Raw genomic sequence first — 71,245 nt, 5'->3', positions numbered from 1 at the left:
CTGCTGTGTAGTACAAATAATTTATTTGGGTTAAAAAGAAATATTGCTGACTATTTCTGTCTGACGAGTCTGCAGCTCATTTAGAATAATAAACCCCGCTTTTCAGCTGAGTGTCCCGGAGTGTTTAACATTTCAGTTTTAATGGTGTGGCAAATGGACCTCAGAAACTGTGGATACTTGGTGCCCAGCTGCTATAGAAAACCCTGTTAGTGGACTGTGCCTTTCCAAGTGCCCAAGTGCCCAGGTGGCTTACACAGCATCCAGCTTGGCAAGAGAATTAAGAGCAGAGGAAAAATGTCTTTTCCTCCTTCCTGTACCTGCCTTGTTAGCTTCTTTTTAAGGAAAGATGGAAAAATCCTTAGCAGGTGGCATTTCACTCTATTGCTGAAATACATCAAGTTGTTCTTCCATCCAGTGTTGGCTTCTTTGCTGTAGACAGTGACATACTGGGCTGGCTGAGGTTTGTCCCGTGTGAGAATATGCAGAACCAGTTCATCCCAGTAAATTAAGAGGAAAGGTTGGGAACCTCACACTGCATGGGGGATTAGTACCTCACCATCCTGCAAATGCAGAAAAGCAAACACATAGGAGACATCTGTCCTGCGTGAAGTATTTGATTTGCTTAATTTAGGCAAAGATCTCAGATATTTGATTTAGACTTCCTGGATGAAACTCATCATGGATTTTTTGTTCAGAGATTCATGGCACTGGAAGCTGGAAGCACATTAGATTAGGTACATCTCATCTGTCACTGGCCAATAAATGTTGCCCAGCTCATTTCTGTTTGGAACCTCATAATTTCTCTTTTGCCAAAGCACATCTTCCAGGAAGGCAGCCTGCCTTCATTTGAAGACCTCAGGAGATAGAAAATCCAATTCTTCCTTTCGTAATGTGTTAATCACCTTCATCACTCAGCGCATGTGCTTTGTTTCCAGTTCAATTTAGCTGACATGCAAACAACCATTAGGTCTTGTTAGCACTTTATAACTAACAGGATTTTGTTCTGAACTTGGTGAGACCAGACTCTCATTTTCATGAAAGTGTTGCCAGTATTTTAGCATCTCAAGTTTGTGACTCTTCTGTGTGTGACCCTAAAATGTCTGCAAACTTCTAAAGAATGCTGAAAATCTGCTGTTTTGTCTGGGAACATATGATTAGTTAATTTCGTTCAGACATACAACTTGTTTCATGGTCATATTGTAACTGAATCATTAAAATTTGCAAATTTTTCTGTATCATGTCAGCATATTAAAATCTGCAAGATCTGGAGCATTTCTTTATTATTTTTTATGGTTATTTATTATTTAACCTAAACATACCATCTGGATCCTGATAATACTCTTTCTTCGTGATTAAAAAAAACCTTGATGCTTGTTTGCTATGTAAACCTGTGATTGTAAAACATAAGAATAAAATGGGAGCAATTTATTTTCCAGATCAAATTTTCTCTCAGCAGGATTAAAACTGCCGCAGCAGTAAAGAGTTTACAAACTCACTAAAGAACTGTAATAACTTCCTTCTCACTGCTGGGTCAAGGAAAGGTAATACATGTTTCCAATCAGCTTTGAATTGAACTCAAACTGTAGGTTTTATTTCACTTTAATCCGTATGTGAGTTCACGTTAAAGGTAAGAGAAATCACAGGACTGCAAACATGGAGTAGTGTTAATGAAATTCTGCAGCTCCTTTTGGAAGAAGCCCTGGATCTCCTTATGCATAAAGGCTTCCAGAGTGTTTCTGAGGGCAAGACCAACTGGGAAATGGCTCTAATGGTGCAGCAAGGACAATGGCAAATGATGTTATAGGGACCAAATGAAGTACATCGAGAATCTTGCAACATTTGGGAAATATTGCTTTTTTTTTTTGCTGAGCTATGCGCACACACACACACATACAAAGGCAAAAAAAAGCTCCTCTCCTCTTCTCCCTGCCCCAGAAAAAGAAGAAAATATAACCCCACCGCTGAGAGGCACGGGGAGGACTCTAAGGAAACGGCACGTTCCCGGCTCAGACCCAAGCGAGATTTCTCTCTAAGGCACTCCCTGCTGCAAACGTTGCTTTTAGAAATGCTAAATGCTTATTAGTCCTTCTGTGTTTCCCATTTATTGTGGGAATTAGTATTTTTTTTCTTGGAGTTCTGTTTTTCTGTCCGACCTTGTTTTAAATGTGTACTGGAAAAAAGCTTCTACTAAGTGAGGGAGAGACTACTCACGTGCTTAAAGTTAAGTCTGCATTTCATTGACTTACAGAACTGGGACCTGAGCTCTGGCCACTTTACAGAATCAAGTGCACTAAGTTCCTGCTTGTCCTTTGGCAGGTCTCGGTGCACACCTCAGCCCCCGGCTGCATGCACCTGGGAGGAGATTCATCTTGAACCAATACATTTTAATTTCTTTTTTTTTTCTTTCCACAGCTGAGAGGTGTTCTTGGGGCATCTCCAATATTGACACCAGAGTTTGGTGATGGTTGTGGCTCACCCAAGATCTGCACATTACTGGAAACTCGGCTGGGGGACACATCAGTTGCACACAGCGGCAGGATCTGGTGATGAGAGATGCCTGGTTACTGCAGGTAAGGCAACACACATTTAATTCTGCTTCTTGGCATGAAGCCATGTCCATACCAGCACACCAGGCTGACCAGCAAGGTACAACCCTCAGGAAAAAGGTGGTTTGGATGTATTTTGTTGAATGGTGGATTTCACTCATGAGTAGTTTGGGAATTTGAACGTTCACGAAACTACCCAACAGAGAGAGCTCTCTCGATGCACTCATTTCTGGTTGCCAGTGCTTCTATCTAGAGTAACAAAGTGGAGACTGCATCCAGGGAAACCAGTTTTTCTTCCCATGTGAAGCTGGCAGTGAAAGGGTTTTCTATCTAGAAATGAGTTGTGTTCCAGAATGAATTACATGCAATGTGTGACATTCTGGAAAAGGAAACCTTCCTCAAGCACTAAAATGTGACATTTTAAAAATCTGAATCTTAAAATAATTCACCATGCGTTCATTTTGCCCCATGAAATAGGATTAAAAATCTCCCTCAAACAAATTCATTATTCTTAAGCTTCCCACAGTCTATCAATGAAAATATGAGTCACTTAAGCATCAAATGCCAGATTCAGTGTCTTCTGAGGTGTTTCTTGGTAGCTTCAATAAGCCTGAAAGATCTTCTACTGGGATGCCAAAGGCAACTGTCCTTTCTGTATAGGCTTGGAGCTTCACCTTCTGCAAAATCTCATCCACTTAACAAAGGAGCGCTTCAGACCTTGCTGAGAAGAACTGAGTTCATGCCAGTGAGTTCTTCAGTTTGCCATAAAGATTTTAATGGCAAATTCTTATTTTCCTCTATTCCCCTGCTCAGATGCTTGCAAGAGTACTTGAAAGTTTTTTTGTCCTCAAGGCCACAGATACACGAAGAGGCTGTTTTCATAGATGTGCCTAAGAGCATTTCTTCTGTTTGTTACGCCAGCTACTTAATTTCCCCTCTATACAGAAATGTCCTTGGCTGTTCTGAGGTTCTGTTCCCTGAAGATTCTTTGCTGCCAAACTCAAATGCTCAAGTGCTCTGTCCTTACTGTTTAGAGGTGATTTCAAAGTGGTTCACCGCAATTCTTCTTTTCTATATAAACACTTCAAAATTACTTCAGCAAACTGAAATACTTGCACATCAACAAAGCAAGTGTTGATGATCTCGTGTTCTGTGCATCCAAGTACCTCTGACTCAGGTGGTTTTCTTTTATATAACAAGCTTGTACCTCTTAATAGTTTCCCGACTGCAAATTCAAGCTTTTATCTTGGGCAAATCTGGAGATATGAACACAGTCCTGTTTTCTCTGTTAACACTCAAGTGTGTGTTAAAACAACAGATCTTTTCTCATATGCTTTCACCTTGGAATTAGCCTGGTAAGGTTTTTATGTTGCTTTGGTCTGTAGAATTGTCCACTCATTGAAACAAAGCTAATTCAGCTCTTGCTAGTTCAGCTTTTATCCACACATATAATTTGGGTTGTTTTTTTGTTTGTTTGTTTGTGGGGGTTTTTGTGTTTATGTTTGTTGTGGTTTTGTTTGTTTTTGTTGTTTTTGTTTTACATCGGTCATCTCTGTTTTAGCTGCATTTATCTCTCACTCTGGGTTTGAGGTGAATCAGTTTGAAGCAAGACTCTTTTGTGAAAACATCCATCATACTTGGACTCCACAAACATGCAGTCCATCACCTAATTGCAATCACAGTCTCTTCTCTTTGTGCTGATGACTTTGCTTGGTCACATTTCTGAGGTCAAATGCCAGGAGAAGGTTAATATCAAAAGGTTCAAGGTGACTAGGCTGACTTCACATCCTTTAGCCTGAATCTGTATGTGCTCTTGCAATGAACAGATCATAAACTTTGCAGTGCAGCTGCTGAGAAATGTCTTGAAATACTTCAGCTCTCCAGTCAGGGTGATAGCAGCTCATTAAAGCACAGTATCTGAGCCCTCTCTTCAGAGAGGGTTTGGAGATCACTGCTGTTTCTTCTTTCTGTGCCATCAGAAGCAGGAAGGAAATAGAGCTCGACGGATACTTTATGTCCTTGTGGAGAATGTGGTGGCCTCGGAGTTGAAGCACTTGCAGAGACATCCCTGTCCTGTGCAAAAGCAATCAAGATTCCATTACTCAACACAGGAATCTCAGTGCACATTGGGTTAAACTGGAAATGGACTTATTTTCTGGGAGCTAAATGAAGAAGATAAATCTCTGTGAGCTAAAATATTAAATTTAAACTAGCAAACTAGCAAAATCCATTCTTTTATTTCCTTCTTCCTCACTATTGCTGCAGCCTCCTATGGTACATGGCGATTGGAAGAGGTGGCACCCAGGAAATCCATATGAACAGCTGATGAAAGTCCTCTTTAGGAGCAGATTATAAGCTTTGCCATTACTCTGAGCTGAATACATCCGTATTTTTGGCATATGTTTAATCCAGGTTGGAGTTGAATATTTATAGATGAGGGTTTTGATGTCTGTAATGCTTGCTCCTGAGCTGCCCCACTGGAAGGAGGAGACTTTGTCCCATCAGCAGTTTCATGGTTGTGCAGGCCGTGGCTCATCCCTCTTACTGGTTGTGAACAACAGGCAGATGGTGGCTCCAGAGATTTGCCTAATGGTCACAAGGGGGTTCCTGGAGGAAAAAACTAAGAGGGAAATCCAGCTATTCCATGAAGAAATATGGCAGGACTGTGTATATGTCCAATGAGTATAGGAAAGCTGTCAAACGTGTTTCCCTGGGGCATCTACAGGTGATAAATTCAGCCTTGCTGCTTCTCAGGAGTGTATGAATTATCTGGGATGCGTCAGGTGCATCTTGGACACAGCTTCCATTTGCCCATGCTCGGAGATGTGACTGTGGACCTTTGTCTCCAAAACGTCCACGCTGCCACTCCTGGAGGCTCAGAATGCAGCTGCCCCCTCATTAAGCTGATTTGCACACCCACAGCCCATTAGACCAGAGCTCTGGGATCAGCACAGCTGCCAACAGGTTTCTGGGGTGGAATTCCAGGTCTGGAGCAGAGCTTGCGAAGCCTTAACCATTTTGTGACCTTGGTAATAAAGGGAAGGAAGGGGAGAGGGAGCTTCTCCTCCCAGCATGGATCTGCAGCATCCGCAGGTGTCTGAGAGGCTCCGGCCAAAATCCATGGTGAATGGGGGGAATAGCTGACAGAGCATCCTCATCGCAGCCCCCTCTTCCTGAAACGTGCTTCCTCGCATTTGGTCCAGCAGATTTGTTAAACTCTCGGGCGAGCTGCAAGGACCATCTGTTTTTCAGGGACTTTAGGGATGAGTGGAGCAGGGAGGAGAAGGTGGCTTAAGGGGTAATTGAAAGTCTTGCAAGTGCGTCTGGTTTTCTTTGAGGGGAGAGTGGTTTTAGACCGGCTCTTTGTCTACAGCTACAGATTACAAGCAATGTGGTATATTTTAATGCATTATTGGGTGGCTGGATGACATGGTAAGTCCTGAGAAGGCTTATTTCACAGATCACACTAAGATGCAGTGCTGCTCCTGCAGCATGGGTCTGTCAGAAACAGGAGGGAGAAGAACAATGAGGAAAACAGCACAAGGCTTGGCTGGGCATGGGGGAACCTGCCTTAAGTTGGACCTTTCCCTTAGGCAGGATTTTTTCTGACTTTAGATTCCCTCCATTCCCTGCTCCCAAGCTGACACGTGGTCAAAAGGAAGCAGAGCAAAAGCAGTTTAAAAGCAAAAAGGGCGACACGATACTGAGTTGGAATGGCCAAGAGGGAACCTAAGACCCAAAGAGATGATGACCTCAGAGGGTTAAAAACCATTTTTTCTGTCCAGTCTGCTGCCTCCAAAGATGACAGAGGAGCAGATTCTGAGCTGTACCTCTCTGTTTGATAAGACTGTTGCCTTATGGAAGGCTGAAAACATATATTGTATTAATTTTCATTTCATTTTGTCTGAAATTACTTGAAATATGTTTCTGTAGACAACCAAGCTTATTCTTAACTCTCCTTGTTTCACATTCAGCAAGAATTTATAGGCAGTATTAGAAGTAGTCATATCCTTGCCTATTGTTCATGCTGAAAGCCTCTGTCCTGGAAAAAGAATTGCATTTCCTAATGCTTATCCACAGAGCTGTAAATCAGGAGCTGGGGAGAGTGTAAATGCATCCTCTTCTGCACTGGCCATAATGTCCTGGGAATGTTTCTCTTTGTGAATAAGAGCTACTTCTCTTGCCTTGATCATCTAGGGAGAGATCTGGTTTGGTGCCTAGATGGAAAGATCTGCAGAATTGAGCATATGCTGTGGGGTGTTTCCAGAGAGGGCAGAAGCAGCAATCACAAACCATAACCCCACCCACGTAGATGGATCCATCCCTAGAACAAACATGCCATAGTCATGTCATGGGACTCCGGGCAAACACACGTGGTGCTGGGGGCTGGGGACCTGCTCTTGGTGGGCCTTGCAGCCCTCCTGGCACGGTGCAGGAGCATGGGGAGAAGCTCTCAGCACAGCCCACAGCCTCCTCTGCAGCCCGACCTTGCACTTGCGCTGCCTTTTCTTCATTTCCTACAGTACTTCCCATCTATGGGATATGAAATGTAGCTGACAAGCTAATCAGAGAAGATCACAGCTAATGAAGTGAGGATATCAAAGCTGTGGTTCCCACTATTTTCATTCGATTGCACTGGGCAGAGAGAGGGCAATTCTGCTCTTGGGGAAAATGAAGCAACTCCACTGAAGTCTGCTCATTCCAGATTTACCTTGAAGAATTTGAGAGCAGAAACTGGCCTGAAGTATGTATAAAAATTTATTAAAGCTTTGGGACAGATTGTGCTTTGCTTGAGTATGTGTGTGTGCAGGAGGGAGAAGGAATTTCCCTCTTCCTTCCCACAGGAAAGTGCTATAGTCTCTGGCATTAAAAAATGCAGGACTTAGTACATTTATTTGCCCAAAATGACATTATCGGATGGCTCAGGGAAGGTCAATTTGAATGGGCTGGAAAAGGGAGAAGGCAGTATCCAAACTCTGTTCCCCAGCCACTGCTTCCGTGTGTCCCGGCATCCTGAGGATCATCTCACTGGGGGCCAAAAGGCGCAGATCCTCCACCACCCCATGCATGACTGTCACATCTCTCCCAAGAAAGCAAACAGGTAGATGGCAAAAATGCACGTCTTGCTTATTTGAACATTAGTTCATCCAGGATGTGATCCTGCCTCAGGCACAAGCACAGTTCTCCCAACTCCAACATGAGCTACATCAGGTCCTTGGACTTCTCTGGCCAGGAGAATAATAAAAGCTCATGGTCCTCCAGCCCTAATGGCTCATCCCACAACAGGTAAATGGGAGAATGCTGCTTTTCCAAGTATATAGAAAAGAAGTAAGGTATAGTACTGAAAAAAATGATATAAAGAAAAAATAAAATTATGGAGATGATGAATAATTGCCCTGACATCGCAGCACCCAGCCCCTCGGCTGATCCTTCTTTGTACCAGTGTCCCCATTGGGAACACAGTCACCAGGTCTGTCATCTGCTGCAGGTGCAATGCTGTATCTAGTGTCTTAAATATCTGCCCTCTCTGTGTTGTGCTTGGAGGCTCTTGCATGCGGAGATGTGGGGGAGTGTCAGCCCGCAGCACCCGTAGGTGCTCAGGGGTGCTGCAATGGGATGCACATGGCTCCAGAGATGTTTCAGGCAGCAGGATCTTCGTTTCAGTGCAGCAGGTTTTGAAAACCATGAGGATAAGCTGAGCTGTAAGAGTGCAAGAAAACATTATCTGTCCACACAGGAAAGCCATCTGCATTCCCACAGAGGGGCCTACACACACTGCCTGGTGCTGAGGCATACTGTCTGACTAAAAATAGTCACTGAGTTGGTTTTACTAGGAGATTTAACATCTTCTGATTTACTTCCTGAGGAGTAAGTAACATAACACATGCTACTCTCCTATTTCAAGGTAATCCTCACCCTTTGTTGTCAGAATGCAAGCCAAAGGTGCACATTTTTCAAGGAATTGTTTGAATTACTTTCCTCATCCTGATTACTTTTCTTCACTTTTTCCTTCATCAACCGTCCTTTGGGTATTAACCTTGTATTTATGCTCACATTAACCAGGGTCAGCATCAGAAAATGTTCTTGCTCTTGCTTTTGCTCAGCCACCTGGAGAAACAGAGAAAGGAGACAGTACCAGACATACGCTAATTTCTAACATGTGTTTGCTGCCTCGGCAGCTCAACCACATAAGTCACTGCGGGAATAATTGCCATTTGAGTACAGTCTTTGGATGTGCACAAGCCTGAGAAAGTTCTGCCATGAAGTGAGTGTCCTGTTGAATATCATCAGACTGAGAGCAAGAAGGAAGCCAGCTTTGGTACAGACTAGTAACTGGTGATACACGAAAGATTCAAAGTTTGGCTTCATCTGAGCTACTTACGTAAGCTGCTTGAATAATAAAAGGAAACAGCTAGAAATTGAGATGAATATTTATATCTGTGATAAAAACACCCTCTGTTTGACTATTAGGAGATAAGCCTGGGCTTCCCGCTGGCCACACTATTTCCAAAAACATCCAGCAAGATCAGCAATGGTTTGGGTTGTTTTCAGGGTTTCCTGAAAGGACACATGAGATTGGACCTGTGGGCTTGTGGCTCTTGCTGTGTCCTGGGGTGGGCTGGGGCTGCACAGTGTCCCTGGCCCTGGGCAGACACGGCTTTTGGTGCCAATAGCTTAGTTCAGCTCAAGCGATTAAGGCATCTGACCCTCGATGAGTGGCATCTGCTGGTCAGGGGTTTGGTGGCCTGGAACAGATGCTGCCAAGGAATAAGATAATTCTGATACTATTTATTTAGCTTTTGCCTGCAAGTGGATAGATGATATCTCATCTAAGAAAGCCGTACGTCTTACCCCTTCTCTGCACATCTGTAATTTTCATCGCCATGTGTAATAATCCTAATGCTTTGATGGAGTGGCATTTTTCCAAAGTGTTTTGCTTTGGCCCAGCTTTGGCCCTCACTGGAGCAGTTGGGAGTTTTGCTGTTGACTTCAGTGTGAACATCATTAGGATGTGGAAAACCCAGCAGTCTCCTGTGACAATTAGGTCAGGGTGTGTGTTGGAGGCTGTTTTCTGCCTGCGGAAGGAGGGAGGTATTTGAGGATGTGCCCGGTTCAAACTCACTGGAAGTCGCAATGACTTCAGAGGTGAACCTGGCCAGGAACACCGCTCACAGATGAGACCATTTTTCTCATAATCTTGGAAAGGATTATGCTGTGGAAACTTTTCTGCCATTCACAGATGTAGGCAGAGCAGCCCTAAGCCTGGTTTCTCATGGAAGGGAGTTTCCTAACGCTCGTGTCCTTCCCTGTGCCTGCCCTCTCCCACCTCTTTTGCCCTGCTGTAACTTGTGAATCTATTGATCAATTTTATCCAAATTCACCAAACAGTAAGAAAGCTCAGATATAGTTAAATTCTTAAAAGTTTATGGGAGTAGGAAGCAATGTATGTTTATACTGACCAAGTAATGTTATAGCACCAGCTTACGCAGAAGATACTCTAGAGCATCCATGTGTGAGCAACCCCAGAAAAGACTACTCCTGCTTCACCTTTAAGATCCATCACAAGTGTGGAGACATCCAGGCTTTACTAGTTTTGCTATTCACAGAATAAATTGTTGTGTTAAAACTCGGAAGGAAGTTAATACTCTCATTTCCAGCTTCATTTTGTGTATTGGGGGGCAAGATTTTAAGCAGTGGGAACCTGGTTTCTTCTAAAGGCTCTCCCAGGTGACTGGGGTTGTAATGTCAGAACCCCTTCCTATTGCCAAGCTAGAAAGCTGCTGGTTTCAGACCAGGCCTGTGCAGGAATTAGAACCCCCTGGGCAGGGATGCAGGACCTGGTGTGCACCTGCCTGCTCTGAGATATCTCCTCACACTGACATCTCCTTTTGGAAGCTTATTGTGTGGACCAGGAAAACCAAGGGCTGAAATTCTGCGACTCCCCAGGGGGAACCAGCCTTGCCAGGTTTTCCATTATGCAATTTGCTACATCTTGTCTTATTCCAGTAGATGTGAAACCTTTTTCCGGAGGTAAAAGTGTACTGTTGGAAGTGTGGTATTGGAAGGAAGCCCTTCTCCACCCAGCTCTGCTCCCCAACTCCCAGGGCAGAGAGGATCCCAAACCACTTCTGACTATTTCTTCCATGCAGTAATTCCTAAAGAAGTGACCCTTCTCTAAGCTGCCTTTCTTGCTTTTAGAGTTTCACTCCTCCTTGCTTCACTGCAGGGACTATGAAGCCATTTTATTGGCTTTTCTGTTTTCTAATTTGAGTTTCAGCCAGTGCTGCTCATGCGGCTTTCCCAAGGCAGCTGAGCTCTGGACTGAGTTCTGCTGTGGCTCCATCCCAGCTGTCGTAACACCATTCCTTTGCTTGTTGCTCCCTTTTTCTGAGATTGCGTGTTTGGAGGAGTGAAGGAACGAGGGACGTAGACTGGGAGGGGATCTCAAGCCCATCAAGTCTGCTTTCTTTCCATCAGCCAGCGTGGCTCCCAGAACAGCTTTTTTCTTTCTCTGTTTCAATAAGTTGGCAGCCATAGCCATTTTCTTCAGTTTTGTTGCAGTTATTGTATGTGCTGGATGCCTTACAGGTGTGTCACGATCCTAAAGGCTAATTTTTGTGCAGCAGTCTTCACCAGCAGATCTCTTTGCAAAAAGGGTTGACATATTTTCTCTGATTCTTGGTGGGGAAACTGAGGCACGGAGCAAGTCTGTGTGAAGCAGAGGCTGAACTGGGGACAGAAGTAAGTTCACCTGCATGCCAACACTGTGTGTCTCTTAAGCCATCATATAATATAGTCCCTGCTTGAATGCGCAAGCCTCCTCTGTAGGTGGACATGGGCTGCTATTAGCCAAGGCTCGCTCTCAATTAACCCTTTGACCAAAGCTTGCTGCACACTGAAATCCTTGGCCATTTTTTAAATGCTGTCTGTCAGTTATTCTTTATGGGCCACCGAGCAGGGCTTTCCCTTGTTGGATCAGTTCTTAATTAGCAAGGTTTAATAGGATGTGGGTTTATCAGGCAGAAATAAAGCTTTGCTTCCAGCAGCAGCAATCACCCTGCCCGTGACCGCTGCAATGAGGACACACAGGGCTAGCGCAGGCAGCGATGGCCGGGAATGGCGGTGAGAGGCTGGGCAAAGGCAGCATCATTAAATACACTCAAAATCTTTTCTCTTTTCACCTGCAGGTCTTTTAGCATCCAGCCTGAGCCAGGGCTGTGCTGGTTCACCAGTCCGGGTAAGGGCTGATACAGCCAAACAGCTGCACATTCCTAGCGTAGGGTTAAGCAGGCACTGCTCAAGATTTTAAAGCCCTTATTTCAAGGCATATTCAAATTTACAGTTACTCTTTTATGTCCCAGCATCTGCCTGCAATACAGAAACATCATTTATCACTTCCACAGTGCTCTGGTGCTGCTGTAAATCCCCAGCACTTCAGCTGAGCCTTTTTCAGAAGAACAGGTTGTCCTGCCCCAGCTGCCCCCCGAGGCAGTGATGGGCTCCACGGGGCAGCCCCACACTGCGTGTCTCCAAGGATGGGGTTTTAATTCATTTGCATTCCTCCTATGACTCAGCCTTTAAAAACCTTCCTACTGCAATATGAATAGGTGAGATGATTATGTTTCTTTCTAGTTCTCTTTTCATGTTCCAGCCTGTTTTCATAACCAAATATCTGCCAACATGAGCATTTTGCTGCCTGCATCTTCTTCGAGGACACCAAGCTGCATCACCTCAGTGATACCCACACTTGTTTCCCTGGGTGTGGACATACAGCCTTGTTGTCCCTGCTTTTGTCTCACCTCTTGGTGCTGACCCCAGTAAGTTAATTATTCCCACTGGCAAAATGTAGGGTCAAAAGCTGCGACTCTCCCCAGGCATGACATGGACACGTGTGTTGCCCCACGGCAGCCACGGATGCTGCCTGCAGAAATGTCTATGCAGGTGCTGCTTGTGCTGTTTAGTGATTTTCTCTTCCTTAAACCAATATATATACATATATTCCTCAGTGTTTACCCTGGAGCAAGCAGATTTCCACTACTGGAAATTCAGCCCACGGATTCCTACTGCAGCAATTCACCTCCGGTCACAGAGGCAGTGGGAGAGAGATGTTTTTTGCTAAAAATAAATGCTCAGGAAAGCTGGCTTATCAAGACCCTTTCTGCCTTTCATTGCCAGCTTAATAGGCTCCACCTCACGTTGTCCTTTTCCCTCCAGGCGCGGGAGGCTGAGGGATGCTGCCCTGGCCAGGTCGCTGCTACCCTTGCTGGCGTGGTACCATCCCCTGCCATCCCTCTCGCTTCAGTGATCCCTGACATCCTGCAGGGACTCAATCCCGCAGTGCGGCTGGTTGCGTTTCTTGGGCGAATGGAGACACGAGACCATTCGCGTGTGGTTTTTGTGCCGCGCTGCTCAGCGCACGGCTCCAGGATCAGGAGCACCGAAGTGATGACACAAAACTGGCAGCTGAAACGTCCTCGCTCCAGAAGATCCAGGACCCCTGCACAGGCTGTCTGCACAACCCAGGGATTTTCATTTCATTTTTGCTGTAACTACCTTCTATGGTCCATAAACTATATTGTTTTCATTTAATTCTGGGAACATAATGAATTTCTGTGGGCTTGTTTCCTGTTCGGTGTAATATCTTCGCTAGATGTGAGGTTTATTTCACAAGCTAGTTATAAATTTACTCAAACTCCCAATTGTTTCATCTTGGGAGCAATCAATAAAAAGAAACATGAGGGAGATTTTAGACCCTTCGCATCCACTGAAATTCAGGGATGTAAATCTGTCGTCTGATTTTTTTTTCCCTGAGTGCTGAGTAATGTTGGAAAAATGTTAAACCTCATGCTAGTGCTTCAGTATGCCTATGTAATGGCCGAAGTGTGAAACTCTCCCCCCAAAAAGTGTTCAGCCTAAGAAAGCACATTGGATGTTGCGAAGAGGCAAGTAAAAACTGCAAAAATAGAGGGTGTATCGGAGTCCGGGTCCATCCCCTATGAAACTATCCATGCCCTTACCTCAGCCCAATCTACTCTGCCTCATCACAGTATCATATGGATAATATCTATTTTTCCTCAGTTTCCTGAAAACTTGATGAAGGCCACAAGACAAAAGCTAACCTTCCTGTAGCTAATCTGTAGCTGGCCCTTTTGTGCCTCCTGGCTGAAATACCCAGATTAAAGCTAACATCTGGCTATCAGCAAATAGATTTAGAGCAGCAGATATATATTTAATTTTCTAGATTTATCCCCTTTATTTTTTTGCCAATAGTGAGAACCCTAGGAGCTGCTGAGCGCTCTTTTGAAAAGCTTGCCAAAAAAATGCCTAATTTTCTTCTCACTTGTGCAGGCCAGTTGGAGATTGCTGGCAGTGTCAGTCTGGCATAAATAAAAGGAAAATCAGGCACAGACTCCCCAGGTCACTGAGAGCTGCCTGGGAGACTCCGCAGCATCCTGGTGGTTTTACACTCAGCCTGGGATTGCTGCTTGTCCATCAGGTGCTGCTCAAGGGTGGGGATAAAATATCATAATTAATCCTGCTTCTCCTCTTACAGCTAAATTTATTTGTTTTTCTCTTCAGTATTGTGTTTCTAAATAAGTTTGCAGCCCTTTTATCAGTGCAAGTGTGTGTGTGTGTTTTTGTTTAAGTGAGTTGGGCTGATGCTCGAGTACTGGGGATGAAGGCACAGGGGATGGGGTGCGGCAAGAGCAGCCCCATGGAGCTTCTGCAGGTTTCCAGCAGCCCAGTTGCTGCCCGTAAGACCCACCGTGGTGCTCAGAGCCAGCCGGTCACCTCTTCTGTCCCACTCTTCTTGCTACCTTCATGCAGAGCCACTAATAAATAAGAACTGCATTGTACCCAGGCTGAATTTTATTCTGCTTGAATGCAGTTCCCAGAAAACTTGTGCTTTTTTTAAATTTCTTTTTTTTTTCCTTGAGATTATTTTGTACTGCCTGTTGTCTCCTTTTTCTGACTTTGAACACTTCTCTTTCCCTTTATTGCTGTGGGCTAGATGCAGAATCTTAGGTCCTGCTCATGAGATGCAAATGGCCAGCACTGGCTTATGAAACAGCAACAGAAGCTTGAAAAGTCCCTGTTAGCACTTTCTTGACATGTTGTGATGACTGTACAGGTGCTCTTCATCCCTTCCAGTGCAGAGTGAACTAAACTCACATGAGCCATTAGTGAAGCAAACTATTGGGTGGGCAAGGAATTAATTTGCAAGAGCAAATTCTGCATCCAGGGTGGTTGCCAGCCCTGCGATGCTTTAATAATAAACCAGGTGTTGCCACTGAATTGAGGCATAATTTAGGGCACAGTGTTAGTTAAAAGTAGAGAAGGCTTTTATTGTAACCCTACACAGCAGGTGAACCTATTTGTATTGATTTTGTACAGTTTTTCTATCTCCTTCTCAACTCGATTTAAACCCCCCAGCCCTAATGCTTTGTGATGGAGCAGCAATCTGAAGTTGCAGGAGCTGGATGAAATGTGGACGTTCAGGATCCAATGTCTGTAAAATTTCCCAGCGCATTTGCATCAGCAGCCTTAGGCCGTTTAGCTGAGACACAAAAAGAAGGGCCAGAGGTGTCAAGACCAAGCAGTTAGTGTTGGCTTTTGACCTCTTCAAGACATGGATCCTCTGTGCTTACTGGAATGGGGTGAGTTGGGACAAGGCAGAGCGTGATCCAGTGCTCTGGGGATGGAGTGGGTGCACGTGGGAAGATGGAGATAGTCCATTCCTCATGGAGTTTAACTGTTCTTTGCCCCCGACACGTGCTCCCATCTCCCATGCACCTCTCCACCATTCGCTCAACTCGGGAAGGGGATGAGGGATGTCGGTGATGTTGACTGCTCATGCCCATGCAAAGTCCAGCATGCGGATTTACACATCTGGTCTGGAGAGCTGTGGAGCAGACAGCCCGCTGAAATGTTCAATGCTCAAATTAAAATCACCAAGTACACAACCTAATGGCAAATCCAAGGAAACCAAAACCTACAGGAAGCACATTTGGAGGATGATTCAAACCCACCTTGGTGCTGGGGTCCAACTTTGCCATCTCACCCTGCTCAATCAGCCAAAACAAGCCAGAAACACAAAGTGGTTCCCAAGGCTTTGCTCTTCCCAGCACTCGAAGAAACTCCACGGAAAAGCTTTTTGCCTGTCTCACTGTCCTTTCCTGCACACCAGGGTCACATCCTGGCCCTACTGATATCAGTGGCAAAAGCTCATACCCTGGGTATGATTCACTCTGCTTTATTTCTTACTATACCTCATCCAATCCACTAATTTCTTAATCCTTCTTATTCACCTCAACTGCATTCTCTTCTGACACTCAGTATGTTCATTTGTGCATTTAAGCCCGCGATCTGATTGTGCAAATGCCTCTGTTTATAGTGAGTCCCCAGTAAATCCAACCTCCAGCTGCAAACATGGGGAACTTTGTGTGGCAGAGGGAAATTCAGGTCCTTTCTCACTCCCCCAGCCTCATTTATATCTGCAAATCTGTGATCTTGCCTTGAAAGAATCTGTAATGACTCATTGCCTCTCTTGGACCTACTGCCAATATCACAGTTAGTTATAACCAGTTAATTAACTGGAAAGTCTAATTACTTAAAATTCAGCCTTTTCCTGGGTTTTTGCTGTTGCAGGAGAATGCCAAATAATAACAGTGCTTTTCAATATAACCTCATTTTATTTTTCTTGGGGAACATACAAAAGTTATGTGTAAATATTTCTTTCTCCAGTGAGCACACTTTATTATCCCTTTTCCTTTAGCTTTCATTAAAAACTGCTCCCACCCCTTCTTTAACTTGAACATATAAATAAATAACGCCTGATTCAAACAACCTCAGCCATAAAAACCTGCTTGAAAAGAATCTCAGGCAACTACCACATCTGGAATAATAGTCAACATATTTTAGAAAGAGACTTCATTTTTCTCACACAGGATACTAAATCATGATGGCTCCATGTGCCAAAAATAACAGTGGGATATGACTATGGGAGGACGTGAACCTATAATGAGGTTCAATAAAGTACTAATCTTATGGGGTAATGCAATCTGGTTTGCTTTTGCTTAAAAAAAAGCCTCTGTGTGTGTGTGTGTGTGTGTGTGCGTTCATAGACTCTGGTGTGTTTTTTAAACAGAATTCTGGTACCTTCTCTCAAAGTCTCTTTGCTGTTTTGCAATGCAAATAAATATTTCAAAGCTCATTAGCTTTGTCCCAAATTAGCCTCACTTCAGGCAGGATGATGGATTCCACCTGCCCCATCATTTCAATGCAGGACAATCTAATGGGACGATCTACTGTTGTGACAGAGGAAGAGCTTTAGCATTTACTGAGCATCTCCAGAGATGATCAGTGGTGCAGCACAATTTCTTCAGGTTTGACATGATCCCTCCTGCTCCAGTTCATCCCCAGTTAGAAAATGAACCCCTAATGACAGGGCCAGCTATTAAAATAATTCCTGAACCTGGAGAAATAAAAGATTACTCTCTTTTTGCTCTGTACAACACCATGGAGCTGGAGTGGAGAAGAAAGGTGGCAACAGGAATGAGAAATATGGGATAAAACTAACCAAAGGGCAACATTGAATTGCAGAAAACTCTTTCTAATGCTGAAATTTGAAAGTCTACATTTGCCAGAAGGAAAGGAAAAAACCCTTATACCTTCAGATATTTTTCTCTCTGTAGTGGAGGAAGACTGGAGGGGGTGTCAGACTTTTTTTGCCATTTTTCTGGAAACCCATTTTCCTGGGAATATCCTCCACCATCCTCTGTTGGGATGCTCCGCTGTGCAGCTGTCAGGATCTCTGGCCTGGGAGGATGGTGCTGAGGTGGTTGTGCACAAACCCAGGGTGGAGGATCCCACCTTCCTCTTCCTCCCCTCCCCTCACAGGTCTCGCAGTCCCATGGAGGGGGCCACTTTGCTTCCAGCTGAGGTGAAAACAGGGAAATAGCTTGGCCAGGTCACCCCACTGGGCAGGGGCAGAAATGGGAATGAACCTCAAATCTCTGGAGCCCCATTTAATGCTTTACAGGACATTTTTAGCCCACAACATTCTTCATTTCTTTCTCCGACTTGATCCCTGGGAGGCTGGTGCAAATATTATCCAGCACTTTAACTTGTTGGGACACAAGAAGACATGACACACGGATGCTTTGGCTTGGGGAACGCTGTCCCAGGCGGATTTTGTCAAACATAACTCAACATTTCCCCAGACATCTTGATCACCAATATAGTGCCAGCCCTTCTGAGCAGCCTATTTACTACACTGTAAATAAATCTAGCTTCAACCGATATATTTTTTGCCATGTAATCAGTCTGCTTTCATAAAAATTCACCTCTCTTGGCATTCATTCACATGTGCCTCACAAATGTGCACAGTGTATTGAATCAGATGTGTGGGAAATATATATTTTTTCCATATGGATACCAATATACCATAAATGGTTTTCGCCTGCCCCCCTCTCCTCTCCTTGCAGTCTCTCGAGGGCATATATCATAACAATTGAAATCTGATGAGAAAATGAAAAAACACTTGGTGTTCATATCTTCCAAGTAGTTTTCCAGAGTCCTGCTGCTGAAAGGGACATAAATCATTAGCAGCACTCAAGCAATGCTGTTACCTGAATATAGAAAACAAAACATGCTGAGTTTCTTGCTACTGGAAAGAGGAAAATATTGCAGTCACACGTATATCTTGAAATTATTTATCATTCAGGTTATGTTTAACCGAAGGAGTTGTGCATGCTAGAAGAGATGGTAGCCAAAAGAGGGGGTGCAGCCCATTGCAGGGATTACTCGGCATGAGGAAGGATAACTGGAATATTTTGGTGCTTTGGTACCCTGGGTGATGTCCAAATTGGTGCCCACTCCACATGGCATCGCCCAGCCCTGGACATGCTCCCAGAGATGTCGGTGCCCTGGCAGCATCCCATGGGATAAAGCAGGGGGGCAAGCCCCCTGTTAGAGGTGCAGAGGACCCTCACTGTGGTCTGCCTGCCCGCTGCTGACAGGTGCTTTCTCTGGACCCTGGCATCAAGGGGAAGGGGACAGGGCAGCCAGAAAGAGCCATCTTCAGCCGAATGGAGCTTCTCAGGTCACAGCACTGAAGCTTTCCTGCAAGTATCTTCTGAGCGCATGGCCTGGTCTAACCTGTCCTCTTGATAAAATAAAAATAAGTAAACCCCAAAAAAGTAAAACAGTAAGAAGTCTTTCACAAAATTATCACCTTATTTTTTTAATGTTATTTTTGTAAGTAAAACATCTAAAAATGACAAATCCAAAGACCTCTGCATAGTTCTGCAGACAGTCAAAAAATAGGTGATAACTGTTTTGAAAATATTCTCCAAATCATTCACTTCCTACCCCAAATTTTGAAGTTATATATGAACCAAAAAAACCCCAAGTGCCTTGGAAACATCCATCAGGTTATTGTGTGTGATGAATACATTCCCAGAAACCACGCTCTGGTCCAGGATGTGCTGTCAGCCAGAAAAGAGGCTGAAACCTGCGACCAAGTTACAAACAGTGAGTGACAGCAGTGCCCTCTGTGCAGTGCCGCTGCTTTCCGTCACAGGCAGGTTCAGCATCCCATGGTCCCCAGTCTGTCCCCTCCAGCAAACACAGGGACACCAGCTGATTCAGGGTCTTGCTTTAGCCTGGAGGAAATTAGCAGCAGGACTGGGAATAAAACCTGTGTATCCCCATCCCACCCTGCTAACTGGCAAGCCCATCCTTCCTCTGACATTGTACAGGGGCTCATGGAGAAGAAAACAAGAAAACCAGTCTCCGTGGTACCCCATGGCATCTGTTCTCCCCATGGTATGGCAACTTCACCACTTAGGACAGCTCTTGAGAAGGAACAGGGTTTGTTCATAACCAGGAGAAGGTGACTTTCCCACACAGCAGCAGCTACTCTCGGCTTTCTGGCTCCATCTTCTGGAAGTGAGACAAAATATAGATTTATCAGAGCCTGAGCTTTTAGAACGAGTTTCTAAAAACGCCTCCTGGTTCTGTGGGCTCTGCAATATGTCTGAAGCAAACAAATCCCTTTCACAATGCACAAAACTTGTAATTAACTTTTGTAAAGTTCTTTCACAAGAGAAAAAAAAAAAATAGGGAAAGAGGACATCACAGTTGTTAAATGAAACCCAAGCTGCAAGTATGGAGCAGAAGGTTGAGCATTTCACAACTAGACCATGCAGGGTGGCCATGGGTTTTGTGATGGAACAGGCAATAGGGCTATGGAAAAAGCATTTTCTGTCTCCTTTTTAAGTCATCCCCATTCAGTGTGGGAGAACAGATGGATCCAATGCATAAAAGCACTCTGGCCACTCGACAGCCTTTCGGTTAGAAAAATATAGCTGAGAAAGGATTTCAGAGCTTGACTGAGCACAGTTTAGTGCTGGGACCCAATACCAGTGGGACAGGACTCTAACACAGCATCTCTAAATGAGCCAGTTGAGAAATCCCACCTTTCCCAATGCCCCTGGGCTGCTCTGCCTCAGCACATGAAGGACGGGGCATCCCAAGTGCACAAATCATCTGCCTGGGCTTTTTTGTGGCATTTCCCCACTCAGTGTCAAGATGCTGCCATACTGGGGTGTGCAGAGCATGGGGGACAGAGATCCTGACCCTGAAATGATGCTGTCATTGTTGTTATAGGGCTTGGAGAGCAGAGACAAAACATTTTCTCCTCTGTTTAACCCAGGGAGCTGCCCTTTTAGGGTGGCAGAGCAGGAACAGGGGAGGAACCGAGGAACATGGGGAGTGATGGGGCAAACATGCTGCTTGCCAGCCTGATGCCCTGGGCTGCACACATCCCAGGAGCAGTGCTGCATGCTGAAAACCATTTAGGATACAGAACATTTCCCACTGCTTTACACTCACTGTTTGCAAAGCAGACTCCTCCCCAGTACTTGCTTTTGGGTTTATGCCACCCAACTTATATTCCCAGGCACTGGGATCCCTTTGGCCATGGGTACTGCTGCTGCAGCTGTGCTGGGGAGACACTTACCTGAGATGCTCCAGTTCTGCTGCGACACCGAGGGCAGCCAAGAACAGGAGCACAGGTTTAAAAGATTCAAATCTCTCCTGTGTTCTGGAGGTGCATCTTGTCTGAAAAAACTAAGCCCTACAGATCCTCTTAGAGGTACTAATTAATTTCATGTGGCCACTATAATTGCACAAGGGCATCTTTCCCCCTTGCAAGGCTGCAGTGCCACGTACAATCCGATCACTCAGCGAAGAGTTTTGTTCATTTTCATGGAGAAAAAGCCTTTCTCCTTTGCCCCGCCAGTTTCGCTTTGTGCCAGAGGGTGGTGCTCGATCCATGCTTTGCTGACCTTCCTGCTGCTGAGCTTTTGGGGTGGTACCCGGGTGCGGAGGCGGAGCGGATGGGGGTGTTTGCACGCCCGGGGCGTGCAGCCAGTTTCAAAGCGGCAGCAATAGCTTGGGATGGAACATTTGGGAAATATTCAACCTCAGCTACCTCTGAAGAACTTGCTTTTGAAAGGCCACCGTGTGCCTCTAAAAAGCCAGCTCTTGAGGTGGAGTCCACAAAAAAATAAGGTATAAACAACCTCAAATGTGGGAGTCTATGAATTTCCTTTATGCCACCTGTAAGGAGCTGATTACTCCAAGTGGAGATCACTGAGTTTGGTCTGTAAAGTGTTTCTAAAGCTTTTACTTAACTTTCTATAGTTTACTTGTCGTGATCTTCTGGCTCGCAGTAATAAAAACTAAATTTGAGGATAATTTAGATATTAAATTCCCCATCTCCTTACAGCCCAGCAGCACAGGCTGCTTCTATAGGATCAAAGTCTTGAGCAAACCAGAATAACTTCAGATGCAGAAACACTTGTCCAAATTTCAACTGAGATAAACGAAGACGGGCAGGGGGTCTGACTTTTGGGGCCAGGAGCCATTTGTTTCCCTCACCAGCAACACTTCAGGGACTCTGAGGACATCCTCATCTCTCTCCAGCATAGGCAAAAGCTGCTACATTGGTCATGCATCCTTATTATAGCCATCAGAGTAATGAAGTAGACTATTTACGGTTATCCTATTTAAAAAGTGATTCTTACAGTGGAATGATTGACACCCCAAGCAAGTAGCAGTAGATTTCCATGGCCATGCCAGTGCTACCACAAGAGACATGAGAGCAAAGTGAAGCACATGAGCACTGGTGCTCACCAGGTAAGTTGCAAAATGAAATGCTGAAATTCCAAGAGATACCCCAAAAATGTGCATATTGAGTTCCCAACTGTTTTAAATGGCTATGGAAATCTAATCCAGCAGACATCTTGAGAGTCTCACCTCCTTTCCCCTCTTCCTTGCCTCTCTGCATATAAATCTTTGTCTCTTGGTTGCTGGAGTGTGACTTACGATGCTTATTTTGGCAATGGGCAGTAGTGGGATGTTTCAGCTTTGGCTAAAGGCTGGAGCAGGACTCTCTCCTTGGAGATAGGTTTAAATGTGAGGGATTTGGTCAAGAACTTCCTGGTAGAAATCACTATTCTCCAAAGCAGGACTCTTAAAGAAAAAGCCAGGAGGCCAATTTGGACATCTGTATGTTTTTTGACTGAGATAATAGTAAACCATGGGATAGTGACCTGAGCAAACAGCAAAGCAAACCACAGATGATCTGATTAGTTTTCTGCCATGGACATTTTATCTGTATGTTCAACACTGAATGAAAGACCGTTCTTCAAAGCCCCAAGTGTCTTTGGGGAAATCTTCTGTCATTACTACCCATGGTGATGTCAGTCAAGCCATACTCTGGCTCCCGGGCAGAGAAATCCATACCCCGTCTCAGGCAGCCTCTTCCATCGATGCTGGTGAGCAGCTTTCTGCAGGATGCTCACAGTAGATATGATTATATTGCTAAGCAAACATTTGCTTGCTGCTGGGAGACACTTTGAAAACCTCTCTCTATCTCTTTCCCTCCTCAGGGGTGCGGAAGCTTTCTTTTTCTTCTTCTAATGGCATTCCTAGGCAGATTTGGGAGTCTTGTAGTCTCGGAGGGAGATAGATTTTGTTGATTTTAAAATGCAAGTTTATTTAAACATAAAATCTGGTCATTACGAATAATGAAGTAAGGCAGTGAAGAATGAATGTTGCGTGTCTTTTCAGTGCCTAGGGATCTAAGTTTGACTACAGCAAAGGGTTTTTATCTCTCTTAGGCATGATAATGCAACCCAACCCAAAGTGACAGGGTCGGGCTGCAGCAAGGTTTGTGCATCACATGGGTACGGCGATTGAATGTTACTTTTCAAGGCCATCAAGGGATGGTAAAGATTCCATTTAGCATTTAATCAGTTAAAACAACTTTCTAAATTTCCAGAAATCCTTTGGCCTTGTAATAGTAGGCTTGTACTATATTCAACATGGGCAGCATTTGCAACATTTGAATGGTTTCAGCATTCAGTATCTTAAAATGACTTGGGATTATTTTGCTTCCCTGACCTGCCCTGCTTTTCATCCACAAACCATGACTGCAGGGAAGGACAAGAGAGAAGGGAAAAGGCTGAGCTTTACAGGCTGGTAGTCACAGACTGCCTGCTCTTCTTCCAGTATGGGCAGGTCCTTCTCTGGACGGGTTTGCTCTCTCTTGAAGGGCATTATTTTGCTCTTTATTGGCGCCAGCTTTACTTTTTCCTTCCTAGTTTGCCTTCAGAGGCAGTTATTACCAAATATTCAGGTTGCTGCATTTAACAGCATATTGCACGATAGCAGCCTAAGGACACCAGCTTACTTCCAGCAGTTTTCCACTTCAACTTTGCTCCCTTCACTAGTGCCTGTCGTGAACCACAGCTTCTGGGGCTGGATGAGAAATAAATTATAGACTCAAATTTCAGTGCCTTGAGAAGTCACTTGGTTCAAACTCAGCTCCAAAACCATGAGCCCGTTTCCTTTGTATGTGAGAGAAGGCTGGAGCTTGGTGTGGCCCCAGGAAGATCCCATTCTGACAGGCACCATGACAATAAACACGTTAATTAAATTAATTAATTTAAAGGGGCAAAGGTTCAGTGGGCGGGTGGTGCTTTTGTATTTCCAAACCAGTTAACTCAGCTCAAATTCAAACCTGACCAAGACAGATATGCTTGGACTAGCAAAACCCAGCATAGCACAGAGACTAAGCCAGGCTCTTTGTATGAGATAAGTCTTGGTGGCTGGGATGAGGCATGTCCTTAGGTTAACAGAAACCCAATAAGATATCAAATTAGTTGGGGGCTCTCTGTTCTTTTTTGAAACCATTAGGAGAATTGTGATGCACCAGGACACAGGGTGCTATTCTTCCTATCTCTTAGCTCCATTGTGCGGGGGTGAACAAAGCCAAGAGGTGTAATTTAAAGGTGCTGTGACCTCCCATGAGCAGCTCTCCCCATTGTGCTGCCGGTTTTGTTTTCTGTATGTGTTTTTTTTCTCCACTGAGATCTACTGATCATAAATATGCATGAATAAAAGAGCCAGGGGAGAGGAGGGGAGGGGGAGAAGTGGGCTCATAACCAGCTTGGATAAAGTCCTTTTCTGAATTTTCCACTCTCGGCTTCCTGACGTCGAATGAAATAAGGGACCACACTGCCGGATTAGCTCAGCCGGAGTTCCTATTTCCAATTGTAAAAGCAGAACCCTGGCATCATAACAATCATTATAATTATCACTTACAGAGGGGTCTTATCATATAACAGCTTCTTTTTATTGGGGATGGAGTGGGACCGAAGGGGGCTGGGGGAGATAATTCCAACCACAGGGGTTTGCGTCTCCATTCATCACTTTCCAAACAAGCCACTGGAAAATTGAAGTCCCTGAGCAATTTACAGATTACAGCTCTCTCCTGGTACAGGGACACGTGTGTGCGCACACACACACACACACACTCGCTCCAGACATCAGACCCAAACCAGGTACGCCTTGGGTGACCATCAGAAAGAATGAAAAAAAAAAAAGACAAGGAAAAACCCACCTCCCCCCGTCCTTTTCTGCTCCAAACTCAGGCAGAAACGGACATAACCTTCCCTTTTAAGCCTAGCAACTCCAGCCTGGCCGCACAGCTCCTCCTGGATTAATCTTTCTTTTTTTTGGCTCAGTGAATTGTGGTCAAGGCCATTGTAACGTGAGTGCTGCCGGGGCACGGATTGGCTGGAGGAGGCTCAGAGAGGCCCCTTTTCACAGGGGACTAATTGCTTTAGACCACCAGTATTTGGGAGCTACAGATGTCTTCCTTAATTTGCCTAGAGAGCACAATCGGCCCCATCTGTTGCATTTTTTTCCCCCCTCTGTCTCTCAAGTCGCCTTCTTCCCCCTGTCTGCAAAGGCCTAAATTGAAAACTCATCAAAAAGTAATACAAGAGCAGTTTGGCTGGGAAGCTGCTGCCGTGGGGCTTTGCCTTTAATAAAGGCCCCCCTGCTACTTTTACACATGGGCTCGGGAGCAGAGAAAGGAGGAGGAGGAAAGCAGAAACAACCTAGAAGGAAGCGGGGGGAGGAAAAAGAAGCTAAAAACTAACAGCCAGATGGGATATTTGGAGGCAGGATAATTTGATGTGTCATGGCTGGAGGAGAACAAGGGGCAGCCCCTTGTTTTCTCTGTGTACACACAACAAAATAGATGACTTCTGGAGAGGGGAAGGCAGAGGAGCCGGGGGCCGGCTGGGGGCTGCCCATCCCGACATCTCAGTGTCGGTGATGGGGAAGTGGTCGCTGCCCTGTGGTTGATGGCTTTTCTGGCACACACCTTTGAGCGTGGAGGGAGATGGAGAGGGGTCAGAAGGGAAGAGGGAAGAGAGAGGAGATGAGCCTTTGCCCTTCTGTGGGGCTGGGAGGTTGTCTTGGCCCGGAGTTATCATGTGGAGGCACTATACGTAGGGTCTGGACAGAGGATGCTGCTCTGCACCTGCCCATACCCAAGAAATCAGAAGAGTGTGTTGGTTTCTCCTTGCTGGAATAGTGCTTTGACTCCAGAACATATAATGGAGCTGCATCACCCACAGGATCTTCCTCGTGTGCAGGCACTGCTTCATCTCAAATTCAGTTCTGAGCAAAAAGAGAGGGCAAGCCCAAAAAATCACTTAAAATATTAATTGGGAAGGTTGTAGGGGAAAACATGCCTCATCTTTGTTCAAAAGCCCCATTATGGCCCAGCATCAGCACACACTGCTGACAAGAGGGTCATAAACCCCCATATTGTTTAACGCAGGTAGAAATGGCTTTTCCTTATGACAAATTTGGTGCTGGTGTTGGGCAGGGATATGGTGAAGGCACCAGGCATCCCTGACTGGGTGTGCATGCTTGGTCTATGCCCCTGCAAAAAGCAGTGGATGTCCTCATAGCCCACCTGGGAGGCAATAAATATTATCCCATCCCATGCAGCCCACTGTTTGTTTGACCCCACTTTGGAAGCCATGCGTTAGACGGGAATGAATTCCCAGCCGTGCAGTGCAGCCACAGGGACATCTCCTTCCAACAGCGACTGCCTGGGCTGGTCCAGTATGAAGAAATAGCCTGTTTCATCTCATTTGTGATTTATTTGGCACCACGGGTTTTTCTCTTGCCTTAAAATAATCCTGTTTTGTGCAGTAAGTCGAAGGGTGTGTGGTCAGTGTTGCCATCCTTCATGCTAAAAAAGAAGAAAGCTCAGTGATGGGGAGAGTCCCACACATCCTTCTCCCACCCAGCGCCAGTCACCCTGGCTCCTGCCTTGCCAGGAACGGGTGCTGCGGTGGCAGGAATCTTTCTGGTTGCCCACCGCAGAGGAAGGCAGGGAGCTGCCTGTGCAGGCAGCACGAATGAGAGTTGATTCATTATCATGCACTGTCCCGAAACCTGAGCCCAGGTGCCAGCACCATGGCTGTCAGCGCTTGATGGATCATTCCCATTTCCTGCCTGTCCATCAGGCAGGATGAAGTCCTTGGAAAGATTTTGTTTAGTTTTTCAATTATGGAGAAAAGAAAAAAAAGTCCATCTATCCTGAAGTACTGTTTCAAAACAATGTGAAAGAAATCACTGCAGCAATTTAGTGCTACTGCTGGGAGTCCCGAGAGGAGCAGTCTGTGAGCTTGGGACCTGCGGGATTGAGCCGGTGGCTCTCACATCTGCTGAAGGACAGCTTCCAGCTATTGCCCCCATCAATTCCCACATTGCTTACAACATCAACAGCTGCTTTTTAGCATAGGTTTCCTAAAAAGAAGGGAAAACGGTGCCAGGCTTGCACCTCTGCCAGCTGAGATGGAGGCACGGGCACAAGATGCTTTCAGTGCTGGATGGCGGGTCTCACCAGCACACCCTGCAGCCACGCAGCCCCTGTGCTGGGTAGAGCCACAGGGGTGCTAAAAAATGATTTCTGCATTTCATATACTGCCACTCTGCTTGGGAGTGGGGAAATTCTCCCTCCTGGGAAATACCAAAAGTTTATCAGTCTCAGAGGAGCTAAATGAGGTCCCAGGTCCCCTCCAGTGCTGGCAAAGTTTTGGAGAAATACCCCACCTCAAACAGCCTTACTGCTATCTTTGCTTTTTTGCTTATTATTTATTACTTTGTTTATTACTTTTTGCTTTTCCTTGGGTACCACTAGTTAAAAACCACATAATTATTGCTTCTACTAGGGAAAAAAAAAAAAAGACACAAAGATGGTTTATCAAACTGTGAAGATCTCAAAAGCACTGGTGGAGAACAAAGGCTGCAGGACCGAGGCTTCACCATGCAGGCTGCGTCCTGGGAGCGCTCCGGTGACCTGCTCGGATGGAAAGCCCACAAGCACATTTCTGTGCTGGGCCAGTTGCTTCCCAAGGCAGCCCTCTCCTTGGGGAGAAGGTGTGAATGGCTTCCTTGAATAAGTCACTGGATAGCCTTGGCCAGGCGCGGGCTGGCTGCTGCTTCCTGTAGGTCTCTGTCTCACTACTCCAAAACCAGATACTCTGTTGTGACATTTATTTTTCCTCCAGCAGACTTCAGAAAAGAAAGCGACTGGGTGCAGGACAGCAACGCCAATGGGGAACAGTGATGCTGCAGGCTGTAGGGTGAGAGGAGACTGGGTTGGGGTGATGGGCACCCGTCTTTGCTGCTTGTGTTTCCTGTGAGTGTTAAATTACACATCAGCAGCAGAAAACTTTTAGAAGAATATGGCAATCAAAAAAATGCAGATACAGTTCTTACTGTTGAAGCAACACAGAAAATGTTGAAGAGCCACTGGCAAAGCCATTGAGCTTTTGTCTAATAACTCCTGTGATAATAATTGGCTAAGCCAAGGCAGATTTTAAAGGGGCTTTAAAATTCTTGTTCAGTGGCTTGAAAGACAAAAGGCAGAGGCTCCTCTCATGTGAACATCAATGTGAATCCCACAAAATCCCATTATTCCTCTTTTAGATCAGCAGTTTGATCAGTTCAGCCTTTTCCCTCCCCAAGGCAACAACTTTCCCCCTTTGTGCATGTTTCCCCCCTCGAGATCTGAGCACCTCACCAGGCACACACATGATGCTGCAGAGCCTGGTCCCCTTCTCCTTTGAACCCTTACAAGTGGCCGTGACTTGCTGTCCCCACCATGACAGCAAGGGTGACAGAAAATGAACGAGTGGAAGTAGAGAAGTCTTTTTGCAAAAGCACCCACATTCACCAGGCTACTTTTCTTAAGTTAAGAATAAGCAGTTTGTTGCATTTCAAAACCTACTGATGCTCTCAGGCTTTGCTTTCAAGATGCTAGTGAAGCTTTAGCACCTGGCAACTTGAGGCAAAACCTGATGGTCTAAAACTCACATCTTCATTCAGAGCTAGATAAAGCTACAGCAGAAGGTAAAATTCTCCTAAAAATCAATGTTTTGGTTGATTTTTTTGAGTGAGTAAACCACATAGAAGAAGAAATGCTGACACCAGCCCAGGTCTATTAAGCAGGGAGCTTGCTGCACTTGACCTCTGCTGGAGACCTTCCATATGTCCCCCTTCCCAGGTTCACTGACATTTAGGCCAGCTCATGGGCAGCTCTAAATTGTGATGACTGGGATTTAGCAGCTCTGGCCACAGGACTCCTCCACCCCTGTAGTCAGTGCACTGGAGATGCCAGCTCACATGGACATGTATCTGGGAACATGCCAAGTTGGATGCACTTATGGACAAGGACTTAGAGGATACTGCTGCTCTTTTTGCACTCCCAGGGGCTACTAAGTCTCAGCAAAAATCTGTGAATCTGCAAAAATCCACAATCAACAAAAGTTATATCACCGCAGCCAGGTGCTCAGGGGTATTTTCGCAAGATTTGATGTAAGAGAAGGGATGGGGAAAGGAGGCTGACTTTTATTTGGGAGACGGAGGCACAACCCCTAGGTAACTGTTTCTTCTCCTGGCTGAGTACCAGCTGAATGCATCCATCCCTTGCAGATTTTACACCAGACCCTCATTCCAGTTTGCCACAGCTTTGGGCAAGAATTATAGAGGCAAAGCAAGTCATGAAGGAGTTAGAGGGGGGTGACACTGTGCAGTGTTGACAGTCTCACAAGGTGAGCCTGTAAAGTCTTTTCAGTTTGGGAACTGGTGCTCCAGGTTCCCCAGTGTCTGTACGGCCCTGGACAAGCCATGGTCCTGCTCACCAAGGAGCTTCCCACATTCAATACCGACACAAATAACAACAGTTTGGAGCTGAGCAATAACCCCTCCAGCAGTTAATACAAACCCTTCCCTGGGCTGGAGCAACTCGGGTTGCAATGCCACAAGAAATGGTGAGTTCAAATACAAACAATTCCCATTTTCTTTGCAAAATTTTCTCTTTTGAGGGGACTAGAAGTGACGTTGAGCTGAAAGCAAGTTTTACACTAATAAACTGCTTTGGACTCTCATAAACTGTTTTTTTAATGGCAAATAATAAAAGAATTGAATAAACTGTTGGGTTTTTTTTAATGGCAATTTTTAAGTGGCTGGAGCAGAGATCAGGAGTTCAGCCTCTTTCCTTGTTCTGTTTGTGGTATATTTATCTTCATGAAGAGAATGGTAGCAGGGGGATTTATTTTTCTGAATGAATGTTTCTAAGCCCCCCATACCTCCAGGGCTTATAGTAAGGTTGGATCCAATGACAGGAGAGTCAACATTATAAGCCCTTAGAGAGGGCTGAGTGCCTTGTAGATAGTCTCAAGTGGATGCGCTTTCAGTGCGCCGTTACCCCGGCTTACATTAGCGGCTGAAGGGACTTTGTCTGTCCCTGATGCCCTCGGGTGACCCGCGACCCCTGCGACTTCGCTCCGCCGAGATCTGACGCTTGCGTGAGCCCCCGGCCGAGGAAATGGAGAGGGGCATTGTGCCGCGGAGAAAGAGCAACACAAACACGGGGTGTTCTCAAAGGAAACAAAAACCCAGTTGAAATAAATCCTCCCCAAGCTGGCAGCGAGGGGCAGCCGGGGAGAAAGCGCAGGCACACGCTCTGGCGGGCAAAGCTGCCCCAGAAACTCGTTGCTGGGGGTTTCTGGAGCTCCTTGGGCTCCTCCTGCAGCAGGGTCTCTGCTGGCTTTAGGTGTGGCTGAGCAAGATGGGGGGGGCGGTGATGGAAAGTGAGTTTTCCTGTAGGTTCTGCATTTCTAAATATAAAAAGAAATTAGGCTTGTTTTGCTTTTGGGGAGTGCTTGATGAATGTGGTGGCAAAGGTACAGTGTGGAGATAAGATGCTGTATCCATGTGTCCCAAAGGAAAAAAGCAGAGCTACACCCCACTTGTGTCTCTGCAGAAAAAGCTGAAACTTCGTTTGAAATTTCAAATGTCAAAAAGGTGCTGGAGCAGCCTAAGCCCTGCACCACGAAGCACACCAAGCCCTGACCTGAATCCCCCATGGTGTGTGATCACCCATGCATGGGTCAGACAGCCAGGCTGGCACTGTCCCCAGGGCTGGCACTGTCCCTGGGGCTGGCACCCTTGCTTGGAACAGGGGGTGGTGGTGGGGGCAGGTAGGATGGTGCAGGGGTCTGTAAGCAAGCTAGGTCACTACCATCGTTGTTCTGCATAGCCGGTGCCTCACTTTGAACAGTTCTTAATGCCCAAGAGAGACCACCTGGTCCCGATCGGTGGCTCCCTGTGGGGACGAGTGCTTGTGCGAACTGCCGCATTCCCCCTGGGGAGCTTTGGGCTGGTTTAGGGTGTTGAGGGTCACCAACCTGCCTGGCTCTGCTTGTCCCCAAACCCATGCCCAGCTGCTGCTTTCTGCCTAACCGAGACAGCGACACCTTCATACAGCCTCCAGCCACTGCACAGAGAGCTCCAAAGAGTGCAGGATCTGCCCTAAATCACAAGCTGGCAGAGATGGTATCATGTTCCCACCTCCTGTCTTGAAACCTGGGCTTTCCCCACCTGTGTCCTCCATCCCCGCTTGGCTTCAGGCCTTGCTGTTTGGCTTCAGGCTCAGATTCTGCACTTTGGAGCAGCTCTGGGAGGGCACAGTACATGCCCGCCCCTCTTTAAATAGGTGCTGCAGTGGGATGGGTGCAACTGTGATACCAAAGAGGGCAGGGAGGTGACAACGCAGCATCTTCTCCATCACCTTGGAGAGGTGGGACTTGCCCCCTCCCAGCCCACCCAGCACATGGCCCGTGCGTGGGAGCATTTTCCAGGTGCCAGTGTGAGTTTAAAGGTTAGAAAGATGAGCGGAAAAGCCCATGTCATGGGTGCCTGAGGTAGCAGAAGAATTTAACTGGCATAGGGGAGTGTATTGACCCCAGAGCCAGTGAGTGGATTTGCATGCTTAATACCTGCTAAGCATTTTTGGAGGAGTAAGCTGATAAAATCTTCAACCTGCTGATAGCATAACCCTCTTCAAAAGCCTGTGGGCCTTCCAGCTCCCAGGGGTGCAGCACAGGGCTAAGGGAAGGGATCTGAAGACCCCATCGTGGCCGCACTGGGTCGGTGCTCAGGCCAGATCCAGCACCCACCATGTGCTGGTGGGGAAAGAGCAGCTCAGCTCCTCTGCGGCCCAGGACAGACGGAGGAGAAGAAGACTTTTATCCCATTGTTTTTCCCTGTGATTAATCCATCTAAAGTGCTCCTCTGAGCATAGCCAAGGGCAATATAAGAAAGAAGCAGTTTGAGCTTTGTGGGGTTTTTTTTTTTCCCTTTTATTTTCCCCCTCCTTTCCAAGTGTGCTTTACAAACATCCTCTCCACTCGTCCTCTGTATTTGCAAAACCGTCTCCTTCTGCCCATGCCTCCTGATGAAGTCCTTGCAGAGCTCCTTGTCCACCTCCAGTCTTTTCAGCACGTATTCAAATTAACCCTTTTGTCCCATTCACACCCCCTTTCTTTGGCGGATATTGTGGCTTTGCCAGCAGCGATCCAGCAGCGGCTATTCTAATGTAATTGCATTCTGGCAATGCCTTGAGAACCTGATCAAGATCATCCCGCAAATTTAATCCCTCCAAATTACAAAATGTTTACTATCAATCACCTTTATGCAGCTTTATTTTGTGGGCTTTCTTCAAGGAGTGAGCGAGACGTGTGTTTTGCCAGAGATGCCCCTTCACGTCTCCAGCTGATCACCTCAATGGGACCAGAGTCAAATGGTCAAGGCCATATGCGTATGAAAGCCTGGGCTGCTCTGCCACCTATTCTCTCTAGCTCTGCATGGATTTCACACTTTCTATCCTGTTAGGATGCCTACCATTTACTTGAGGGTTGATTTTTTTTCTTTTCCATTTCTGCATCCTGTGTCATCTGGATTTAATCTAGTTAGCAGATTTTATGCCTAAAATTGCATTGTTAAAGTGAATTGTTTAAATGGGGACCGGTGGAGAACCCTGAAACCCTTGGAGCTGGGGTGTCCCCCCGCCCAGCGCTGGCCGCACATATCTCGACTGCTGCAGCCCTGGGCTTGGAGGTGGCTTTGCTTCCTTCGAAGCATCCATTGCTATTTTCAGCAGCACAAACAGATGCAAATGTCTCTGCAAACATCGCACAATGAGATGCAGGGAGAGGACAGCCTTTCAAAATCTCTGAATAGCCCTTCAAAGCAAGTCTAATTAGGGTAAGTAGAGGTAATAGGCCCACTTGCGTTTTTTACACTCGCATTTTTCCCCCCTCAAAGCCTGCAAGGCTCTTTTTCCCCTATGGCTGGGTCGGGGTGGGGGGCGTATATACCCTCTCTCGTTTGTTTGCGCTAACAAATGTGGGGATGGAAAGAAGGGGGAGAGGTAGAGGGTGGGGGAATAAAAATCAATCATTTGAAAAGTCTCCTCTGTTAGTTTTTTTGTGTGACTTTTCCTGGTGAGATAGATAGCGGCGGAGACAGCAGCATCCCGGCTGGGGCTGGGCTGTGGGGCAGGCACCAAAGCAGAGGCTGCAGCTCGTGTCATGTGGAACTTCAGTAAGTGAAAAAGAAAAGCAGAAGGTATGGGCTGAATACTTGGGTAAATCAGTAATAGAGCTAAAGGGCATATGCCTGTAGGGAATATGTTGGCATAAAAGAGCTTTAAGAGGGGCCATTCATACTGACAAAAGGAGATTTGAATTGCTGCCTTCACAATAGCATGAAAGGATGGGCTTGGGGTGTTCTGAAACAAAGTGGAAATCATACTGCCCTGAACGGCTCTAATAAGCTTTTAACTATTTTACATTATGGCATTACCTCTTTTTTTTTTTTTTTCCTCTTCTTCTTGTGAGACAAGTGCCAGGCCCACTTAAAAGTGTGATTTATACTTTTTTGCGTCATGGTAACTTTGGAAGAAAATAGATGGGGACTCAAAGGCAGTAATTCAACTTTTTTCAAGACGAGGAGGGGGAAATGCCATCATTTCTGAATGGCCCAGAAAGTAAAACGGTGCGCTGAGCTCCGCAACCACAGCACCCTCACCACCTCGCACAAGCCTGGGCTAGGGTTGTCATCTCGTTGCACCTACCACCCATCCAACACCTCCCGTTTAATTGTGCTTGCTAGCAGCCATGCAATCAGGATAATATCACTGTTCACTGCCACTTGTGTTAATTCAGGTGGGCTTTGACGTGCACCTCCAAAAACATGGAAATTGCTTGGCCAAACATCCCACCTTTCACCCTCAGCAGAGGTTCAGCTCTCAGCCCGTATTTGGGGGTCTTGGGGGCTGCTGCTCCCACTGCCCGCCTGGGAAGGAGCCAGTTGCCTGGCCTGCGTGTTGGGAAACGCACTCTGGCTTTGTGTGTGCTGGGGCTCCCTCCCCGAGCTCCCCCCAGATGGTGCGATCGCACGACTGCACTGTTAAAATAGGGCTCATATAGACAATTAGCCAATTACTCACTCTGTCATTGCACTTTCTTCTTGTAACTGAGATGCAAACTGGACTATGTCTTCTTTGGTAGCTTCATTCATTGGCAGTATTATTTAATGACACTTTTGTCAGCTTTCGGTCGGCCCAAAGATTTCTGAACGTAGCTTTATGAACCTAGAAAGGGTGCCCTGCAGAGTGAAAGCGGACTTTGAACCTACAGACGATGCCAAAGACAATGTATTTCCCAAAGTCAGGGAAAGAAATCCAGAGCATGGCTACCACAGGGCATGCAGCTCAGCCCCTCATTGTCAGCAGCACTGGCTACAGAGAGAACAGGCCAGTAGCCAAAAGGGTTTGAGCATATTGATGCACAGGACACTTTTTCTGCTTAAATAGCTCAGAAAAAATAATATTACAAGTGCTGCTAGGCCTGTTTTAACATGGCAAGGCTGGGTGGTTGGAACAGCTGTCCTGGACCAGTATCTCACCCAAGACCTTCTCTAAGAGTGGCCAAAATTAACTTTCCTTTGCTTTGGTGGGTGTCGGTGTCAGCCATGGTTCAGCTTCGGTACAGCTGTGCGGAGCTGCAGCCGGCAGGACCAATGTAATGGAAATGGTGAGAGAGTGAAGTTCAGTTTTGCTTCTGGCATTTTTCAGGGAAGAACAATAACTCACCTACTGCCTAATGAAGGAAGCTCTGTTCTACATATGTCTCTCTGAAATGGGCTAATGCTTTTATTTTCCGTAACTTTTGGCACCAAGCATCATCAGCGTCTTTTCTTCACCTCTGAAGTTCAGCCCCATACAGGTGCAAGGATGGCTCCCAAGTTCTCTTTAAATACATCTAAAAAAAAAAAAAAAAAAAAAAGGAAAGAAATCCTGTCTGTTTCCTTCTGAAGGATAGAGTTTCTGTGAGATTTATCTCCTGGCTTCTCTGGGCTTGGTTAGCGTGAAGCATGCACTGGGCACACGCACACACACCCCAATTTGGGTTTGCACAGCCACCACCACCTTCCTGTAGCTGACAGTTCCTTTCTCTGCATCCCATATGGCTCTGTACATCTCCCAGCATCACAGCAAGTGCTTCCTGGGAGAGCGGTGCAGGTGACGGCAGCACTGGTGACAGCCACGAAGGGTCAGGTATCCCGGACCCTCCTTCCCTGGGACCACAGACCTCATTAGCTGCCACTTGATTTATCAAGAGGGCATTATGGCTTTGGAAGCTGACATCTTTTTGGATTGCAAATAGGAGAGGAGGAAACTGTACCCTGTGAAAAGATTGATTAAATACTAATTAACCTCTTTTCTTAGATAATGAAAGCACTTCAGTGAGCTGGATAAACACGATGCGCATCAGTTGCTCTCCTGGTGAAGCAAGGGGTAATTGAGAGAGCAATATCCATTACTGGTGTTGTGACAGGAAAGGTTTTCCTTTCAGACTACAAAAGACTTGCTGCAGGAGAGATGGCACTCAAATAGGAAGGAAAAAAATGCCATATTCTTTTATCTCAGGAGCAGAATCCCTTAGGTTTGAATACACATACCAGTGAACTGAGAGAAAACAAACAAACAAACAACAAACCAACCAAACAAAAAAAACCCCTTGTGCATTTATATCTACACATAGCCAAGTAAAAAACTCTAATAAGTGTAAATCAAATTACTTGTGCTTTGGAGGGAGAGATCGACTCAGCTGCCTACAGTTGCTGATCTTTCCTGGTAAGGTCTCTAGCTTTTCTAGGTTCCAGCCTGTTTCCTGTGAATCCCAGAGACGAAACTGGAAAATCACAGGGGAAGAAAAGATGCTTTTTCTGGTCCATGTTCAGATTTGCATCCTAAGGCCATGTGCTGTACTTCCAAGGGGAGAGCAGCCTTGCCAGGGAGGACATCTGCTTTCTGAAAAGCGAATATTTTCAAGGAGAAATTCAAGTGGGAAAGGACTATTTAATGCAGTTTGTTCGACTTTTACCTGCCATTAGTGATTTTCATTCTTTCTGATCCTGCCTTGAGGCTCTCTTTTCAGTACATTATCCTGAAGGTCAACGTGGGAAATCCAACATGAATATGACCACGCTGGGAATTTAGTCTTCCTCCCTTTGCTTTTTAACACTTGCCTTCTCTCTTTGGCCTCATTTATCTCAGCCAAATTGTTCACCAAGGACCCCTTAATCTCTTGGTCCCCATGGTAGGGATGGGGACAAACTACTGAGTCCATGGTGTCCCTTGGACCATATGTCCCCTCTTCTGCCACCTTCAAAAGTGGACTAATACCATCTGATGTACAGGATTTTGTATTAGCATCTTTCACATGTGCAAATGTTGTGTTTCTTCAGGCTTCCAATCTCAACAGAAACCTTCAAGTTGGAGAAACATCATGATCTGCCAGGTTTGCTCCTGTAGAGAGTCCTGCTGGAGGTACCCCTGGGTATGATTTTATGAAGATTACTGACATCTGCCATACAGAGAGGAGCAGAACAAGTTGTTTGTTTGTAGAAATAACTCAAATTAACTCCTACAGATGGAACTTAATCCATTATTTGTGCAACAAACCATTATGGTCCATAATCTCCTTGGACTCCCATTAGACAGCTTTAAATGCTTTCCTAGAAGGCAATTCTGTGAAATCTTCAGGTTAAAAAAAATAATCCTGGAATGTGCAGAATGTAATAATCCAAGAAAGAGACAGTGAAGTCCTGAGGACTCTGCCAAATCCCTGTTTGGGAAATAGAGGCATCAGTCCCCTCACATGCTGCAATTTGTAATTAAGTACATCTCATGGGCATGAAGCAAGAGTGGAACAGAGGCTGTGCACAGACACAGGCTGGTCTTTCCCTGAAGCACAACAAATCTCCTGGGTGGAAAGCAAGGGAGTAGGGGAATTAATAGTGCAACTAAATGTATGAGGTCAGGGCAGGGATGTCAGTTCTTTCCAGTTACAGCACTAGAATACTCACTTTCTGAACCTGATGGCAACACTTCCATCGGCACAATGCATGCAAGACCGTGTCAGTGGACCCTTATTCACTATTGCTCAAAGAAAAAAACTAAGCTCTTCTTCGAAAGTCTTGCTTCAGCAAGTTTTTACTTTATGTAGAAGTATGCGGTGTGTTCCATTCTATCAACAGTTGCCAAGGTCCTACTGACAGTCACCGAGTCAAATGAACAGGGTAGGAGCTGAGTGAGAACCATTTCTTGGATCTGCAAAGCTGTGCATATGGCATGGAGAAGGGTGGTATCTCTGTCCCAGCCTCTTTAATCTGATATTTCTTTTTCTTTTTCAATCCATCAGTTTCCTAAGATTTTCGAACAGTGAAATGGGAGGTACTAACAGATGCTGCTGCAGGGACAGTCCAAGAGGGACGAAAGTGGGAGATGTGAATAACAACCAGTGCCGTATCGTCACCATTTCCATGCTAGCAGAGAAGAGCGTTATCCATTGGGAAGAGTCTATTCACTCTTGTCTAATGGATCTTAAACTGGAAGACTGACAACGAAAAAATAATAATAATATCATTAATAATGATAAAAGAGGAGCATTGCTTTGTGTGTGGAGCCTTGGCCTGGCACCAGCAATGCCTCACGTGAACCTTTTGCCATCGATCCTGAGAGGACAGAAACTCCAGCAGAGAGGTGGTGGGGAGGAAAACCCTATTTCCAGTGGTCACAGCTATTTCACATCCTCAGCTTGACCTTATACTCCTCATTGCTATCCATAATTTTTGCCAAGTCTTGGGAAATGGGAGAGGTGCCCGAGGATTGGAGGAAAGCAAATGTCACTCCAGTCTTTAAAAAGGGCAAGAAGGAGGACCCGGGTAATTATAGACCGGTCAGCCTCACCTCTGTCCCTGGGAAAGTAATGGAACAGCTTATCCTTGGTGTCATCTCAAGGCACATCAGGGATAAGAGGGTCATTAGGGGCAGTCAGCATGGCTTTACCAAGGGTAAGTCATGCTTGACCAACCTCATAGCCTTTTATGAGAATGTAACAAGGTGGATGGATGATGGCAGAGCAGTGGATGTGGTCTACCTTGACTTCAGTAAAGCCTTTGACACAGTCCCTCACAGCATCCTCACAGCTAAATTGAGGAGGTGTGGTCTCGACAATAGAGTAGTGAGGTGGGTTGCAAACTGGCTTAAAGAGAGAAGCCAGAGAGTGGTGGTCAATGGTGCGGAGTCCAGTTGGAGGCCAGTATCTAGTGGAGTGCCTCAGGGGTCAGTACTGGGGCCAATATTATTCAATATATTCATTAATGATTTAGACGAGGGAATTGAGTGTACCATCAGCAAGTTTGCTGATGACACTAAGCTGGGAGGAGTGGCTGACACGCCAGAAGGCTGTGCTGCCATCCAGCGGGACCTGGACAGGCTGGAGAGTTGGGCGGGGGATAACCTGATGGAATTTAACAAGGGAAAGTGTAGAGTCCTGCATCTGGGCAGGAACAATCCCAAGTTCCAGTATAGGTTGGGGCATGACCTATTAGAGAGCAGTGTAGGGGAAAGGGACCTGGGGGTCCTGGTGGACAACAGGATGACCATGAGCCAGCACTGTGCCCTTGTGGCCAGGAAGGCTAATGGCATCCTTGGGTGTATTACAAGGGGGGTGGTCAGTAGATCGAGAGAGGTCCTCCTTCCCCTCTACTCCGCCCTGGTGAGACCCCATCTGGAATATTGTGTCCAGTTCTGGGCCCCTCAGTTCAAGAAGGTCAGGGAACTGCTGGAGAGGGTCCAGCATAGGGCAACAAAGATGATGAAGGGAGTGGAGCATCTCCATTATGAAGAAAGGCTGAGGGAGCTGGGGCTCTTTAGTTTGGAGAAGAGGAGACTGAGGGGTGACCTTATTAATGTTTATAAATATATAAAGGGTGAGTGCCACGAGGATGGAGTCAGGCTCTTCTCAGTGGCAAACAGTGATAGGACAAGGGGCAATGGGATCAAGCTGGAACACAAGAGGTTCCACTTAAATTTGAGAAAGAACTTCTTCTCAGTGAGGGTAACAGAGCACTGGAACAGGCTGCCCAGGGAGGTTGTGGAGTCTCCTTCCCTGGAGACATTCAAAGCCCGCCTGGACACTTTCCTGTGCGACCTCACCTAGGCGTTCCTGCTGCAGCAGGGGGATTGGACTAGATGATCTTTTGAGGTCCCTTCCAATCCCAAACATACTGTGATACTGTGATACTGTGATTGCCCTGGTGATTAATAATGGGACTGGGTCCCACAGGCCTTTTAAAAGGATATGTTACTTCATCACGGCTCTATGACATCTGTGATATCTTCAATATTTTTTCATATTGACCATCGTGGCTTTTGGTAGAGGAGGAAGAGAGAAAAGGGATTAGTTCATCATGGGCAGTATTATCATGCTACTGGTTATATAACTGGTTTTAACAAATCAGTTAATTCGTTAATCTAAATGAACAAATGCTTCAAAAATGTCCTTGAAGACTACAAAAGTAAAAGTTCAGCAAAGTAGCAGCTGAAAGTATTTTATGCAGCATTTTGGCATCTCTATTCTGCAGTGCTCATGTGCAGTATGGTCTGTAAATTTGCTTGGTCCTTAGCAGCTCTGCTCCTCCAGATGATTTCTTTTAATGGCATATGCCACCAATAAAAAAGCTGAAAATGAGTTCTCACCTGCTTCTGTTCTGATAATCTCTACCTACTATACAAACCAGTCTTAATGGAGCATTTGAGCCCCAGAGATGTATAATTATAGTATTAAGTTTCATGCGTTCACAGGTAGTAGTGCAGGCTGTATTTTACACACCATGTACAGAGTAAAATCAAAATCTACAACAGATTGACATCCAATAATGAAAATCCTTCTGAGGATGCCCTTGTTAATAACTAAACCCCAAGCATTGTTTGAGCCTCACTCTAGCAGGGATGACAGTAAGTAAGTAGGGCACCACATGGCAGCAAAATCACAGAAAATACTTGTTATCTAAAGCCTGTAGAGAATTTTGGATTTGTGACTATTTGCTTACTTTTTGAGCATAGATAATTCACAGAGGCTCTCTAGAGCTTCAAATCAGTAGGAAAAGGCTGGGACAGAGCATTTCCAGTGCTGTCAGGCTGCTGTGGGCCCTGTCCCCGGAGCACATGAGCACCTTGTGGATGTTAGCAGATTGTAAATCTCAGCAGAGAGAAAGTGGGATAATCTCAGTTGTGCTTTGAGAAAGTCTGTGCTGGAAGCACATTTCCCAGCTAGCAAGCACGCCCTATCTATGGGGAAATCTCAGAATTTCCTAGCTAAAGGGGAATTAAGTGAGACCTAAGGACTTGCAGAACCTCCTGGCAGAGGGTCCCTAATACTTGCATGCCCTGGAGGTGGTTGTTTGAATCCAGCAAAGGTAAAGGATTACCAACACCTATTAGCAGACATGAAAAAATGCAAATACCTATGTGCAACGTGGTGCCAAGATTCCAATTCATGCTATTTCAGTTATTTCTGAAGTCAGTAAGGGTCTTGCCACTGGTTTCAGTGGGACTGAGATTGCTGCCTGTTTATGGAAATCTTTTACCATGTAACTATCTGGCATTTCCAAATATTTTTCCAAGGATTTCATCAGCTCTAGCATTTAATTCACCTATTTGTTTTCCTGTCCTACTTGTGCAAGGAGATGATTTCAGTGCAATTAAAAAAAGCCACCTGTTTGCAATCTGGGAAACCTGTTCCAGCTCTCTGCCAATTCACCAAACTACTCTTTTCAAAAAAACCAAATACAAACCCTGTTGTTGTAAACGGGGGTGCAGGTTGGTGCTGCAGCCTCTGAATATAGCCATTCCATCTGTCCTGGCGGCAGATTTGTTCAACTATGTCTGAACCTATCACCGCTCGGGGGAAAAACTGTTCTTTGACTCATGTTAATGTATGAATCTAATTGTATCCTCAACGCAGTTCGCAGCTTTCATTGCCCATTAGGAACATTAACATCATACACTGAGTCCTGGTAGATGTATGGTCTTTATATACTGCATAATGTCCACAGATCTCTGCTCGCAGCTAAGAAAACACAAAAGAATCGAGGATATTTTGAAGTTTTGTGAAGTTTTTTTTTCCTTTGAGATTGAAGTCCAGTGTCTTGGGACCCAGTGACTTTAGATGACCTTCCGTCTCCACGGACTGTACTAAATTTCAGCCCCTGGAGGCTACTCCATACAAAACCTCCTGGCTTTCAAGGGCAGGTGCAAGCAAAGCTTCACTGCGTCACAGAGCAAGACCTGTTACTGCCAGAATTAGATTTCACAAATCTCTTTTATTTAACAGGACATCATTAAAGAACTGGACTATACTGCTTGATGGTGTCTATAATTAATATAAGCATTATGCTGCTATTAGGATTTCCAAACAACAACATTTCTTTTTCAGCATTTGTTCTTACTGAGAAACAGAGCTGGATATGTGTGTGTATAGACAACAATATGAAAACTATGTTAAAGAAATATAAAGAATGCAGACTCAGGCACTTGAAAAGGAGGAAATGCTGGCATTGCAGGGTCTGTGCAAACTTAATTCAGCTCCTCTCCTTCTCATTTTTGTGTCAACTATATTATCCCACGTTTTATTTTTTATAACATCTCCACCTTCTTAATTACATAGTAGGGCTGACTTTCAGGCAGAGATTTTGCCTGTGTGATGAACAGCTTCTCAGTGCTTTGCCCAATGCTGTCCGCATTTGCCCTCTGCCTTTTTCCCTGGACAGTATATGATTTTGTCGTGAAGACTGAATGTTTTCTTGGACTTGTACATCAGTCCTGAGCACCTGAATACTCTGAGAACTCTGCTTAATGAAATAATTAAATTCACTGATGGTGTGAGGGGACTGTGGTACCCCAGTTTTACAGACAGGAAACCGAGGCATAGAAAAAATGAAAACCAATTCATTCCACTAACCCTGGGCTGTCCTGTTTGAGATGTGTAGGAGCTGACTTACTTGGGCTTGTACAACACCATATATCCAAGCATCCACCTCCGTTCCCCACAAACACCCTGTTAACTGCCCACGCAGCTCTGATTCACCTGTGTTTTGGAGACAGCTGGAAGGGTATGGCTGAGCTACCTCATTCCTCCCATAAAACAGGGCAAAGAGGATAAACTGTTGCTTTTAAGGGTGTTTGTTTGTCTAGCGAAATACAGGAGTGTTGACCAATGCTGAAGAGAGGGAGGATGAAGACATGAAGAGCAGAAGCCCTTCAGCAAGGTAGGATCTGGGGACTCAGAGGGTTACTCCATTGCACACAAATGCAGGAGAAAGGAAAAGCTGGGGGTTCCCAATAGTGGAACAAGATTTTGTGAAGGCGAGGGCCCCTCTTGACAACCCCCGTCTCTGGCCAAGGGTCACAGCTGTGCAATGCACCCCTGGCCACCCTTTCTCCTCACCCTGCATGGGAGCGAGCAGGGAAAGCCTCTATCTTACCGCATGACTTGGGGAAAAGGGACAGCTCATGCCAGCCAGATTCTCCCAGTGTTGCAGGTTTAGGCAAAGCTGTGAGCTCCAGCCCCTGTCCAGCATCATGTCCTTGCCCCAAATCCCCCAACACCTTCTAGCTCTTCTTCCTACCCATGACAAGGACAGCCCTGAACCCCAACACTGCTGCCAGCACTGCTCCACTCCTGCTCTCTGCCCGCTCTCTAATCCCTTCTCTGTGAGTCAGGGGCCAGCCGATGTTTGCAGGTAGCCGCACGTGTCTGTAGGCAGTGTGGCGTGAGAAATGACGGCTTGGCCCGTGCTGACTGTCGCCTTGGGGCAAACGCTCTGCATCTACCCCAGGCTCCTTCTGAGGGGCAAAACCCCTGAGCTTAAGAAACAAAACTCCAGAGGCACTGCTGAAATTCAGTAGAAAAGTTAAAAATTTTATTTACAGGGCAAAGTACAATTTCTTAAAAAAAAAAAAAAAGAAAAATAACCCACTTTGATAAGAGGCATAATAATAGAATAAAGCTCTTTATGTACAAAAATACAATTTTCATATGAATGAACATCTTGAATAAATTAAACCCCTATCTGGCCCAGTCGCTGAATACCCCTGCTCTAAAGCAAGACCGCCGCGCTGGGGGTCAGCATCTATAATGCATGAGCCTCTCTCCTTGTCCGTCGGACACCAGGTCCTATCGAGACCGGTGCTGGGCCCCCCCCGGGAGGGGCTGAGCCGCCCCGGGCGCAGGGCAGGGGGGACGCGCTGAGCCCCGTGCTGCGCCCCGGGCCGCATCGGCCCCCTAAGCCTTTTCATGGCATTGTCAGGGCGTTCAAACCAAATTTTCATGCTCGTTTTTCTTCGCTGGAGAGCTACAAATTGTAAAATTGACTTTTCACCTCGTCTGCGGCAGCAAATCTGTCGCTTTTCTTCCCGGTTTTCGTTGTCGTACGGGATGCGAAGCGGGGGTCGGGGGAAGGGGACTGGGGGGCGCGGGGCTGCAAAGTGCAACGGGAGGCGACATCGTACCCCCCGCCACCCTCGGCTCTCGGGCGGGGGAGCCGAGCGCGCTGCGCGGAGCGGCGCGGAGCGATGCGCCCTAGCGGCAGGGAGCGCCGGGGGGCGCGGCGGCCGACAGCCCGCGGAAGGTGCGCAGGTCGTCGGCGGGCGCGTAAGCGCAGTCCTCTGAGGTGGCGGGGCTGCTGGGGCCGGAGGCGGAGGCGCAGAACGAGGGGGCGGACGGGGAAGCGCTGGACAACCAGGAGCCGGCGTCGCTGCCGGGGCTGGGGGGCGCGGCGGCCCCACGGAAGGTGGGGGGCGGCGGGAGGCACTGCTCGGCCAGGCGGAGGGTCTCGGAGAGCGCCCAGATGTAGTTGTAGGCGAAGCGCAGAGTCTCGATCTTGGTGAGCTTGGTGTCGTCGGGGAAGGTGGGCAGGACGCTGCGGAGCTCGTCTAGAGCCGCGTTGAGGTGGTGCATGCGGTTCCGCTCCCGATCGTTGGCCTTCACTCGCCGGCTGCGTTTCAGCGTGTGCAGCAGCGCTTCGGTACGCGCCCGCGCACGGCCGCGCCGTCTCCGCCGTTCCCGCGGAGCGCCGGGCAGATCCGCACCGCCGCCGCTGCTGGCCGCCTCCGCGGGCATCCTGCGGGGAGAGAAGACGGAGCCGCCGTCACTGCACGGCCCGGGCGGGGCAGGGAAGGGGTGGCGGGGGTTAGGGGGTAGAAGCGAGGGAGGGAGGTGCGAAGTGGCCGGGGAAGAGGTGGAGGGAGAAAGAAAAAAAAAACAAAACCAAACCACCAAACTATGGGGGGGATGGGGTGGAGGTGGGGGAGTGTTTGGCACGGCGGCACTGCGCCGCGCAGGTGCCTGCGCCTCCGTACTCACATGGAAAGGCACTCCCAGGGATGCAGTTAAGCAATAACGGTATAAAAATATAGACAGGCAGAAGCAACGCTTCCCGCTGCAGGGGGAGGCAGGGTGGACTGAGCGCTGAGGGAAGAGGAGAAAAAAAAAAAGAAGAAAAAAAACCCAAACGAGCGGCGGGGAAAGGCGGGGCGGGGGGGACACGCGACCGCTCTTGTCTTTGAAGTGCTGCGGACTGCGATCCGCTCGTGTGAGCGGCGGCTTTGGCACACGACGGCGCGGCCGCCCGTACTTATAGCGGCGGGGGGACAATGGCCCCGTGGCCGCCCCGCGGGGCCGCGCCGAGGCGGCAGGTCGGCCCCGTGCGCCGCGCCCTCCGGAGCGTGCCCGCAATTACCGCGGGCAGCCGCGCATCTGCCGCGCCCCCGGGGGAGGAGGGGGTGAGGGGGGTCCCGAGGGGCCCGCGCTGCCCCCCCGTTCCGCAGCGCTTTTGTCCCCCGTGTGCGGGGAGCGGCGGAGGAGGGACAAAGCGGGGCAGGGGGGTCACCGGTCCGCTCCGGCCGAAGGGTCTCCGGTGTGAGTTTAAACTGCTGCGAACAGGGGTTTGGAAGGAAGTGGTTAGTCTGGACTTGAAGAAGATGAGCCGAGGTTTTTTTCCTCCCAGCTAGACCCAGCCGGAGGATTTCTTCCACTTTTCTTTGCACCTTACAGTTTTTCCTACACGTTGTAGTCGGAGTGAAAATACTCTGAAATGATAACTCAAAGCAGGTCTTTTCCCTCCTGCATTTCAGAGGCAAATATCCACACGTGCTTTGGCTTTTGCACGCTTCACTTTGAAAGGAGTTTTGCAGGTGCTCAGAAATTTAAAAATTACAGATTCTGTTTGTCTTACAAACTTCAGTGGTTGTGAAAGTATATTTTGCAATTTGTAAGTGAAGTTTGTCTCTGGATAAAAAACAAGAACTGTGTTGGTTTCATTGTAGAGTTCTTGCTGCTGCTGCTAATCCCCATTAAGTGCCCACGTATCAGTATTTAACACTTTGAGAAGCCAATTTTATGAGTGGCTAAAAAGTTCCCGAATTCTGACATCTGTCTTTTTACATCCTGCCTCTCTCTGCTGTAAGGAAGCCCCATTGTTAGCACTCAGGTACTTGCCCCTCTGGAAGGTTTTTAGTTTCATCCTCCATCAATGGCCATTTTTAGAGTTCTGTGCCTAAACTCAAATTTATTTATGTGATTTTTCCCTTATGTTAATGTAGATTCATTCCCACTCCTGTGATTTTCTTCTGTCCCTTCGATAAACAGGGAAAACTGACAGCATAAGTTATTGTCTTTATCTTTGTATTTTAAATTCATAGCTACCATTCTTTACTTGAACTTTAGGAATTTGTTATTAGGAGTATTCCTTCTGGTTTTCACTTCTTTCACTTTGAGATGATCCACAAACCAGGCAACTGCCACAACCAACCTGCTTTGTGCCAAAAAGAACACGCGCAGAAGTGAGCAATCCAAGAAGCCCTGAGTGATGAATATTAACGAGTCTCAAACTAGAAATAGTTTTCCAGTGGTCAAGCTTGCTGAATCAGTTTGCTTTCTTCTTTTTAACATCTTTATATGACTACAGACCTTCGATGTGCAACATAACCACTGAAGACCAGGTGTCGGACTGTTCTGCAGGAGGGACTGAGCCCTCTCAATCACTGAACCTGCAATTAGGCTGATGTTTTTAGGGCCTGTGCATACGTAAATGACTTTGTGCACTAAGTAGTTCCACTTCACTGGGTTACTCATGTCCTTAAGTGACGGCACAATTAGTGGCCTCGGTTGCCAGGCTGAGATCGGCAGTGGAGTTTCCAGCATGAACCAGAAGAAAATCAGAAAGGACCAAAATTTAAAGGAAGCATATGGAAAAAAATGTTAAACTTTTGTTAAGTGCACTTTGTATAAAGTGGTATAAACTCTGGTGTTGTCTGCAACACTTTTACTGTCTTTTGTTTAGATGTCTTTGAGTAGTCAATAGTTTATTCATTAAAATGTTTATGATTCCCTAGAGTTTCACAGACTTTGGCACAACCGATCACTTGTCTGAAAGTTTGCAGTGAAAGCGCATTATTCATTAGTCCTTATCCATCATTTGCAGTTTGTCATTTGTTATTCTCTTGTTTTAGAAGTTTGTGCTCCAATCAAGGAGGGGAGAGAGCACCATGTGTCTCTATGATCAGTCACAGCCATGAATAGCCCGAATGAAGTGAATGTTTCACAAACAACCCATAGGCTGAAATTTGTTTGCATAATCTATTCACTGCGTACTTATGAATAACGAATGCATTCACAAAACCAGAATTGTTTCAGGAAGCCTTCGCAAACAGAAGTGCTAAATATCTTGGATAATTTATTCCCAATGAATAATTCAACCAGTTCTATCGCAGACAGTCTACTAATTTTGCAGATAAATTATTCAGCCAACAGAGATAATAGCACTTACACCTTCTGAGCCTGCTCCTACAGCAGTCTGCTGCTGAAGTTTCATGAAGTTTTCTGTGATCAGGAAAGAAAAAAAATCCCAAAATGAAACAGGACCTTTGATTTCAAGCAACACAGAATGTATTTCCAGCATCTCTCTGGTGGCTTCATTCTGATTTTTAGCCTTGGATATTAACTTCTTCACCTTACATAAGTGCCGCTGGGCTCAGATGGACTCATGGGTGTTATAAGTTTTGTACTTGGAACTCTAAGGAAGCTTGCCATAAATACCATCTATTTTGAGATGCTTTACAGCACTTTTAACAAGGAGAAAAAAGTTTTTAAATGGCATTTTTGACTATGGAAACTGTAAAAGAACAACTGTCCATCCTTCACTATGTGGGATGGCAACATGCTCATCTGAAATCACAGCGAACTACTGTGGGCGCGTTTCCATGCAGCCCATTTATCACTTGGTGTACTGGGGCCTCCAGCTTGAAGCTCAAACCTCCACCCTGTGTTGAGATGTTGTGTGTTGGGTCTCACTCAGGGCTGGACTCCAGAAAAAGTAGGAATTAATAAATAAAGGTGGAGGAAAGGCTGTTGGAAAAGGTGCTGCAAGGCTCCCAGGTGCTCGACACTTCTCTTAAAATGCACCATTTCTAGCAAGGAAAAAGCTGGTCCATAAGAAGATACCATTCCCTTGTAAGTGTTCATCATATCTCATAAAAGTAAACAAATCTCCCTGTTAGAAATCAGCCTCACGTGTAAAAAATGGCCAGAATGCCGATCATTAGAGCAGTGTTAGCATCACTCTTCTCTGCAAGCATGGAAATGAGTGGTTCACCGTAAAACCACTCCCGCAGTTGGAAGATGCCTCAGAGAAGTCTGAAGTACTAAATTTTTCTTAAGGTTTAAGATGCACTTCAGTACAACTCACCAAACTCTATGTTTTGTTACATTAGTACGTGAAATCTTAAACCGATAATGGGATGAGTGTCAAAATAATGTACCAACCAGGAAAATACTACTTTTTAGTTCCCTTGTTTGCAAGCATGGCTGGAGCAGGAAGGCAGAGCTGTCTGTGAAAGATGCTTTGAACTCAATTTGGAGAGGTGATGTGCCTGGTGGCAAAGCCATCACTCTGGGAGGAGAAAGCTCGACCCAGTGCCTTGAAGGGGTAAAAGGAGGATCATGGTTGCTCACCCCAGGGGATGCCCAGCTTGATGCAGCAGGAATCTTAAAAATAGATATAAAACCAGAAGATGGCTTGATGAGGCAGCTTGTCTCCCTGCACTTGCATGGGCATGGTGCAGAGTGTGGTGGCCACTTGTCCAGCCTGGGCTGGGGACAGACGTGCGGTGAGGGCTGCCAGTGATGGGATGGACAGACGGTGCTGTGCCCCTGGGACCCATTGCCCGGCCGGAGTCAGCTTACAGCTCCCAGCCTGGGGCTACCCGAGGGTTCAGGGGTTCACGCTGTGACTCCTGACTAATGGACAGCCCTGGAAGTCCAATATTTGAAAGGGATCTCAGCTTGCACATGGGCGGCGTTAACCCCTTCTGGAGCAGGAGCTGATTCTTCTGTGGGGGAAGTGCCTCCGGAGCAGCTCAAGGGCTTTGTCCCTAACGGGTTTGGCCTCATCTTCCTGTCCGTGGGCAGCGTGGGGGGACCAGAGGACATCGCAGGGAGGTTCCCTGCGTGCTGGGGGGTTCCTGGCCTGGAGTAGCTGAATCCGCTCTGGAATCCCACATAAGTGCCTGGGAGCTCTTGCTGGGGCTCAACCCCTCCCGGGGACTCTGCAGAAATAGTGGGAATGTTTTATTTTCAGGTTTTAAACATGTGATGTAACTTTTTCCTTTTTTTTTTATTTTATTTTTGGAAGGGGGGGTGAGTAGGTAAGCAATTGTTCCTTGCAAGCACAAATGTATTTTGTTTGTTGTAATTAAAATGTTTTAATGAGACAACCATAAAATCAACCATTAATTATTTTTTTTCAAACACTTCTGCTTCCTTTTGAGCTGGGTCTATTTAGAAATAGTTTTGAGAGTAGCCTGCAGTTTTATTCTTTCTTCGGTATTATACACAGGAGTGGAGAAGTCATTTATAAATAATTACACAATGTTTTGGGTCTTTGGGTTTGTATAATATATCAAAGCGATTAGTACACGCATTGTTCCATTGTAAATGGTTTTTTTTCCCTTCCTTTCAGTTTCACTTGCCTTGTCTTCTATCTAAACCTTTTTCGTGAAATCCTTTGTCTTCCTCATTCTTTTAGCTTGTTACAGTGCAGGGACATTCTTCTTATTCAAACACTCACAGCATGAGCAAAGAAAGCTACTTCTGTCGCATCTTAAGTTTTACCATAACTTTCTGGCATTTTCTTTTCTTCCAATTTTCCCAGACTACTGATAGGGTAATGAAGAATTATAACATACATCAATTATTGGTGCTCATGGTGTATTATGCTCCTGAATTCAAGGGGAGATAAAGAGAAAAAAAAAAAAAAGTGCCACTTTCTGTGGTTTTGAGGCACATGAGAGAGGACTCGGCACAGATTATTTATAACATCTTTCTGAGCATCAATTATGTTTGACTCCTACAACCACTTCCTTGTCCCACTGTTTTTATGGCCAGAAGGAGTCATTTTTGTGTGTGGTAGCTGCAGCATTTAACTTATTTCTTTTATGAGGAGCCCAAACAATGCATCTTCAGGCCAAACAATCTATCTCCCCGAATAATAGCCCAAATGTCAGTCAAGCGCTCAGAGCTGGGAAATATATGGTCATGGTAAAGGGGCACGGGAAGAAAGCATGGAGCTGGAGGGGTTTGTGCGGGGCCTTCGCCATCTCCCCCCATTTTGGCACCGGGTACCCCTGGGGAGCTGGGCTGGACCTGGTGCAGGGTGCAGGTGCCTGTGGATGTGATCGTCTGCCTGAGGTTTCAACACCCCTAATCCCAGCTATCCAAGGAAAAGGGCCAAACCCTCCTGGTGTGGTCACGCTGGCTCCCTGCCTGGCCCTTCCCCAGCCTCCTGGCTACCACGTTAACTGGGAAAAATGAGATTAGGATGTCACCTCCAAGAAATGAGCCCTTTTTTCCCCTCACCTTATTGTGCAAGAGGTTTTTCTTCTCTCTTTTTTTTTTTTCTCCCCCTCCACCTTCTCCCGCCCACAATTCTCCCTCTTTTGTTGATCAGTATTTTGTCAATTGAAACTAGAACACTTATCCTAAAAGAAAGGGACAAAATTCATTGACTGCCATGTGGATGAAAACCCCCCCAACGCCATCCAAAGCAGGAAGATTAACTCCATGCTGAGATGCTCAGGTTTTCTTTTATACCTTCCATATAAATAATTTTGCTTAGTAGTAGCTTTTATTTTTATTTTCTTTTACCTGCAGTAAAGATAACCTGCAAGAACGGAAGCATCAGAACAGTGGGATGAAATTGAGCTTGAGGTTTTGGGGGGGCTCTTGGGGTGCCCCTGGCTCTGGAGATGGAGTCTTGTGGCTGGGGGAGGATGCCCTGGGACCACCAGCAGCCCACAGGTCCCCACCACGGGGGCCCAGGGGATTTGCTGCCATTTGCATAGCAGGTGTTGGCTCCTGGGCCATTCTTCCTTAAGGGACTTTTAATACAGGATAAATTACTGGGAATTAAGAGGAGGCAGATGACAAGAAAAATACTCCTGGAGTCTTCTCCTGGCTCTTTCAGGGGAAACAGAGAGAATGGCTAAAGAAAAGGAGAAAAAACCCAAATGCAGCAGCTCTTGCCCCAGCCTGGGGAGTTCGGGGTGCACAGGGGTTGGGGGACAGCTCTCACCAACTTCTGAAATTCGGGTTTGAACCCAGGAACGCGGTAATCCCAGTGACAGTAATACGATTACTGGCCTGAGGATCTTTGAATCAGTTGGTCTGGTAGGGGAGTTTAAGATGTTAATCCCTGGTATAATCCCTTGCCTGGCATTGTACGTACAAGGGTTGCACCCGCAGGAGAATTGCCTGTTTCCTTCCCCAGGCTTTAGGGCAGGAGGGCAAGGCTGGGGAGCAACCCCCCAGTGCTGTGCACACACAGACACACGTGTGAACACGTGCAGACCTGCGTGTGCTCACCACATGTGTGCATGCAGCTGTGTGCACTCCTGTGTGTACACACATGCGATGACACGTGTGCACATCTGAACACAAGTGTGCACATCATGCTCCTGTGCGAAGCTTTACGGCTGTCCCAAAGATGTCTTGTCTGTTGTAAGAATGAGAGGTTCTTAGGGGCAGGGTTTAGTGACAGTGTTGGGTTAACAGCTGGACTTGATGATCTTCACGGTCTTTTTCAACCAAAATTATTCTGTGATTCTAAGGATTGCAGTGACAGCAGCCAGAGATATTTGGAAATACCGGTGGCTGTCATACATGGGATCATGTATGGTTTTATTTGTAGTATTTCTGCAATGTCTTGCTCTGGCCATGGCTAAGGCCAAGATAAATTGTTAGTAACAGTGACGGTGTCAACTTTTGCATACACGTGTATGTGGTATATGTACATATGCACACAAAATGGGAGAGGAGGGCTGGGTCTCCAGTATTCCCAGGGGGTCTAGATGGAAGTTTCCTGTCACACCTCAGTTGCTGTTTTGCCCTGTCAGTTAGAGTACACATGCATTTAAAAAAAAAGAGATGCTTCTCATGTTTTTAAGCAAAAAGTAATTTTGAAATGTACCTACCTGCAGACTTTCATTGCAGATAGGAAAGTTTTGCCTGTAATTTTTGGTTTGTCCCTCTGTAAAGGAGCATCAGTATGAAACCATCTAGATGCTTTTCACATCAAAAGAGGCTGGATGTATTATATATAAATAGAGGCCATCTATATTAAAGATTATATCAGTGAGGGAAAAGCTGATATCTCATTAAAAAAAAAAAAGGCAGGTGAATTCACCCCAAAAGAAATGTGAGAGCTGGCCAAGGACCTGTGGGAGCCCCCGTGCTCGGGAAGAGCAGGACAGGTGGAAAAGGTGAGGGGGCAGCCCCGACCCGTGGCCCTGGGCCACAGTGGGCAGAGCCCCTGCACCCTGAGCCCCGGGGGTGCCACCTTTGGGGTGCAGCTCCCCTGGCCTGGCCATGAGAGGGCCGAGGGTGACACCCCAAGGCGCAGAGCTGCAAACTCGGCCATGCAGAGTGGAGGGTTCGCATCTCCGCGGGCTCCAGAAAAGCTCTTGTGGATGTGGCTTATTTAACAAAACAAAACTTGCTCTAGTGACCTAAAAATCCTGTGCTTTCATTTGGCCTTGTGCTGTCATTGTATTGCTTTTATTGTATTAGCAAAAACAAACAAAAGCAAAAACAACGAAATAAACCTATATCAGTAAAGGAGCTGTGTGACCTTGAGTACAATTGCAAACATTTCTGAGTGTGAAAAAGTGATACAAAGAGCTTTTCCTGGTGTCAGGGAGGGTAAAAGGAGGAAGAGATTTGGTTTGACTTAAATAGAATGTGATTTTTAGAAAATGACAAAATGGAACACCTGGCGGCTCCTGAATTAAGATGCTTCAGTGTAAACACACTGAGATGACACCGACTCTTTTTAAAATAACCTTTTTTTTTTTCCTGTACCAACACAGCTTTTTGAAGGATGTCCTACTGTTTTTCAAACAAATGTCATTAAACTTAGCTGAAAGTAACTTATAAATAAATTGCGGATCTGCTCTGCTTTCTGGAATTTAAAGGAATAATTTACACTGACTTAACTGGCCTCCGGGTATCCATTTAACTGGGCTGCTTTGCAGTTGATTATCTTAGTGTTATATGTGCAATGTATCTTCTAAAGTTCCCATTCTTCAGGGACAAAACCACAGGTAAGAACATCTTAAATTCTAGCCTAAATCATCTCGCTGTAAGTGCGAGCAGCTGCAGGGAAGTTGAGGGACTCTGTCTTGCTTTTCATCACACTGACAGCGAAGTACCATCTCTTTCAGTGTCTCTTTATGATAATGTCTCTGGATATAAAAAGAAAAATAAAAGCACAGTGTTAAACTACAGGTGTAACAGCCCTTGAAAACTCTTGTGGGTCCGAAGTACTGGGTTTGCTGGGACCAGTGCTCAATAATGCAGCTGAACTGGGCGGAGAGCAAAAGGAAGATTTTGTGAGTTCTGTGCCTTATGCCTGGAGCTGGGCTGAAGATGTTCAGGGTACACAAATAAGCCTGACCCTCAGTTAGATGGTAAGACTAGTTTTCAAGGTGTATATTAGCCCTTGTAATTAGTGAGTATTTTTCTACCAGGGTAGCTTGAAGTTTAAAGTCTGCTACTACATATTTTAGAATGGCTCGAAGGTGTAAAATGCTAAATAAATACAAAATACTAGTTCTAGTTGTCGTGGTATTAGAAAGGCAGTGCAGCAGCATGAATAAGGGAAAGTACATGTTGTCTTAAGTGAGTTTTTTTCTTTTCCTCGGGGCTGTGTGCTCTTCCACAGTAACACGTTCCTCTGAAACAAGTAGTTGGCTAATGAGGGGAGACAGGTTTGGCTGATGTGTTTGCACTGAGCCTCTGCTGAGGGAATGCTGCTTTCCTTTCCAATTTAAGCATGTATTAAATTGCAATAAATTCTGTGTTCACAGATAAATAGTAAAATAAGTGCAACCGCTAATCATTAAGTGAATGTGCCTCTTCTTCAGACTGTAGATGTCCTTTGGTTTTACCCCCCTTGGATAAAACCCAAAGTATTGTTGTTTTCTTTCACCTCAGGTTTGACACACTGCAGGTCTTGAGCCTGTTTCCATTTACTCTGGTGAGTATTAGGGAGAATTTCTCTGGAGTTGATGCAGCTACACTTCACCAAAGCAGCTGTCAGCCTTAGGTCAGGCTCCGAGCCTCTTACCCTGCTGTGCAAACAGAGGAGGGGATCCGATGGGGCTGCAAAATCACAGAGAAACATCATTCACAGGGTCACTTTTTTATTACTTGTATTGTGGACCTTGTGTATATACAGATGGCTCTTATCCCAAGGAATCTTTTGTTTGCTTCCCCCAGAAACAAATAGAGTATGATTTTGTCTTTTATAGTTTTCAGTGTTTGGTGTTATTTATCTTCATTAACCTGTTAATGACCCCCCAGATTTCAGCCCCACACACATTACGTGCCAGGTGCTGGCAATTTAGCTCTTAATCTCTGAACTCCACCCACAGACTTCCCCAGAAGAAGAGAAAAAAAAACTTTCCTGACTTGTAAGTGATGAAAATAACCACAAGGTGTCAACCTTTACCAAGCTGCAACTTGGAGCCAGCTCTGGCAACCCTGTGTGGACGTCGTGCTGGAAAACCCAGGTACCTACTTTGAAGTGGGGAAATTCCCCTGAGGCTTTTGAGAACATGGAAAATTGGTTGTTTTACCACTAGTCTTTGCTTTATGACAATTCTTTATTTCTATTTGATTTCCTTTATTATTTTCCACTGCAAGCTTTAGCCAAATTCAATATTCTTGTCATTACGTGTATGATAGAAAAGGGAACGGGACTTGCTAAAAAGAGTGTTATCCAAAAGAGATAAGGTCAAATATTGGTGAAGAAAAAGAATCTTATCAATTTTATGTTATATTTGTGTGTATATAAATATGTATGTGTATATATGTGAGTAGTAAGTCATTGCAGTGAGTTACTGTGGATCTTCTTGTCCAGTTGCTGGAGCTGTGCACCCAGCACCCTTCATCCTGTAATTATTTTAAAACAGAGCAACTGGCATTCAATAAACTATTTGGATCATCGTGATGCAGATGGCATAGAGCTGAAACTCTAGGAAAACAGAAAGGAGATTGGTTTTCCTCTGGCCTTTTCTCCTGATCTTAGAAGAATGTTTCCCAGGCATGACAAACCCGAAAGTCCTCTCTTCTCCTAAAGCTGTATTTGACGTTTTCCCTTTGTAGATTAGCACTTCCATGCATTGCTATGCAGCATGTTGCTCTGTGCAGCTGGCATTTTAGTCTCTGGGTAACACCAAAACTCCTGGGCTTCCTTGTGGGTGCTACCTTTGGGGATGCAGCACATGATGGTCGTGGTCCTGCTCTGGACCTGAGGTGTGCCACACTCATCAAGTGCAGTTGCTTTCTGCAAAAACACTGCCCCAAGTACCTTCAGATTCCAAGCAGTCCCAAGGATTTCTTACCTTTTTGTTAATTTCTTATCTTCACAGAGCCCATGCAGCCTAAGCTGAGTGTAACCACTGCGGGAGCTTGTGGGCTGGTGGCATCGTTCTGAGTCAGGTGTGATGATTTGACACTGATTAGTGTCATGTCATTAGTGTTATGAGGAACTGGATTTCCCTGGCAGAACTGTTTCAGCTATTGTACAAAAAAATGGAGAGGGAACACCCTGCCAGTCACTTACAGTGTGAATTTGAGAGGTAGTGTTTGGCAAACTGGTTCTTGCTGGGAAGGAGTGGTGCTTGACTGGTAATTACTGGTCCATGGAGGGAGCTGAGGAGCTCCAGACTGATTTGTTTTTCCTAATGTGTTTGCAGGAGTGATAAATCTTTTAGACTTGGAGAGGAAGCTGAAGTAAACCCCAAGGAAAAATGTAAATAGTGCAATTATGAAGGTAATAGAGATGGAGAAGTATTTTTATGCAACACAATGGAATGGACAGTAATGAGGCAAAAATGCTGAGGGATAAAGACAAAAGACATTTCTTCCGGGATTAGAAGTGAGCTCAAAATCGCTGAAGCCTACTGGAAGAGGAAAAAAAGCAGCCTGTTGTAGCATTTCTTTTCCTTTAATAAGCTTCTTTTTCTGGGAGTCCTGAGTGTTCAGATGTAGCACACTTAGTGCCTAGTAACCCAACAAAGCTTTGATTGGTGGCCCTGCAGAAAGATTTTTCTTTTCCTTGCAGGTTTCTAACCATGAAAAGACACTGAGATCAGTTGCTTCAGAATCCTTAATTAAACACAACAAAGAAGGGCAATTAGAGCTGTGTTTTGCTTCTGTCATCCAGCAAATCTTGCAAACTTCAAAACCGTTTTCTTGCTCCAAGATTTATGATGGGAATAAATCATAATTATTCCTGTGATTATCAGTCTTAAGTAAACACGAGCAGGATTTCTTTTTTTTTTTTCTTGGGAGAGGTTCTGAAACCCATCCAAGAGTAATTCACAAACCTCTTTTGTTGTGTAGGAAGAAAAACAAAAACACAGGCGTGGTGATTTTCCCAGGCCTTGGCTGCCTGCCTTATTGTCACTTCATGTCATGTCATTCCTCCCTTCCAGGTCCTGTGTGCCCGCTCACAGTCAAGTAGCTCCTGTTGTGCTGGATACCCTCCATGTGTGTCGTCAGAGTGGTTGCTACCCAAAGAGCTGATAATATGAACAGGCAAAAGATGAGACAAAAATCTAAGAGGATTTGAGTGCTTCAGAGGTTGGCAAAAGGGCCAGAAATACAACCTGTCACTCCGGGTTCAGAAAATAAATGCTGGTGGATATTGCATCTCTACAAAGTGTTTCTTCCAGGGATCTTGGCTTTTCTTTGATGGTTGGTTGAAGCTGTGCTCATACCCAGCGAGAGGGAGCAAGTTCTTTTCTTCAGGCATTGAAGGTGATAGTGTACACATATAATTTTATATATATATAATCTAAAAAAAAAAAAAATATTATTTTTTTCTGCTGGGAAGTTGGATGGTCCTGTCTGAGGACAGGACCCAAATGCAGCACCTGGGGATATGGGGTCCTGTGAGCCCTGGGATGACTGGGGAGCTGGTGGCAGGAGGGAAATCTGCTGGGCAAGAAAGCTGCATGGCTTGGTGAGCTGGGCAGGAACTTCTGATGGTTTTAAGGGTTTTAGTCTGGTGATTAGGGAATGAATCTTCCCAGACTTGTACTGCAGTCCGGTTTCCCATGCTGGTGTGATGGACATGGCTCCTGTAGACGTGGTGGCAGCCAGATGTCCACTTTGCCCTCAGTGTGCGTATTCCATGTTAACAGGGTGATATGATTCTGTAAACCCCTGAGCAGGTTTCCCAAAATACAGCTGCATTTTCTTTGCTTTGGGGGATTTCCCCTACCTGGGTATGGAAATGCAACAGCTGAAGCTTTTCTTGCACTGCGATGCTGGGAATGCCCTTCACCAACTCTGCAATGATCAGGCTCCAAACTGATTTATAATGCAGATGAATGTAGAGGTGCTCTGAGGCTACCTGGGAAGGTTTTTGTTTGCCACTAGATGTCCTTTCAGCCCTGCTTTCTCCTGCTGGTCCTCCAGAGCAGCCCTCTGGGCTGGGAACTGTTGGCCATTGCTCAAGAGCCACTGGACACCAAAGTGCTGTGGGGCTGATAAGAGCAAGGGTCGGGGCTGAACCCCGGGGCTGCTGGGGTCCCCAAACATCCCTCTGATCTCACACAGCTTTCTCTCATATAGTGCTGGCTAATAAAAATGAGGATGCTTTGGAAAGCACCAAAACCCCATATTTTGTATCTGTACTTAGTATTTAATATCTCTAGTATGAATCAGGGACTGCTAGTGCATTGCTGCCTGGGCAGGGCCACTGATTAGTAGAGGTAATGGCCTAAGGAAGCAACCCTGGGGGTGGGGGGTGTAAAAAAAAATAAAAAATGATTACTCTATCTCAGCTTCATATGAGATATGACAAGCAAATGGTGGCCCAATTTTGTGCAGGCTTTTAGCTTTTTCTCTATGAAATGATAGCCCAAACACCTTTGCAGGTGTGGTCTGTAGAGATGAAGGGGTCAGTCTTTCCAGAGGTATTTAGTGGAAGAAAGCTCATCTAACAGTGGTGTGGGATTTTTCCAAGTTGCTTGCCTGCCCAAAATTAAGCAAAAAATTGGAATTTCTCTAAGGTGTGTATTGATACCTACAAGCACCAAAAATCCCTGTAAGCCTCTGGAGCTCTGTGCTTGCAAATGCATCTGCAGCTGCTGTTTCTCAGGCAGTGGCAATCCCAGGTGCTGTTCTGGGATGGGTTATATCAGATAAAGGAATTATAGGAAATGTGCTTTGGGGTACTTTGCCAGAACTGTGTGCTGGTTGCAAGGATATCTGGGGGCTCATGGGGTGCAGCCTTTCGAGGCAAACTGAGCACCTTCCAGGAAGCACTTGGCTCTTTGCAGTTTAGGATCAGAGGGAAATCAAGGAATAACAGACATGGGGGTTTCTGAAGGAGCAAACACAGTCAGTGAGAGCCGCAAAGAATGATCTTCAAAAATACCTATATTTTGATTTGTGAGCGCATGCACCCCAACCCATTGAAGGGAACAAGTTGAACAAGAAATCCCAGCACAAGTGCTATGTATGGAAGATGTACAAAGTGCAAAACTGAGAGCTGCCCTGGCATGAAGTCAGCATGACCAGAGCTTTCAGGATGGACTGCCTGTCCTGGATCTGAAGTCCCAACTCAGCCAACAGCCAAAACCAGCTTGCCTCTTCACAAAGATGCTGAGCAACTCAGAATAAGCAAAGTCTTCAGCTACTGTGCACATCTGGATTTGGATGCCTCATTTTTGGAAGCTGGCTTTGGAGGAAAAATACCCCAAATCTGACTGATGTTTCATTCGACCTAATGGGAAGTGTGTTTTGGAGAGTGCAAGCTCTGGGCTTATATGAAACCTGTTAAGTGATGTCAGGTCACACAGGAGGCCCTTTGGCCTTGGACAGGTGCAGCTCCCTGGCTGTGGATCTTGGTGGCATGATGAGTCCTGGGGGTGTTGGCTTTTTATTCACATTTGTTCCTGTTATCTACAAACGTGGGCCCGGAAGGAACACAACTCAGTTTAATTAGCTCAGAGAGCATTTGTATTGCTGTAACGCTGCCTTCAACCTCCCACCCAGGGCTTGCAGGTGACCAGTACAAACCCCCCGGCCCCTCTGTTGACTTTGCCATCGAGTCTCACTTTTGCTCCCACAGCCCTGATGAAACCTCATTAGTGCGGGACCAGCTCTCCCACCACATGGATGTGGCCAGGAAAGGTCCCCATGTGTGTAGCAATGTGATGTGGCCTTGTGCCTTGATTTAGGGAGGCTGGGGGGAGCTGGGGCATGACAGGCAGCTGGACCTGCTGAGAGCACCGCACAGACCACCAAGCAGCTATCGCTTCTTAATAAAATTTTTGACCACTGCTGACCTGGACTGTATATGAACAAGTGAAAGGAAAGTGGTGAAAGGGTCTGTATAATATTACTAATCCCGTGTAGCACTCTCACTGAAAAGGCAAGGCAGGTCCCCCTGTTATTGTCCTTTTGCTGCAGCTGCTTGATTCACACTTGTGCTTTTATTAAAATAAAATTTGCTAGTGCAGTTTCTGAATGGGGCAGCCTGGGGGTACCCATGAGAGGGATGGGGTGTGGGTGTGGAGGTTTTGTACAAAGGGCTGGGTGCTCTGTCTCTGGGTGCTTCCAGCTGCTGTGTGCTGGGCAGAAGCTTTGCAGGTTGATTTGGGAAAAGCAGTTGACTGCTGCCCTCCTTGGAAGCTCTGTTAAGGGTTTATTTACATCCTTGCAATGTAGCATCAGTGCTTGAATAAAGAAGCTGTGGGGTCTGCTTGTGCTCCTGCACCCCAGGATGGAGCAAGGCTCCGGCTCAACCTGCAAATGTGCAAGCTGCTAGGAAGGTAAATTGGTAACTGGTGAGTGGTCAGGGTTGGCAGGTGTGTGCTCAGACTGTACTCCCGCAGCTTTTTCAGTCTCAAAGTACAAATGTATGGTCTGTATATCAAGGAGGTTGGACTGATTGGTCTCCTGTGGCTTTGTAACCTGGTGGAATAAAAAGCAAACTTTAAGGCTGGTGCCAAATCAGGGTGGAAGAGGTACCTACATACATATATATATATACATGTTTTAACAAAGATGTTTCAGTCTGAAGGAAAGTGGTTGCTGTTTTGTGTGTGGCCTGTTACCTTCTGACACAGTATTTCCCTTTGTAACTGCAGTATCAGGGACAGCAAGGGATGCTCCTCCTGTTTCTGGGAACTTGACAAACCTGCCTGGAGATGCGTTTTAACAGGCTTGGGAAAACCAGCTCAGACACATGTTGTGTGTTTATTTTTTTTTTTCTCTTAATGGTTTTGGCTCCTGTTTCCAACAGTTGTTTTGTTCTAAGCACATAGGTTAAAGGGAACACACATATTGAACCAAACAGTTCTTTTTCTTTAGTCTACCAAGTAGGGAAGGAAAAAAAAATTACAATTGGTTTCCTCTGTGGCCCATTTTTGTTGGTGGTTTTGGTCTGGCAGATGATCCCGGAGCTAAGAGTCGCTTGTCCAGGCAATACCCTGCAAGGTGTGAGTCACCCAGTACTGCATTTGGGCAACTGGAGCTGCGCACAGTGTTCCTGATGGAGCGTTAACCAACTCTTGTGCAACCGTATCAATACTTTTCCAGGAAATACGTTGCCCAGTAGTCACTAAATAAGCATAAACCTTTTCTTGAAATCTGTCAGCATGTTGAAATCAAGTCTCGTCAAGGAAAAACTGCTGGTTTTGTTAAAATGTGAGTCAAGAAAGGAGAGGGGCAGCTTGGGTAGCCTGCAGGTTTAGGTTTGCCTGGAGATCGGGTTCAGAAGCTCAGTCTGAAGCAGCACATTGTGGTTAATGTCCCTAGAGGTTTAATTTCTTAAATACACTGGGATCTTCATCAAGCATTTTACATGGAATCTTTGCTTCCTTTTTTCCAGGAATCCGAAGCTTGTAGCCCCATCCTTGTGCAGAGTAGGAAAATACTTTGAAATCTGATAGCTCGTTCTCCTTCAGTTCTGCTGGGGTATTATCACAGTAAATAAGTACGTATGTAGTGTGCGCATATACATGAATTTCTTTTTTGGTCTGAACTGAAGGAAACCCTTGAGCTGAGACTAGGCATTGCCGTGATTACACAGTGTAAGATCACTGTTGCAGGAGTTGCACGGATCTTGGCAGCAGCGCTGTGCAAACCTGCCATTGCACAGCTGGAAGCAGCCGAGGGTGAGAGCGGTGCTGTTTGGGGAACACCAGGAGGTTTTAATGCAGTTAAGTTTTTGCTGGCTTATTATCCATTGCTCTCTTTTTTAGGTGGGGAGCATTGTAGACTTGTTGGGTGCAAAGTCACCCCCTTTAGGCAAGAGCAGAGACTGCATGGAAGGGAGGAGATGGCTCACAGGATTTTGTTGCATGACTTCCATTGTACAACTTTCCTGTGTTTAATCCCGATCTTTTCTAAATCACTGCATTTAACTTGTGTTTATATGGATCTGGAGTGGTTGATTTACGTTTATTTAACATAACAATAGACTAGTGGCTATAGGCACATGGCACAGCCCTTCTTTATGTAACAAGATTCCTCAGTATTTGGGTGAAGTCCAAATCCTAAAATGAGAAAGGCAAGTAGATTGGACCAAAATAATGTTTTTTAATTCAAATGTCATCAAGGTGCTACGTCTCTAAATCAGCTTCTCTGATTCAGTATTTTTCCCCAAACCAATTCATCTGGTAAAATGTTATTAGAAGTGGCTGGAGTTCTCTGGTGACATAAGGAATTTAAGAGCAATTATCAGCTTTTTTAAATATATTTTTTTTATTACTTTTTTTTTTCATTTGTCTTAGAAAGAAATATGAAATCTGCATGCAACCTTCTAAATATTTCCAACATTTAAATAGCATATGATAATTTAGCAGTACAGTACATTATACAGAAAGATAATACAGAGAGACTTCCTATAGTGTATTTACAAATGAAAAGGTAGTTTTGTTATTTTAAAAAGATGAATTCATTGCTTAACATTGAAGTATTACATTCAAAATAATGAATATGTTGTATTGTGACTAAAGCATATATAGGTATTTATATGTTTACCCTATCATTTTCCATAAAAAGGTACCTTTTAAAGGTGTTGTTGCTACAAATCTAGGAAATCATAGTCTTGAAGCTTAAAATGTCTCAGTACTGAAGCCACAAACTTTCTGTGATAACTTCAGGTGGAAAAAAAATTAAACATCTTCTTAGAAAGCATTTCTAGGTCATTTTTATTACTAAGACATGAAATGTTAAATAGGAGATATGAGATGCTTCATCCTGCAGCAAGCCCTCAAGTCCATTAACGAAGAGGTACACAAGTGATGTCGATACTCTTCTGACGATGTGCTGAGGGACCTCACTTCTGCAGTTACAACCATGACATTTTGGTGGCATCTTTCCCAGCAAACTTGTCTTTGGTCCCCGCTTAGCCCGACTAAAGTGGAGGCTGCAAATGTGAGCAACAGCCGCAGCACCGAAGCTTTCCCGCTGCGAAAGGGTGAGGGACGCGGCTGTATAACACCTTTACAAACATTACTGTTTGTCTAATGAGCTTATAAAGCTCGATTGCAATCATAGTGAAGTATGAATGAATAACAATTAAAAACAAACAAACAAAAAACCCCCCACCCAAACACAAACACCCCCAATCTCTTTAAAATGAAAAGCGTGAGTTTTCCCGAGCAGACGGGTATGAAATCTGAAGTGCAACAGATGCTTGTGGAATCTGGAAGCCTTTTGCACGTGGCTATAAAATGTAAAAACTGACCCTTGGTAAAAAGTGCTTTATAATAATATAGAATTTGTGTCTTATGTCTGTGAGAGAAACAACCTTCTGCAGAGCCCAATCCTATGCCAGCCAAGGGAGTCCATTCCATTCCTCATGCTGCTTCCTCTTATTCTTCATAAACCCTAAACAGAAGGAAAGTCGAGAGCAAGAAACTTGAACTATTAATGGAAAACAACTCCTTTCCAAATAATAGTGATAAAATTAACAACAATAAAATAACAAAAATCCCCACAAACAACAACAAAAGAAAAGAAGCCAGAGTTTTAGCCTTTGCTTAAATTGGAAAGTAAGTTATTGACTTCAGCAGTCACTGGATTATTATAATCCATAAAGCATCTGGGAAGAGGGTTGGACTTTTAAACCCTCACATCTTGCAGGCATGTGGGGAGTAACATGCTCTGCCATGATTATCAGGATACAAAGATGAAAAAAATCTGTATCTGCTAATACACTTTAACCACTGGAAAAATCCTTCTTTCAGATAAAATGTTGAAGTATAACATGAGCTGTACTAGATAATAAATTCACAGTATCTGTTATGTTTGGAATAATGTTATAGGCACTATTATTTGCCTAGTTTGCATCCTGGGAAGACCACTTGACAAGCTTGTTTGCTGAAAAATCCCTGTCTCTTTGGCAAGTGTGCATGAAAGTGGTTTTCCAGGGCATGGGGAAAATGAGGAGCAATGGTGATTTGGGGAAGAGATTTATGTTTGGACTATATTTAAATTTCATTTACATTTAAATTCCCTGTCTTTTCCTGGGGAGCAATTCAGTGGGTTTGGTACAGCTGGCACTGAAGTCACTGACAAATCGTTTATTTGTTAGGAGGACTTGGTTTCTATCAGGCTCTTTATGTCTGAAATAATTCCTTGATGCTGCTTCAACTGCAGTTCGACTCGGCTGCCTGGTTAGCAGTGCCGGGGACCTGCTGGGTGCGATGTGGGGGTGACATTCTGCAGTGGGGTGATGCCACTGGACATGGCAAAGCAAGGTAAAGCATCGAGGGTTGCACTGCATCCCTTCTGCATGCCCCTGGTTGACAGCCAAAGCTGCAGGGATGCTGAGCTTGCAATCCCACCTTCTTGCCCAGTCCCCATCCCCTGGCTGGACTACAGGGAAGCCTCAAGCTGACCCTTATTTTGGGCTACAGAGGAGACCATGAGCAGCACCGCTAATATCTGTGGAGCCCACACCTGGCCCTCACATCCTTGCACAGGGCATCCCTCCTCTCACTCCGTGCAGGGGAACTCTGCACATTTCCTGAATGCACAAGCATCTTTCATCATCATAATGATAGCCCTATTAAACAAAAGAAAACAAAAATGGAAGAGTGCAAATCTGTGGTTATGCAATAGCCAGGTCTTCCCCATGTCCTCTGTTTATGGAGCCACAGGGGCTCAAGGGATCCAGCCGAGGGTTCAGCACCCACCACCGCTCATAGTGCCGTGACATCTGTGCCACCGGCACTGCCTGGCTGTGGCAGAGCTCGATGTCATCCTTGGACCTGCCAAGAGATGGGGCTTGTTGCTTACTGCCCGCATTTGCTCTTTAATTTTGGGGAGCAAATTTCCCATCAGTTGAGGAGGATCAGGTTTGGTGGGACTGTACTGCCTGCAGAGGATCCTTCTTGGTCATGGCTGGAGAGGTGGTTGGAGTCAGGCAGGTCCCCTTAATTACAGACAGGGACATCACCACTGACCATCAACCAGCAGGAATTGCTTTTTCTCACTCTTCTATCTATGACTGATGGTTTGCAAAAAAAAATAATCTCTTTGCAAGGGAGAAGGTGACAGAGCATCTTATCAGCTGCTTTTGTTTGTTTGTTGTTTTTCTGGAAATGAAACAGTAGTCAAAATTGGCGAAGATCTGCATCATCAGATATTGATGATTTTGAGGTAATTAAAGTGTGTGACAGTGCACACTCTTCCCAGCTCTACTGACTGCTTTCCTTGTGGCTATGTGGAAGTAATTTAGCTTTTCGTCTTGCTTTTTTACCCGTAGAAGGGAGGTGAGTGTATGTAAATAACTGAGAACATCAGCTGATGAATAGAAACTAACAGAAACTAATGACTATTTATAATTGGAACAGCCTGATTCTAAAATAGAAGACTGCATGTGGCTGGAAAGAAATAACATCAAGAACATCCATTAATAACTGTAATTTTGGTAATGAAATACATCCTCTGTGCTGAATAGAGTGTTTGCAGTGTGCAAATTTTCCTAGGAGCTCTCTGTCTGAAAGCTGCTGATTGCCCAACTTGCCACTGAGATTTTTCTCCTCACCCATTGAGTAAGCTCATACTTACCTGCCTTTCTCTTTCCATACTCTGTACCACTTCAGCAGCCTCACAGTGTTTTGGCGTTTGGGGTTCAGGCAGTGCTGCTGCTCCCCTCTCACCCGTGTCCACAGGGTCACGCTGCAAGGGAAGCGAGCACAGGTTATGGAAGTTGAGGAAAATGCTGCTTCTCTGCCCCCACTCCGGATAAATGCCAAAATCAGTCAGGGGGCTCTCACCCAGGTAGGAAGTGTTCCTGGTTTCTGTTTTAAGGCAGATATTTGTGTTTATTGTCATAATTTTGGAGCAGACCTTCAGCTGTTATCACAGAATCACAGAATGTTAGGGATTGGAAGGGACCTGGAAAGCTCATCCAGTGCAATCCCCCCATGGAGCAGGAACACCCAGCTGAGGTCACACAGGAAGGTGTCCAGGCGGGTTTGAATGTCTGCAGAGAAGGAGACTCCGCAACCTCCCTGGGCAGCCTGGGCCAGGCTCTGCCACCCTCACTGAGAAGAAGTTTCTTCTCATATTTAAGTGGACCCTCAGTGCAGTGCAATATTGTCCACCATTAGACTAGGTTGTACCAGAGGAAGAATTACTCACTCTTTTTAATCAGTGGGTTTACTCTGGCTGACTTTTGAGCTTAATAGCTGATTTAATTAGGGCTCATTCAGGCAACTGCAAGGTGTTTGCATGAGGAGTCAGTTGCCTTACACTCAACAATATCGCATCCAAGAGAAAAGATCAGACACACTTCATTGGTTATTTTTTCCTTTGTTGTTCCTTTGTTTTGTTTTGTTTTTTTCTTTAAGTCCACAATATTTTACTTGCACATGGCAGAGTGCCTTGTGACCAGCAGACTAGCTCTGAGCCCCAACATACAGTCCTGGGGGCCTCAGCCTGCTCTGACCACAAGCTGATCCTGCTCTCCCTGCCAGCAGCAGTGGTTTGGTGTCCCCTTATTGTCAGGACAAAGCATGCTGGGAAACAAAATGTGGCAAAAGTCTTCTTTTCAGGTTTCCTTCCAGAGGGCTTAGTGAAGCCAGCACCGGTTGATCTACCACAGTGAGGTGACACAAGAGACCTGGAGCTGCTTCCCAAGAGGATGGCTTTCCAGAAATGTCAAGACTGCTATCACTTCTCAGGGCTCAAAATAAGACAGTTTTCTGGTTTTGTTATTAATTTTGTGATTAAAACAAAAATTACAATTTTAATTGGAATTAGTAGTTTTCTGGAAATACCATCCATAACAGGGAAACATGGTTTTCTGTTTAGCTAAAATACTATAATGGGATTATTTAAACACTTCTAGAAATGTGAGTAAAATGATGGCAGAAAACCAGAAATATCTGTGCGTACTGATGGTCTTCTTTTGTAGTTTGGTTCAGAAAAGAGCTGTTTATCTTCTAACACAAGGAAAAGTTCCTTGCAAACTTTCCCAGCTTAACCTGCCTGGTGCAGAGGGGACATGGAAGTGAAATGCTGCACATTGCCTGCATAAGCTGAGCTAAGGGTCTCACCATGTTTTCTATCTCAATGTTTTACAATGTGATCGAATAGCTCTTTCCATTCAATTAACCTTCTTCGCTCTGCTTCTCTGCTCCACCTCCATCAGGTGTGAGCTAAAGTTGCAAAAGGACAAGGTGTAACTTTTGGGTTGTTTTCTGGGAGGATGTGGCCCTTTCCCCAACCCCTGTGAAAGCCTCCAACAACCTCTGTGGCTGCAGACATCAGGAAGAGAAGGGTCACTGCTAAAACCTATGGATTGTCTCTGCTTCAAGGATGTTCTCAGCCAAGGGGAATTTTCCTACAGCTTTGAATAGGAGTGAAACCAAACCCTCACTGGAGGCACAAGGTATGTGAGTTTTAAGGGACTTGAGGTCAGCACAAAGTTTCTGCACCCAGTGGCCACCTTCTCAGCTGTGCTGTCTGCACTGGCTGATGCCAGACCTTGGTTTGGATTTCTTTTCTGACAGACCATAAAGGGTATTTCCAGAAAGTGGTGGACAAGCCAAATCACAGGAGGAGGAACAGGGGTTACTCTGAAAAGCAGCAAGATCTACATTCGCACCAGGAGCTGTGAAGGACAATTCTGGATTTACTGGAGCCTGCAATCTAATGAGGAGTTGATGTGTGGTTTGCTTCTCAGGCAAACAACCAGGGCTTTTCTCAGGCTGAGATGTGTTGCTTTGACACCACACACACACCTTCTGCTTTGATGCTGGAGGCTGGACAGCAGGGGAGACGTTCCCAAGGCAGCTCCATGGGCCCCTGCAGTTCCTATGCAGTCCCTGGTGCTGTGGGCACAGAGTTGGTTGGTAGCAATTTTGGGCACCCTGAGCTGACATGGCCCTGCTCTTTGGGATACTGGTCCAGGAGATGTAAGGGGATGTGCTGAAGAAGAGGCACTGTGGCAGCTGATACCCTGAGAGAGGGGCTCTTTGGATGAGCTGCAAGAAGAGGTTGAGAGGGATGGAGAAGGGACTGAAGCACCAGATCGTACACCTCCAGACAGATCCCTGTGCCAAAATCCTCCCAGTACATCCACGTCTCTGGAGCTGGGATGAGTGTCCCAGCTCAATCTTTGACCCCCTCAGCATTTTGTGCCCCCATGCATCTCATCCACAGGGACGATGGGGCTGCACCTCTGCCTACAGGCACCCTGTTCCCAAGGCTAGCAGGTTGCTGGCTCTGGTCCCTTCACCTGAGCCAGTGCAGGGACTGCCATCACCTCAGCTGTCCTTTGATAAAGGCCCCCAGTGGTGCCCATTTCCCATCTTTGGCTCAACCGTCCTCTCCCTGACACATCCCCACTCTTTGGGATGGGGCAATAAGTGCAAGGGGATTGGATTCTTTCAGACAGAAAGAGTTAAACCTCCCTCCTGTTTTCTGCTGCTTTTTCTCATTCCAGGAGACAGATACACACAATTACTGCGAGATGCACAGTGAATCTTGATAGGTTTTGACAAGACTGAGGACTCAGTTTAGCTACCTCTTACCCTGTGCCACAGCTCTGCTGGGGGGTTATGGCCCCCCCAACAAATTCCTTCCTAAACTGCACACATGTAGCTACTTCTCTTCTGAACATCGTTTATATCATACTTCTCCTATATGAAAAGATAAGAGCTTTCAAGGAGGTCAGGAGGGGACTGAGCTTTGACAACTCATTTTAGATGGTCACCACAGCAATAAAAACTCAGTTGCAGGAATTCAGCTCTTCTGTGCCTTGTCCGGAGACTCCTGGATCAATTGGTTCTTGGAATATTAATTTCAGCTTGTTTTCAATACTAATTTCAGACTGCACCAGAGTAGCTGGAAAGACAGTGACAGCAGCGGCTGAGCCCTGCCTGCCCCACAGGCAGCAGCAGCAATGGGACAGCCATGGGACAGCTCTGTCCCCGCAGCTGCTGCAAACCCAGGGACACACTCTGGTTTTGAATAGCATTGCTGGGCATCTGCATAACTATCCAGCTGGGAAAGCAACTGCTCGTGCAGTGTTCCAGCTTTCCTGACTTTCTGATTAAATGTTGCATTAATGAGATTTATTTTATATCAAACCAGCCACCAGCTGCTTTCAGGCAAATGCCTGTAGTGGGATGTGAAGAGTTAGTGCCATTCTACACCAACCTTTTGCTATTGAAAGGTCAGAGCAAACAAAGTAAAGCTGCAAGGAACTGATTCAGGCAGCGATGCTCTGCAAGCGTTTTTCCTTACAGATTGCCATCAGCTGATTTGGGCTTCAAAGCGGTGGGTCTGATGTTCCCTGAGCTAAGCTTTGCTCACAATGATGCTGGTGTAAATCTGGAGGAAACCTAAGGAAGCTCGACTCTCCATTTCTCCTCCATAAAACCTCTGCCGAGACTGGCAAGTCATTTCTATGTGGGCAGGATCAGGCTTTGATGGTATCTCCTTTTTTGTGCCAATCGGACAGGCAGGATTTGGCCCCATGCACATTACAGAGCACTGAAAGTGACATGCGGCTTGGCGAGACAGGACTCAGATCCTGCTGTTAAAGCATCTTTCTAAGATTAAGTGAACGGCAAACATTCAGAGAGGGAGCATAAACGCTGGAGCAAATCAGTCCTTGGTGTTCTGGGGGTGCAGCTTCTTTTGAGATCCTTTTTTTCCTTCGTAGTTGGCAGAGGGGCTCGCTGCTGTCTTCTCTCAGTTAAAATTGAAAAACAACTTCCTTTTAAGCCAGAGATGAGAAAAATCCCTGTATCTGCCTTGGTTCAGTGAGTCACTACATCACTTCGATATTTCACGGCAGCATTGGTCATGGCTTGCAGTGAGATGGGGAGGAAAGCACTTCCTTACGTGCTGGGTAATCCCATTGAATGCAAGAGGGTGGCTCTGGTACAAGACAGGTGAAAATCTGGCTGCGGCTGGGGTAACTCATCCTTGCAGAAACCACCGTGGACCAAACTCTGCTCATGTTCTTACCCTGCACGCCCCAAATAACTTGACTAAATACTTCTGGATTTTGCATCAGGCAGCTTGGAGTAGGATTTGTCCCTATCTTCACTTGAACTATTGATTTATCCTTTTATCACTACCTATTTGGCAAATATTTCTTTGAGCAAAAAAAAATTATGTCAAAAAATGATAGCTTGTTTTTTGGTCAGAGTTGCGCATTTTATTGCATCAGATACAGCAAATGCCTATTCCCAGAAATTAGCATGCCAGGGTGTGAGAAAAACAAAGAACAAAGAAGGAACTTGCAGTATAAGGTAAAGCAATTCAGCCGATAGGGAAACAGAATGCAATAAATGAAATAAAACTTACATAATCATCTCTTCCACACAAAACGGGTACCTCGGTTTTATTTCCAGCTTCCGTACGTTAGAGAATCTTATCTTAGGACCTTTTCTTGAACATTTGCACTTTACGCCTACAAGAGAAAGCATTTTCTCATGTGCCTGCACAGCCTCCTGCATACCAAGCGTCCCTTCCCTGCCAGCCTGTGTGCACACACAAACTTCAGTTTGGTCTTTCAAGCCTCAGTGGGAAAAGCTTTTTTTTTTAAATGCCATTGAGCTTAAAAAGAGTAATATTTTCTTTGCTATATCCCAGAAAAAGGTAGTGACTCTCTGGGAAATATGTTTTAGAGCACTACGTGTGTTCTGAGGGTTTGTAAATCTGAGAGCGTTTTTTAAAGCGCACCTGCTGTGATTAAATGTAATTGTATTTAACAAAAGGAAATGGAAGAGTCAGAACTTGCTTTAAACTGAGCAAGCAAATGCACATCCCAGCTACTTTCTCATTCACTTCTGTCTCTCTTGGACTTTGCAGGACTTTCAGTAATTTCTCCTCGCACGGATGCTGTGGTGCATTTGCAGCCAGACAAAAGCTGAGTGTTTTTCAAACCATCACTTTTGTGCACGGCTGAAAACGCACACTGGCACACTTGGTGGAATTTGTGCTATGAAATCCAGCTCTGTTCTACTTTCCCTGTGAAAACCACCCTTGGTTTTGAAGGAGTTATCTCCTGAATAATGGACAACATGGTGTGACCTCCCACACCATGAGCTGGGGCTATTTGGCTTGCAATGAAGTCACAACTTTGTTGCATGCATTTTATCTCTACTTCCACCTTTAAAAAACTCACAGCTACCTTACCCCACAGATGTAATACATCACTTTTCCCAACGTGCAGGGGACAGCTAAATCAAACTGAAGGCTACCAAGAAGCAAATAAAAACTACCAGAAAAGCAACCCCCTGGAAAACATGTTTACATGGCAATAAGCAGAATAAACCAACTTACCTTCTGCGCTGGCTAAGCACATCGCGATGAACAGCAGAAGCAAAGCTGCTGTCAGGAGCTTCATGATGAGGCAGCAGGTACCTGCAGAGACGCCGGGGATTTTAATGAATTTTCTCGCTTCGCCTTTGTCCCCCAGATCCCCTTGTCCCTGGGGCTGGATGTCACCAAGGAGAGGACAGCAAAGAGCGGTTCCCGGCGGTGCTGATGCCCTGTCGCTGCCTGCGCTCCTCCTGCGCCCTGCCCGCTCCCTGCCCGCTCCCTGCCCGCTCCCTGCCCGCTCCCTGCCCGCGCTCTGCCCGCTCTCTGCCTGCGCTCTGCCGCTTTCCTCTCCTTGTCCTCTTTTAAAACAGCTCCCGCTGCCCTTGCTGCCGGCTCATTAATATGCAGAACGACTCCGCGGCTCCCTGCGCTTCCTCAGCCCCAGCAGGGAGCGAGGGGGGGGACCGGCACCCCGCGGCCGCTCCTGGCCCGGGGGGGACCCCCCGGTCCCCGCCCCGAGCATCCCGGGGGTGGGAACGCAGATGATGGGGTGGCTGCTCCTGCCCAGCTGGGACATTTCTCACCAGGAGGAGGTTTGCTGGGGGGAGGGTGGTATTTGTGTGAATGGGGCTGCTAGGTGGAAAAAACCCGGTTTGGGAGTGCTCCAGAAATTCCCATGCACCTTGGAAATGGAATTTTGGAGAAGTCTCACCTGAGGAGGGGTGTCACCTATTGACTTTATTAATATTATTTTCTAGCTTTAACGGGCTTTCAAATCTAAAGGAACACTTAGTGAATTAAATGAGAAAAAAATATCCCTAAGAGCACTGTTAGGCAGGTTTAGCATGTGGAATGTTTCAGGAAATAAGATCAATTTAGGGTTGCTTTAATGAACAGTCCAGCAATGTTCTGCTTTGCTAAGAATGGGGTAGTAACACGCAGAAACTTCATGGATGTAAATACATATTCCCTGTCCCTTGCAGAGTCTGTTTCTGATTTTGGTAACAGCTAAAATACCATCTTTAAAATCCAGATTCCAGACTCTTGCCTGCGTAACTGAAATGGGTGAAGATCAGAGTCGGGTCTCTAATCTCCTTCATAGTAATGTATTCAAACCATATTGCAGATAAATGCCTCTGCTTATCCGCGGTTCATCTCAGCCCCTCTCCCAGCCCACGC

General features: G+C 45.8%; 2 protein-coding genes across 2 annotated transcripts; both read right to left on the bottom strand.

Moving 5' to 3' along the window:
• Nucleotides 1-42,589: 42,589 nt before the first annotated feature.
• Nucleotides 42,590-44,317, bottom strand: NEUROG1 (neurogenin 1). The gene is made up of 2 exons (XM_065849431.2): nt 44,054-44,317; nt 42,590-43,811 (listed from the first exon to the last, which is right to left on the bottom strand). Coding segments are annotated over exons 1-2 (543 nt in total). The 5' UTR covers nt 44,056-44,317; the 3' UTR covers nt 42,590-43,270.
• Nucleotides 44,318-61,011: 16,694 nt separating this feature from the next.
• On the bottom strand, nt 61,012-70,576 carry CXCL14 (C-X-C motif chemokine ligand 14). The gene is made up of 5 exons (XM_065849033.2): nt 70,395-70,576; nt 70,088-70,168; nt 69,107-69,212; nt 64,349-64,459; nt 61,012-62,161 (listed from the first exon to the last, which is right to left on the bottom strand). The coding sequence occupies exons 2-5, from the start codon at nt 70,149-70,151 to the stop codon at nt 62,146-62,148; spliced, it is 297 nt and encodes a 98-aa protein (XP_065705105.1). The 5' UTR covers nt 70,152-70,168; nt 70,395-70,576; the 3' UTR covers nt 61,012-62,145.
• Between the last annotated feature and the right edge of the window lie 669 nt (nt 70,577-71,245).

This window comes from Patagioenas fasciata, chromosome 14 (assembly GCF_037038585.1).
Source record: "Patagioenas fasciata isolate bPatFas1 chromosome 14, bPatFas1.hap1, whole genome shotgun sequence".
In the NCBI taxonomy this organism is placed as follows: Eukaryota; Metazoa; Chordata; class Aves; order Columbiformes; family Columbidae; genus Patagioenas; species Patagioenas fasciata.
The sequence above is the reverse complement of the archived record's forward strand: the minus strand, read 5'-3'. Positions and strand labels throughout refer to the sequence as shown.

What these genes read in the sequence shown, in the direction of transcription:
- CXCL14 (XM_065849033.2), bottom strand. Translation starts at nt 70,151, where the DNA reads ATGAAGCTCCTGACAGCAGCTTTGCTTCTGCTGTTCATCGCGATGTGC. An exon ending in GTGCTTAGCCAGCGCAGAAG is followed by an intron (nt 69,213 to 70,087) that starts GTAAGTTGGTTT and finishes TTTCTCTTGTAG; the next exon opens with GCGTAAAGTGCAAATGTTCA. An exon ending in TGTGTGGAAGAGATGATTAT is followed by an intron (nt 64,460 to 69,106) that starts GTAAGTTTTATT and finishes CTTCCCTTGCAG; the next exon opens with CGTGACCCTGTGGACACGGG.